We start from the raw sequence: 72,089 nt of genomic DNA, 5'->3' as shown, positions 1-72,089 counted from the left end.
ATTTCTGCCTTTTGTCCTGGACGGTATTTACAGCCATAATTGAACAGCGTCGGGTCCGCGAGTTCAATTGCAGTCAAAGGCACTGGAGCCGGCGGATATGAAAAATGGGGCTCTTTTAAATGCTAATCAGCGTGGTTAGCGCCTAGCTCCTGCTTGGCTGGCAAAAATAATTGTGCAAATATACATGAAAAACTGCAGTCCTTATTTAAAGATGTGTCCCGTTGGCTCTGGGAGGGCAGTGATGCAAACAATATCCCTAATTTTACTCTTCCACACTTAGCAGAAGACTTTGAGTGATAATTCCTGTCAAATATTTATCATTCTGAAGGGTTTTCGCTGTCATTTTAGTGTGAAATGTCCAAAGAATAACGAAATGTGAGGATTATTGTAATTACGGATCAAAAGGGACTCAGCGGTCGATGAAATTAAATATATTACCATATTTTTGGGGGCTTTTGTTAGTTTCCTGCTGGGGAACAAGTATAACTAATGTCTGAGGATGAAACCCAACAGAATGAATGCTGGGAAAATGATATATGAGCTGGACGATCTTTATACAGTCTAGAGAGTGTTTAACCTCGTATTTCTCTTGTTTTCTCAGGTGTTTCGCATAACATTAAAAAAAGTCAGTAGTTGTACTAATTGGTCTTGGAAGAATCTGATGAGTTTAAGACATTTTAGATACAGTTTTACTTTGCTCTCCATTCAGTCTCAATGCAGTCTAGGAGGAACAATTGCCATTTTAAATAGATGGCATTTTTATTTTTCGTTTATCTATTAAAACCATTATTTATCTTATTATTAATTTAATTGTTGTATTTATTATTAATTATTTAGATGTATAATAGTCATATTATATAACCTGGTTTAATTTAATTGTTATTATTATTTATTAAATGCAAGTATTAAATTATTAAACTTATTAAAATTCTAAATTATTTTTATTTTATTATTTTTATAAATTATTAATAAAATATTACACAGTATATATATATATATATATATATATATATATATATATTACATTTAAAATACTTTTTGTAAATAATAATTTGTTTTATTATCAGCCGTTATTTAAATTATACAATATATATACTATATAACCTGACATTTAAAATGAAGCTGAAATATTATTATTATTTATGATTTTTATCAAAATAATTCATTTTATTTTAAATTTAATTTATTATATATTAATATGTATTATTTCTAATTATACTTTATTCTTCATTATTATTAAGTACTTAAATTATATAATCATATTAGAAGAAAGATTCATCATCAAAAAAAAAAAAATGTCGGATGGCAACAAGGTGCAAGCGGCAGGCAGCAGGCCGGGAGTGGATAAAGAAATTGTTTGTCACTTATGCCATATTCCTGCTGGAAACTTAATGTGTAAGCGCTGTAAGAAGGATTACTGCATTAAATGTCTAAAAAAAGACGAAGTGGGGTACGTCATACTGCAGAAACAAAACACAGGCATAATGTGGTTTTGCCCATATTGCGAGGAAAGTGTGGAAAAGAAAATCGCGATGGAACAGATGATTGAGGAAAAGTGTCAAATTATCATCCAAAAATTTGAGCAACGATGGCAGGAGATGGAAAATAAGTTGGAGAAAAAATGCGAGGAGACGAGGGTGATCGAAATCATACGGGAGCAGCTAAACGAACACCAGAAAAAAGGTACGCCGAGTTGGGCCGAAGTTGTGAAAAACGCCGAACCAAAGGAGAATGCTTGTGCCTTTAATAAAGTTCTTACGGAACTGGACGAAAGGAAATCAAGAGAACGGAACATTGTGCTGTTTGGAATAAAGGAGAGTGACGGGGAAGAGAGGGAAGATCGACATCAAAAAGATGTAGACGCCGTAAAGGATGTATTTAAAACGTGCAAGGTCCGTACAACGGTGGATTCCTTTGTGAGAGTTGCCCGGCTTGGAAAATACAGCGGGAGTGAGGGAACAGATGAACCTGTGAGACTGGGGAGACCTGTTCTGGTTACTCTGCAAAATATGGAGTTAAAGATCAGCCTGTTCAGGAAGATCTCTGCGCTGCACCAAACGGACAAGCATAGAAACGTGAGATTAGCAAATGATCTGACAAAGACTGAGAGAGAAAAGGAAAAGGAGTTATATGATGAATCAAAGGAAAAACAGCGGAAGTCATCGGGAGAATACATCTTCAGAGTCCGTGGACCTCCCTGGGCAAGGAGAGTGGTGAGAATACCTAAGACTGAGTGACTTAAGAAGCCTGACCCTGTCTCTGTTAAAGTACAATGTAAATCTCCGCCCAACATCTTATGTTTATAAACCAATGCAGATCAACTTCATAACAAACTGCCTGTATTTGCTGTTCGTTTGAGATTACTCCCGCTTATTCATATAATAGGAATCACAGAAGTTAAATCAAAGAATCATAAGCAACAGATGATCCCAATGGAATTTAACTTGGATGATATAGAGGATTATAATATGTTTTCGAGGAATATAGAGAATGATATAGGTAGAGGCTTACTGCTTTATGTACACAAAACTTTAGACGTAAAAGAAATGGTAACCGTTTCAGAATTCCAAGAAAGTATTTTTGTTAAGATTAAAGGTAGCAATAACGAGAATGTGATTATCAGAGTAATTTACAGGTCAAATAATGGAACTGAGAGCAATAATGATAACCTTTTGGTTTTACTAGAAGAAGTGACGACTATAAAACACTCATACAAACTAATTATGGGGGATTTTAATTTGCCAAATATTGATTGGAGATTGTTAGAGGTGAAGGGAAATAAACCCATATCATTAGATAACAGGTTCTTGGATTGTATTCAAAATGTATGGTTGTTCCAACATGTTTTAGAGCCAACAAGGTGGAGAGGCGGTGATACACCACATGTATTGGATCTTATTGTAACAAATGAGGAACACATGATAGATGACATTCAATATCTAAGCCCTTTGGGCAAAAGTGATCATTGTGTCTTGTTGTTTAAGGTAAATTGTTATACACAAATGTACAACACACAAGGAACAACAAGGCCAATTACGATGAAGCACGTAGGGAGTTGGAGAACTTTGATTGGATATCACATCTATCTAATTATGATGTTAATAAAAAATGGGTACTTATAAAGTCTAAGCTGAAGGAAATAGAGGGGAAATTTGTACCTATTGTTAAAATTAGGCCCAATAATAGTGACAATAATAATAAAAAATACTTCTTTCCATTAGACGACATTACAAAAACAAAAAGAAAAGAAAAAAACAATCTTGGAAGGAAAGCATTACGAAGTAAAAAGCCAGAAATACTGCAGGCTTATCGGAGAGTTTGAAATATTGTGAGGATGAGAACGCGAAATTTAAAGCGGAAATATGAAGAGGAATTGGCCAAGCAATCTAAATATAAACCAAAGGTCATATGGAACTACATAAATAAAAGGACAAAAATAAAAACGGCAGTAGTTGATTTATATTGCAATCAGAGTAATACTAATTCTATAAAAACAGAGAAAGATATAGAAAAGGCAGACATATTGTCAGATTACTTCTGTAGTGTATTTGTTGAGGAGCCTGATGGGCAGATACCCGAGGTACCAAGGTTGGACGTTCAACAAATAGAACATCTTGAAATAACAGTTGAAGATACAAAAAGGCTTTTACAGAAAAGTAATGTATATAAATCCCCTGGACCGGATTTGATACACCCTAGGATTTTGAAGGAACTGGCGACTGAGATTGCTGAACCGCTAACAGTACTATTTAACAAATCATTAGAGGATTCAGTTTTACCAAATGATTGGAAAGAGGCTCAAATTAGTGCAATCTTTAAAAAAGGAAATAAATCTCTAGCTGGAAACTATCGACCAGTTAGTTTGACGTCAGTTGTTAGCAAAACAATGGAAAAATTGATAAGGACATATATAGTCAATCATATGAAAAGTAATAAACTATTTAGTAGTAAACAATATGGCTTCATATCTGGGCGGTCAACTTCTCTTCAGTTACTCACAGTTTTTGATAAATGGTCACAAGCTTTGGATAGAGGACAAACAGTGGATTGTATTTATTTGGACTTTCAAAAAGCCTTTGATACTGTCCCTCATAAAAGACTACTATCAAAGTTAAAATCCTATTGTTTAGACAACAGAGTTATTTATTGGATACAGGATTTTTTGCACAAAAGAAAACAACAGGTGGTAGTGAATGGTACTGCCTCAGATTGGAAACTGGTGACATCTGGGGTCCCACAGGGGTCAGTCTTGGGCCCTGTTTTATTTGTATTATATATAAGCGATCTGCCAGATATGATACAGTCTGATGTTTACCTTTTTGCGGATGACACTAAATTTTCAGAATAATAACAAGTGACACAGACCGAGCCCATCTTCAAGAAGATCTATGTAGCATGAGCAAATGGTGTGATCAGTGGCTATTAAAGATGAATCCCGAAAAATGTAAACATTTACATATTGGGAGAAAAAATGACACTGTAGCCAACTATGTAGTTGGGGATATAGTGGTTAATCCTGTACATAAGGAGAGGGACGTAGGTGTTGTGGTGGATGGATCACTTGAATTCCACACACATATTTCTGAAAAAGTTAAAAAAGCAACATCTATGATGGCAATAATAAGAAGAACTTTTCAAAATTTAGGTATGGTTATATTTTTACCATTGTATAAATCCCTGGTAAGATCACATCTTGAATATGCAAGCTCAGTCTGGTGCCCATATAAATTAAAATATGTAGAAAAAATTGAAAGGGTTCAGAGAAGAGCCACTAAATTAATTACAGGAATGAAAAATATGTCGTATGAAGATAGATTGAGGGAATTAAGTTTACCAACTCTCAAATTTAGGAGGTATAAAGGAGATATGATTCAGGTATATAAGCTTGTACAGGGAATATACGATGTAGCAGTTGAACCTATCTTTCAGTTTTGGAACAATATGTACGAGACACGAGGGAATTCTTTAAAACTCTACCCTAGAACATGTCTGTCTGAAAAGAGACAGAACTTTTTTACACTCCGTGCGGTAAAATCATGGAATGAACTTCCTGAAGAAGTAGTGTGTTCCCCTTCTATTAATTCCTTTAAGAACAGGTTGGATGCATTTTGCCTGTCAAATGGTGTTATGTATAATTATAAAGCTGGTTAAAGGGTTAGTTCACCCAAAAATGAAAATTAAGTCATTAATTACTCACCCCCATGCTGTACCAACCCCGTAAGACCTTCGTTCATCTTCGAAACACAAATGAAGATATTTTTGATTAAATCTGAGTGGTGGATCACTGCTACATAGGCTGCCAGAGGGAATGAAACTTGACGGCCCAGAAAGTCATTAAAGAACATGTTTAAATATTCCATGTGCCTACAGTGGCTCAACTATAAGTTTATCAAGCGACGAGACTACTTTTTCCCCGAAAAAAACCCCATAAATAACGACTTTATTCGACTATTCCTTTTCTTCCTTGTGGACCTGAGACGAGAGTTCAAGAGATTTCCACGACGCATGCGCCAGAACTGAACAAGAAGTATTAGAAGAAGAACGTTCTCTTCTCAGTTCTCGCGCATGCGTCGTGGAAATCTCTTCAACTCTCGTCTCAGGCCCACAAGGAAGAAAAGGAATAGTCGAATAAAGTCGTTATTTATGGGGTTTTTTTCGGGGAAAAAGTAGTCTCGTCGCTTGATAAACTTATAGTTGAGCCACTGTAGGCACATGGAATATTTAAACATGTTCTTTAATGACTTTCTGGGCCGTCAAGTTTCATTCCCTCTGGCAGCCTATGTAGCAGTGATCCACCTCTCAGATTTAATCAAAAATATCTTCATTTGTGTTTCGAAGATGAACGAAGGTCTAACGGGGTTGGTACAGCATGGGGGTGAGTAATTAATGACTTAATTTTCATTTTTGGGTGAACTAACCCTTTAATAACTAATGTAATTACTGTTATGTAATTTATTTATGATTGTTTAAAAGTGTTTTTTATAAAATGTTAAAATGTGAATTTATATGTAAATATATATTTGTTGTGTTTTTTAGAGTCTGGAATAGAGGATAGTATATCCTGTACCAGAAATCTTTTCAATAAATTTCAATATTATACAGCATGACAGCTACATAAAGGTTAAAATATTATTATTGTTTAATTAAGTGTACTAAATAGTGATATTTAATTATAAAGCAGATCATATTTTTAATAATAAAGGAATTATATATTATTAACTATTAAATAGCTTATCAATAACTATCAATAAATAATAATACAGTTATAATAATGACACAACCTGACAGCTTTATAGTAGTTCTCAGCTTGTAGTGTAACTAGTTATTTTTTTAACACTATCTTGATGGTAGTTTGACTCTGGTCAGTATTTTTTGGTCCTCAAAGCCTTTATTTGCTCTCTTCCCTGTGTTCTCTCACAACAGAAGCCACGTGTGTTGGCGAGCGAGAATCGATTGTTCTCCGGCCGCTCACACACAAGCGTGTCGCTGTTCCTCGAAAGAGCATGCTGAGAGGAAGAAACAAAACCAGGAGGAGGAATGAAATGAAATGCGGCAGATTTAAACAGCTGATAATCAGATTGGAGAACACATGCGTCTCACTGATAAGAACAACAGAAACCAGATGAAACGATACGGTAAACCGAGAGAAGAAAAAAATCAACAGCAGAGGAGAATGTGAGTTAACTAGTGCTTTGTGCTGGAAATATCTGTATTGAATAGCAGAAATGCATATCGAACAGACGGATTATTCCAAATGACCAATATATCATAGTAGACTTGTGATTTCATAAATGATACACGTTTATGCTTGTTATTTTGGGTGTTTCTGATTGCAGTGTCAAGTGCGTTTACTAAACAAATCGACATGAGGATGTTTCATACAGTCAAGAAAAGGCGTTTTAAAATGATCTAACTTTTAATGTCATTTACACAAGCTAACAACACAGATAAGGACTTCGTCCCAGGTTTATTGGTTAGTATAATTGGGTATCATCTGCATAAATATGATAGGAAATTGTTGAAATTCAAAGATGCAGCAGAAAGGGAACATATATATAAAGCAAATAAAATCGGGCCCAAAACGGAGCCTTGCTGCACCTCACATGTAATGAAAGCTGGAAATGAAGAAAATTCACCAATTTCTACAGAGAAACTCCTCTTTGTAAGATAAAAAAACTCAAACCAATCAAAGACTGCACCCTTGATACCAACCTCAGGTTTGAACCTATTTAAAAGAAAGCATATAAATTAATGCTTTGAGTACATTTGCAAAAAATAATGATATATTTGTGTGTATTCTATACGTTCATATAAAAAATATATATGCTCATTGTTTATTTTATTATTAGTTTAATTATTTTATTTATTATTATTTAAATTAATTCTAGAAATGAACTATACAACCTGACATCTACATTAGAGCTAAAATTAATTAATAAATTAATTAAATTATACTTTAAGATAAATTAATAATTATTATTTTAAAAAATATTAATTAATTTTAGCTCTAATGTAGCTGTCAGGTTGTATAGTTAATTTCTATAATTAATTTAAATAATTAATAATAAATAAAATAATTAAACTAATAATAAAATAAACAATTTTTAAATATTAACAATTATCAAAATTATTATTAATTATTTAATTTAGGTTGCATATATATATATATATATATATATATATATATATATATATATATATATATATAAATAATAGTATTATTAGTTTGATTATCTGATTTCTTATTAATAATTTGAATAAATTATATAAATTAACTATGCAACCAAAAATTAGCTAAAATATATAAAGTGTATAACATTTAAAGTATAAATTGTACTTATATAAATTTAAATTATTAAATAAAATATTTAATTTAAATAAAAATGTAAATGCATATTTTAGGTGTGAAACTAAACATTTGGAGTTAAATAATGGTGCAAAATGTATCTGCAAAGATTTGAATGCTTCAATCATATTTGCCAGCAAAGTTATTGGTTAATATTATTTTCTCTACCTAGAAGCCATTTTACTGCCCTCTAGTCACGTTTAAATTATTATATTTGTATGATGAACAGTGTCATATTTACCATTGAGATTTCAACTTTCCAAATATTTGTTGCTGCACTAGAGCAAAAAAAGCAACTTAGCAGGTTAAAAAACAAGAAATATATATTATATTGCGTCCAATATGTAAATATTCCAACCGAAATCGCCTCGTAATAACGACTTTGAGCTTGTAAAAGGGTCTTCCCATGAGGACTTGCATCAGCTGGAAAGTTATTGCATTTTGATGAAAGATTATGAAAACAAGCATTTCCTCCTTCAGAATAACATCCAGCCTTGATTCAGGTGAAGTGTCTGTGCAGAATAACGGCAGAGGGTTTTATTACGGAAGTGAACTGGATGAGTTTTGATGTCTTGTTATCGTTCACATCAGTTGGAGGAAGTGATCCAGCTCTTTATTCTCCGCACCAGTGAATCCACTCGATGTTCCAGACGTCAAAACTCCCTCCATCTGTCACTCGCTCCAAACTGATTCCTCGTCTCGCTGTCGTTTAGCTGTGCCGTCACTGGGGTTTTATTATTGGCTTCGGGTTTTGCTGACACCCGTCACACAGCGTCTTTGTCCTGAAGGCGAATCCAGAGCGACTTTCAGAGTTTCAGAGTTGGATCTGAATTATAAATCACAAAACATTGCACGGTGTGTTCGTTTGGAGATACAAAAAAGGCCCAAACTTACGAAACTGAACCTGTTAGTCTCAAAAAATGAATCCTGAGCTGGAGCCTAGCGGATAGCTTAGATGCTAGTTTTGCATGTTGTTATCATTGAGTGTATACACAAATATTACATAGGCGACTTTAGCGTAATATATGTAGCTAAATGGGTTTTCTTCCAAACTGAGTTGCATCCTAAACCTAATTTGCTTGTTTGGCATCGACTTTTAAAGTCTTACAAAAAATTAATCAGGGGAAATGTCAAATTTTCTCATTAGTTTCTCGAAGTTCTCGTTAGTTTTCTTTAAAAAAAACAAAACAAAGTTAGATTTTCTGTTTGTGATCGCATGAGGGTTGTTTCTTCATTTAGCAGAGTTTAGTTTAGCACATTTAGCACATTTTCAGTTTTTAGCATAAGCCAAAACCTTATACTGTACAGATTAAAAAAAAGGAAAAAGTTTATTGTTAACTTCTTTCAAAAGCCTTTAAAACGTCAGATCCATCTGGTAAAGAGTATTAAATATATCAAACTTAGCGTTAAGCTCTCCAGAGCATTTTATTTTATATTAATAACGTCTTTTTCAATTCTTCATATAATAATGTGACCTTACTAGGGCTGTACTCAACCAAAGAAAATCTTGGTCGACTGAAGTCCTGAAATTTTCGACTAAAAATGACATTAGAAAAAAAAAACCGTTAAATTAATTAGCTGCGCACTGTGTGCAGTAGCTACTTGGTAGCCTTGTTGTCCGCCTAAATGGATTATAAATAAACATAAAAAGCTAGTAGGCTATTTGCAGTATATTAAATAATTTTTGACCTAATTATTGTGCACTGAAATGAGTCTGACACACGAGTCTGTCGGCTCTGACAGCGCTGCATCACGTGTACCTGCGCAATATCATTGCCTAAGATTTCCGAAAATAGTACTATGTTGTCAACTAGTGATATCACAAGAACTGTTGAGGAATATGCAACATAATTTGTATGTTATAATAATAAGTTATAACTGTCATCAGTTCATCATTTCAGCCGCTCTGTGCAGGTCCTCGCACAGAGCTCAGCTTCACGGCTGAGACACGAATATACTATTAACTTAAAGCTTTTACTCTTAATAAACACAAAAGGCATGCCCACTTTAATAAAAAAAGAATATTTATTAAAAAAACCAGCATGCATAACTGCACTTTAGCTTACCGCTTTTAGATGATATGTCATGTTTGTCGTCGAGCTGTGGAAGGCAAACTGTTGCTTGCAAACTTTGCATTTGAGCTTTTTCCTATTATCAACTTTAACAAAATGCTGCCACACTGTCAATGTCTTTGTTGTTGACATGTTAGAAGAAGACTGACTATTAAACGCTCTCACAATTAAATAAATAATATTCAGCATCAAACCTTCTATAGTCAAGTCAAGTCACCTTTATTTATATAGCGCTTTTTACAATACAGATTGTATCAAAGCAGCTTCACAGTGATAACATGAAAATAATATAACAGAGTTTGTTTCTAAAAGAAAATTGCGTCAACGTCCACCTTAAGTAAGGCAGATCAATAATATTATTGAATAATAAATGTCCCCAACTAAGCAAGCCTACTTATCTGTCTCTCTTCTCCTTGGGCTAATCCCCAAAAAGTGAAAACAAGGGGGTGTTCTGAAGACAGACTGTTACCTGTGAAACAGGGGTACTCTGAAAACACCCCCATTAGCAGTTAGTGCTTTCCCCCTGATGAAATGAGCGCGGCAAAACTGATGAAATGAACGCGCAAAAAATCAACCAATCAGAATTTTAGTCGAACCAGAACGTATCGACCAATTAATCGACTAATCGACTGGGACAGTACAGCCCTAGACATTACCCATGATTTCATGATTTACAGGTCCTTCTCAAAAAATTAGCATATTGTGATAAAGTTCATTATTTTCCATAATGTAATGATAAAAATTAAACTTTCATATATTTTAGATTCATTGCACACCAACTGAAATATTTCAGGTCTTTTATTGTTTTAATACTGATGATTTTGGCATACAGCTCATGAAAACCCAAAATTCCTATCTCAAAAAATTAGCATATCATGAAAAGGGTCTCTAAACGAGCTATTAACCTAATCATCTGAATCAACTAATTAACTCTAAACACCTGCAAAAGATTCCTGAGGCTTTTAAAAACTCCCAGCCTGTTTCATTACTCAAAACCGCAATCATGGGTAAGACTGCCGACCTGACTGCTGTCGAGAAGGCCATCATTGACACCCTCAAGCAAGAGGGTAAGACACAGAAAGAAATTTCTGAACAAATAGGCTGTTCCCAGAGTGCTGTATCAAGGCACCTCAGTGGGAAGTCTGTGGGAAGGAAAAAGTGTGGCAAAAAACACTGCACAACGAGAAGAGGTGACCGGACCCTGAGGAAGATTGTGGAGAAGGACCGATTCCAGACTTTGGTGGACCTGCGGAAGCAGTGGACTGAGTCTGGAGTAGAAACATCCAGAGCCACCGTGCACAGGCGTGTGCAGGAAATGGGCTACAGGTGCCGCATTCCCCAGGTCAAGCCACTTTTGAACCAGAAACAGCGGCAGAAGCGCCTGACCTGGGCTACAGAGAAGCAGCTCTGGACTGTTGCTCAGTGGTCCAAAGTATTTTTTTCGGATGAAAGCAAATTTTGCATGTCATTCGGAAATCAAGGTGCCAGAGTCTGGAGGAAGACTGGGGAGAAGGAAATGCCAAAATGCCTGAAGTCCAGTGCTGCTTCTCTGTAGCCCAGCTCAGGCGCTTCTGCCGCTGTTTCTGGTTCAAAAGTGGCTTGACCTGGGGAATGCGGCACCTGTAGCCCATTTCCTGCACACGCCTGTGCACGGTGGCTCTGGATGTTTCTACTCCAGACTCAGTCCACTGCTTCCGCAGGTCCCCCAAGGTCTGGAATCGGTCCTTCTCCACAATCTTCCTCAGGGTCCGGTCACATCTTCTCGTTGTGCAGCGTTTTTTTTCCTTCCCACAGACTTCCCACTGAGGTGCCTTGATACAGCACTCTGGGAACAGCCTATTTGTTCAGAAATTTCTTTCTGTGTCTTACCCTCTTGCTTGAGGGTGTCAATGATGGCCTTCAGGACAGCAGTCAGGTTGGCAGTCTTGCCCATGATTGCGGTTTTGAGTAATGAAACAGGCTGGGAGTTTTTAAAAGCCTCAGGAATCTTTTGCAGGTGTTTAGAGTTAATTAGTTGATTCAGATGATTAGGTTAATAGCTCGTTTAGAGACCCTTTTCATGATATGCTAATTTTTTGAGATAGGAATTTTGGGTTTTCATGAGCTGTATGCCAAAATCATCAGTATTAAAACAATAAAAGACCTGAAATATTTCAGTTGGTGTGCAATGAATCTAAAATATATGAAAGTTTAATTTTTATCATTACATTATGGAAAATCATGAACTTTATCACAATATGCTAATTTTTTGAGAAGGACCTGTATATCCATATTAGCTTCTTAAAATGTTAACTTTTCAATTCTTTTAGCATGAGTGTTATTTTAAATAATATACCCATAATTTTTCTCTGTTCTTCACTTTATGTCCATGTTAACTTTAGCATGAGGATTGTTTCTTAATTTAATAGTCTAATGTGTGGTATTTTAGCATTAGCATTAGCACAAAAAGGCTTTCACAGATTAAAAAAAGAAAACGGTTCATTGCTAGTTTCTTTCAAAAGCCTCTAAAATGTCAAATCCATCTGGAAAAAGAGTAATAATCATATCAAATGTAGCTTTTAGTTTTCCAAAGCATTTTTAAAACTTTTTTTCATTCTTCATCCTCAAATAATGTGACATTACTAATGATTATTTCACAATTTGCTTGCTAAAAAGCTATCTTTTCTATTTTTGTCAGTATGAGTGTTGTTTTTCAGTTTAACACAGTGTGGTGTTTTAGCAATAGCATTAGCCGAAAGGCCTCCACAGAAAAAAAAAAAGAAAACAGTTCATTGCTAGCTTCTTTCAACAGCCTATAAAACATCATAATCTATCTGGAAGAACAGTAATAAACATATAGCTCTGATTCTGTCACGTTTCAGCTCGTTCTGAACAGCTACACGCGGCGAGTGGGCGAACGCTGGTATGTTTCCCAGAGATTTCCCGTTTTCCACTCAAATCGGCCCGTAATGAATGGATCTCGTATGATCAGGGAGATTAGCATGGCAGAATCTTAATTCTCTTGTCAGGGCGAATGTTGGGGCAAAGTAATTGTATGTACAGTTACAAAGCTGCCAACTCTCACGCATTGACCGTGAGACTCACGCAATTGACCCTTTTCACACGCTCTCACGCAGAGAAAAATAGCGGACAAAGAGGTCACTGACACCGACAGACAGGACAGAGAAGTTTACTTTTGATATGGAACAAATTCTCAGCTGTCGGATTCTGTCAATATTTTTACGAGAATCGCACAATAAATAACGTTTTGGCGCTTTTAAATGTGACAGGTCGCTGTAGCGCGTGCGTTCAAACGGCATGTGATACAGTAGCGTACAACATAGTTTTATTCATTTTCATTGTCAAAAAAAACTATCTAATCGGTTCAAGGTTGTAGATGAGTGATTCTATGGGTAAATATGGAATCACTACAATGACAGTTGAAATAGTCAATGTTTAGGATGGTGTCCAATAGCCCTTCAAGTGCTCTTCCAATAATCTAAGAAAAACAAGATAGCCCACAGTCACATTCTTGTACTTAGGATATTTGTTAATCCACAAGGTCATGCAGTGAGAACAATAGATTGGGTAGAAACCACTTGATGTCCATATCAGTAGAGCCTTAGCAACTCATACGGATTCAACCCCCCAAAATATAAAGTAACATTTAAAGGGTAAGTTCGGCGTTTTACAAGTAAAGCCCTGTTTTAAGATCGTTTCTGATGAAATCGAACGGTTAAGATTAAAATGTGGACACATGCTGCTGTCCTGAGAATTTTAGGTTTTTGTGTTAGCACCCCCTCACCTATACAATGGTTTCATAGAGGCACTGGAACAATCATTCATATAAACGCATTAAACTTTAGTTTACAAAGACGTGAAACTCACCGAGTGGTCTGTGGTGTTCACTGATATGCTCACGCAAAAATCGCTGCAAAAGATGCTTTCCAACAATAAATAAATCTGGTTTAAAAGCTCATTTTATGTAAACTCTAGCACCTTTTTTTTTTTTTTTTTGCATTTAAATTTATGCATATGGAAGACACTTTAACCAACTTACATTGCATTTCAAAGTACACATTTACATTCTTATCAGTTCTTGCTTTCCCTGGGAATCAAACCCATGACCCTTGGCGTTGCAAGCGGCAAAGCTCTACTGTTTGAGCTACGGGAAAGTAAAGTTTTTCAAAGACAAATTTCATTGTATTGTTTAGATAGATTATGTATTTATTTCTTTGGGAACCAGAACACATCTTCAGGAATGAACAGTGTTTTTGTGCAGTGTACCTGTTCGCTCTCACGCAGGTGTGTCGGGCACGCGTGTGTCTCGTGTGCTCAGGGTGAAGCAGACAGTCATGTTGAGCGCTGGTGTTCAGATGAGCTGATGTGACAGCGACCCGTTCACTGCCCTGATTCAGTGTGTCAGTGAAGAGACTAATAACCTCCTGCAAACATCCCTCACAAACAGCCCTGAGCGCTCAGACAACCGCTCTCTCGCTCCAAACCTGCTGAGAACACACACACTGCCAGCTCTTTCACACGTCAGCGGCACTAGAGATGGGTCATAGTGTGCACTGACTAGGCCTCCAATAACTAGTGAGGTTGAACTAGGTTATAAGGATTAGAAAAAAATACATAAATTAAATATAAATATCTGTAGGGTAAGAACTTGGATTCATAAACTACAGTCTGGTGTTAGTTCATTAGATAATTAAATTTTGAAATGAATTCTCGCATATGCAATCAAGAATTCTGCGGTACATTTTTCAAATGCAGTTTTACATGTATGAGTTAAAATGTAGCATAATCCTTGAAACACGTATTTAGTCAGAATCTCTATTAAGTGATCTCTATTAAAACTATTATGTATAGATTAATGACAGAGACTGAACTCGCTCAGAAAAAAATGAGAACAGTAAAGGAGTTTATTATTTAACATAGCAAAGCATAAGGCAAGAAAGACAAAGATTTTACAAACATGATGAAAAAATATATACAATGTGAATACATGTTGAATGCTGATAGGTAATCATCAATTTCTATGCTGTTCTGTGAAACCACAAGATCAACAAGTACTTTTCAGAAATCATCAGACTGAGGAAACTTAAACTGATGATTGACTCCAGAACACAGAAAGAAATATATACATATATTTCCACAGGAAACAAGGCACATATATATAGTGCTTACACATAATTACACATATAAAATATGTGCATAAATATATAAACATCTAATCGAGAAAATGCACTAAATGGTACTGGCTCATATCTTAATAACTTATTACTTGTTATTTAGAGGCAAAATCTCAATTTTTTTTGTTTTTTTGTTTGTTTTTGTAGTTAATATTGTTTTAATCTGTTGACAGTCCAAAAAATGAATTGGCTTTTAGTAAAGATTTGAAGGACTTTGTTTTCTACAAAATGGGAATTTTAGTTCATTTAATAAAAAACAAATATCAATTAATATCATTAAGACAATTATCATTAAGAAAATATTTTTTAAAATTCTTAGCAAAATTCAAAGCAACAAATGAGGAAAAAAAACAAAAGACGATTTTCCATCGTCGGGCTGAACGGTTATAAGAACGGAAAGAAATGGTTATGGTTGTATTTCCACTTGAGATTGGTTCGACACGGCACAATTACAAACCGTTCTCAGGCCAAACTGAGTCAACGACTGACGCATTGTATATTTGTAAAGAGCTCTGTTATCACCACAGTGGAAAATGAAACCATATCCGTACTGGCTGGAACAGTCAAGCAAAGAGAACGGTTTAGCCCAACTGTGCAGCTAAAGTCATTCATTCTAAAAGAAATGCTAAACTTTCAAGATTAGAGAAGGAAGAAAACGTAAAAGTGTAAAGACGATTATGTGTAGTTGAATGCTCGTGGTAAAGAGTCTTTAAAGGTCTTTAAATGTTTCGTGGTCTTCATAAAAGGTCCCGGTTGTCGTTCTACCGGTGAGGAACTGTGAAGGTGAAGGTTCTGGAGAGTGATTTTGTTCATCTCTGTGAAGGAACCGTGAGGAGCCTCTCACTGACAGATCACTGACTTCTGAAGGGGATGAACTTTCATTAGAGGGAGTGGAGACAAGAGAGTCCTGATCCGGTGCATGTTCTGGAGAGGGTTTACTTTTGCCATTGTTGGTCTTCTTGCAGTCTGTGAAGAGAGATAAACAGAGGTGTAATATGCTTCAATGCAATGTAAAGAACACCATCAAGGGATTCCCATATGATTTCACACACACACACACACACACACACACACACACACACACACACACACACACACACACACACACACACACACACACACACACACACACACACACAAATTCTTATAGGTTGATCATTTTAGAGAATAAAAACATGACAGAACTGATAAAACAGCAACAGGTTCACATTCACTGCACTCTTCTTCACTGTACCGCCACACACAGAAACACATGTAAAACATTTGCACTTATGATGGGAATTATATCTCACAACGGGTCATTAGTACTTACAAGCTGCGAGTTTTTTCCTGCGTTTACAAAGTACACACAGAACAATCAGTACAATAACTAGGATGCTAACCAGAGCCGGACTCTTGATATATGAAGCATCTGATGCAGATTCTAGAACACACAGAGAAACATAATGAATAATATGGCAGAAAACCCCAAACAACAACAAAACAAACCTATAAACAATAACAGAAAAAAGTGAAGCCGTTGTCATTGTCAGTGTTTTGCCGCTAAATTAAGTAAAATGTACAGGTAGAAAAATTAACCATATTTAAATTTACTGTTCCTCATGATCTGATCCTCAGTCAGAATCTTCTGGATTGTCTCAGTCAAACTCTTGTGCTCGACCACACAGCTGTACCGGTCCTTCTTCCATTCGTCTGGAAGGACATACAGGGCAACAGTCCTCTGGAAGGTCCCGTTCTCATTTGGTAGTGTGTCTCTATACTCCAGTTTACTAGAATCTCTCAGATCTTGTCCGTTCTTCCTCCATGAGATGCTTGTGTTTCTGAAGAGAAAGCCTGTGACGTGACACTCCACATAATAGTCTGGGTTCTTCTGCAACAGAGACACTTTAGGCTCTAGAAGTAAACACAGAACAGGGAACAAAACTGAGAACAGAGAAAGAAACACATGCACTTTCTACTTATCTTAGAGTTTAATATTCTCTAATGTTGACCTGCATAGATTTATCAAGCTGTCTGTTAAAACATGGTTTATCTGGATCTGCACATGCAAGAAAAAATGGCCACACTTTAGTTTAAGGTCCAATTCTCACTATTAACTATTGCTTATTAGCATGTATATTACTAGTATATTGTTTATTAGCACATATTAATGCCTTATTCTGCATGATCATATTCTACATCCTTTAATACCTAAACTTAACAACTACCTTACTAACTATTAATAAGCAGTAATTAGGAGTTTATTGAGGCAAAAGTCATAGTTAATAGTGAGAATTGGACCCTAAACTAAAGTTTGACCGAAATAAATAATCATCTGGTAACTCTGATACTGTACCTGTTTTCTCAAAAGCAGCTTTAGACAAATGTAAGAGCTCCTTCAGCCAGTAAACACACTCATAATTATAGTATTGTTTCTGAGATATAAGCTTTTCTCTGTCATTATTCCACTTCATCACTGTGAGTATTCCCTGTGGTACAGACGCAGTGTATCTGATCTCCTTCAGGTCCAGTGAGATGAAATCTTCTCCATCATAACCATGATGATCAAACACTTGTGAGTCTCCAGTCTCATCATCATATTCACATCCATACATCCTCTGATACGTATGAAGTCCTGAAAGAGAGAGTGGGATACTGTTCTTCTTTGTGTCTTTTAATGTACAAGCTAGTCATTTGATGTTTATAAATGTAGTAAAAGTGAGGGATGATGTACAAATAAACCCTTCAGGTTAATACAAGACTCCTCCTGATCACCCTGTCGGGGTTTATTCTGCGGTAACAACTGAGTTATATTGATTTGAGTTGAAATATTGTATAAGTGGGCGGGGCTAACAAGTTATTTTGGGGTGTTTTGCTTGTTTCGAATGTGATTGGTTAAATTTTCTGTACAGCATCATGGGTAATGTAGTTTTCACCATAAATTCCATTGCTACATGATTACCGTAAAACTTCAAATAATAGCCCGGGCTTTTATTTTGCCAAATCGCCGAACTGCACCGGCTTGTATTTGAGACAGGCGTCTATATGAGACAGGCCTTTATAATTTAGTGTTGAGATGTTGTTCATTGAGATGTTTTTCCTAGAGTCTCTAATCTCTAAAAATCTCCAAATGCTCCACGTGAAACTGCGGTCTTCCGACCTTTTTCTATCGTGTCAATTGATTTTGATTAATATGCGCGGTAAAGAAAACTGGGGGTAACAAATAGGGATCGGAGCCTAAAATTAAAATTTTATCCATCTATCTCTGTCTTTCTCTCTCATTCAAATGGGCAGTTTGGGCGGCGCCGGGCGAGATCGGTCGTCAACATGGCGGCGTTCTATTTCTAGTGACGTAGGTGGCATCTATGAATTACATCGATCAAAAAAGGCTTTGGCGAGACACAAATTTGCTTTGGCGGCCGCCAAAAAGCGGACGATCTGACGGGTTTTAGAAGATTAAATAGGCTACAACCCGAAACTAAAAAACAGACCCGGCCTCTATTTGAGACCGGCCTTTATTTACCCAAACCTGTCGCCACACCAGGCGTGTAAAAGAGACTGGCGTGTATTTGGGACTCGGCTATTATTTGAAGTTTTACGGTATTTTAAAAAAAATAATTTGAAATAATGCGGGCTGGCAGTTTCAGCAGACGCAAATATCAATTAACAACCTCAGTTCACAGTCACAGTAGGTCTGTCTTTAACAGTTTAAAATAGTTAAAAATATAGTTAAAATTTATAGTTAAAAATGAAGAAAATGAATGAGTTTTTACTTCCAGAACCCGACTGTTGGACTCTATACAGCAATGCTATTGACCATGATCATTATCGGGGAATAACAGACCTCAGATGTCACGACTGACCAATCAGAATCAAGCATTTCAGAAAGCCTGTTAGTAATAATGTATTTTAACTCACCATGTGACTGATTGAATCGCTGCATTATAACAGGAATGTTGATTTTGAAGATCTGCTGAACATCTTTTCTTATCTCAATGTATTTCTTCCACGGTTCTGTAGATGCAAACTCCTCCATCCAGTCCTGTCTGGGAATCAGCTTCTTTATATTACTGTCATAATATTCAATCTGATGATCATCCAGTGTCGTTACAGCAGAAAACTCTGGAGTTCCTGCAGTCGTCTGTCCATTTATTGCAGTGTAAGTGGTGATGAACTTGTGTATTTCTGAACAAACATTAAACACACATTCAACTAAAAAACATAACACAAAGCTCCCAAACTGGTAAATACATATAAATACAGTGTCATAAATCATATTACTATTTGTTACCAAGATAATTCATTCAGTTTTTGTTCTTTTAAATCACTATATGAAATCAAAATGTGCAATTCTTGTTTTTTATGAAATTTTGTATTATTTAAATATTTTTTTTTTATCCGTACGTATCTTTTTTTTTATTCACGTGCGTCACAATTTTTAATCGGCCTACAATTGTTCTTGTTCCAGAAGCCGTTTTACTCGGATATACGACACAATAGGGAGGAAAAGATGAGCGCAACTTTAATTTCAAATCAATAACTTTCCACATGTGGAAAGTTATTGATTTGCAATGAAAGTTGCGCTCATCTAGTGTATCTTTCACAGAACACCCGCAGAGGAAGCATATTCTTTCATTTAGCTACACTAAAATGTGCATAAGTTTAGTAATTCATACAGGACTATTCTCAGTCTTGTTACAGTTTTGATGTTTAAATTGACCTGCGTGACACGATTTCAGTGCAGCTTCAACAAATAAATCCTGCTTTTCAGCCCAGGACAGAAACGACGAGAACTAGTTCTATTATCCTAGATATTATAAAAGATGTTTGTGGAAATAATACATATCAGATTAAAAAAATCTCATTATTTACTGTCAGTTCAACACACGGAAGTAGCTGAAGGCCTTGTTGACGGATAATTCATCGTTTAAACGACTTTATGACATATTCTCACCTGAGTAAACCAAAGGTATGAAGATGAAGAAAATTATGAACTTCTTCATTATGGATGAAAATCCATGTATTTGACACACACTTCTTTAAGTGTATTTACCGAAGAGCGCTGTAAAACTTAGCCTTTGCTACATATGAATCAACAGGTAGGCTAACACAGGTTACTGAACTGACGTCACCGCAGCTCGAGAGAAACAGCCTCAATGCGGAAGTGTAGGGAGGAACTTTTACTCACAGGTTGTCGTCGCTTCGTTCAGTAATGTGTTTTACCTTTCGATTCAGAGTTTTTACAGCGCTCTTCGACAACTACACATAAAGAAGTGCGGGTCAGATACATTCATTTTCATCCATAATGAAGAAGTTTATCATTTTCTTCATCTTCATACCTTTGGTTTACTCAGGTGAGAATCATTTCGTAAAGACATACTTCCGTGTGTTGAACTGACAGAAAATCTGTTAGAAAATTCTGAGTATTAAAAAAATTAATCATTAGAGCTATAACGATAGGCTACACCAAACACGATTCGGTTCGTAGGCTATCACGATTTTTGACCCACGATTCGATTCAAACCTAGATTATTTTTTTAAATCGAGGTTTGTTGGAGGAGAGGATATAAAGAGAGATTTTAAATAACACTGCTGCTCCTGCTCGACGCTCATGCACGCCGAGAAAAAATACGCGTTGCTCACGCGCCGCTGACGCTTGCAATGTGAAACGGCCGTTACAGGTAAAATTAAAGAATTTATTCTAAACTAGTTTTGTGGTGTAGGTCTACGTTTTTTTACAATGTTAACTTCAAATAATAGGCTACTAATAGTAATTTAAAGATGAGGGAAAGGATAACTCTGGGAGCTGGATTCTGAAGCGATTCTGCATTCTCACACCGCGACACGACACACGTTCGATTTTGGTTTCATATCGCATATCGTCACAGCCATATTGATCATGAATATTACACTGTATGTGGTGTTGAATCATGTTTTTTATAGATTCATGTATTTGTGTTGTTTGCCCAAATTTTGTTCAGAGTTACACAGGTTTATGACCACATACACTGGAATAAATGGACAGACGATTGAAGGAACTCCAGAGTTTTCTGCTGTAACGACACTGGATGGACATCAGATTGATTATTATGACAGTGACATAAAGAAGCTGATTCCCAGACAGGACTGGATGAAGAAGTTTGCATCTACAGAACTGTGGAAAGAAGACACTGAGATCAGAAAAGAAGTACAGCAGATCTACAAAAACAACATTCATGTTATAATGCAGCGATTCAATCAGTCACATGGTGAGAGAAAATGCTTATAGGACTACTACATTTTAAAGGGATCCTATTATGCTTTAGGGCTGCAACAAACGATTATTTTGATAATCGAATAATCTAACGATTATTAGTACGATTAATCACCGATTATTTCACCGACTAATCAGTAAGTTTGGAACGATTATTCAGCTTTTTCAATTAGGTAAAACATATACATATCCTTACTATAATATAAAAAAGAAAATCAGTTCAGCTTTTGAAATAGTTGTTTTAATGAACTTTGAGCCAACTAAACAGGTCATTCTCTTTAAGTTTTCAGATTTCGGTCCAACTCAAATCACACACAAATGCTCTCTAAGCATTGTTTAATAGGCCCACGGCTTTTCTTAGAACTGAAACAGAAAAAGGGACATTTACTTCACGACACAAAGAATGGTAAAATATTAATCTGCAAACCATTATTATAAGTATAAAATTACAATCTTTTTTTTTACATGACAATTGAGCTGACAGAGACGTTCTCATTCACCTTTTAATTTACAGTATGAAAAAGTAACTGCCATGATATTCTTCCTAACATCTCCTTTTGCAAGTCATGATTATGGAACAAAATACAGGCAAGTGATAAGACTATAATACCTAATAGTGTTACAATAATAAAAACAGCCCTGACTCCAAAGCACGATCAAGCTTTATTTTATGCAAAATAAATCATCACATTACTGTCATTATATTATTATTGATAATATTATTACTATTATTAGTAGCATTGCATTCTCTAATAAAGAGATTTACCGCTAGTTAGTTAGCTCCAGCTGGAGAACACTCAATTCTCACCGGCTCCTCTTTTGCCGAGATGTTTCCTCTTTAAGTGCTCCAACGTGCATGTTGTGCTCCCGTGAAAAGCAAGTTCCGCCTTGCATGTATTGCACATGACAGCATTCTTGTTTTGAAGTTTTGTGAAACTTTCCCAAACCTTGCTAGTTCGGATTCGTTTGCACTCCGTCATAATTTGCGCTCTTTTTTCTTTTACCAATAGCATTTGTAAAGCCCAATTTATACTTCTGCGTCGAACTTACGCCGTAGCTACGTCGTAGGCTGTGCGTAGCGCGCGTACCCTTCGGCGTACCCTGACGTGCACCTCTCCAAAAATGTAACAACGCGTCAATTCTACACGGACGCAAGCGCTGTTATTGGTCTGCTCAAACCGCTCCCTCGGGTTTCACATGCTCTCTCTGCGTGCGTCAACGCGGACAACGACGCAGAAGTATAAATTAAAACCAAAGCGCAGTCTACGGCGTAGAGGCTCCGGCGAAGGTCCGACGCAGAAGTATAAATCAGCCTTAAGGGCTGCATTACACTCTAGCGCTACAGCGCCGTAGCGGTCAAATCGCGATATTGCACGCCCTTACATTAGGTCACGTGGGATCAAACGACTACTCGACAACAAAGATATTTGTCGACAATTTTTTATTGTCGACAATGTCGACTAATCGTTTCAGCCCTTATTATGCTTTTCCAACTTTTCCACTTTTTCAACATTAGTTAGTCTGTAATGTTGCTGTTTGAGCATAAAAAAAAGATCTGCCGGGTTACAAACCTCAAAGTAGAGTGGAGGTAGATCCACAGAATCCACTTTTGAAGAACTACAACAAACGGCTCATTTGGACTACAACGTGTTTTTTTCCGGATCTTATGAAGTAATAATGTTTCTCATTTAAATAATACCCGCCCTTTGAATACGCAAAAAAGGGGACGAGGCCTGGATGAGCTGCGTTAGAGAACACAGTATTGTCGCAATGTCAAAGAGACACTGTTTTCCACAACATTTCCAAAACTTATTTGTATGACCTTTTTAAGGCTGACGAACTTAGAGTGGGCAAAATTTATTTTAAACCCTGTTCCTGAACATTATAACCCAAACGTTTATCTGTGCGCTGCACATTTTATGGAGAACTGCTTGTTTTCTGTAGCTTTTGTAATGCTGTGTTCACACCAAACGCGAAGTGTATATTCGCATCGCATTACTTGCTCTAGGTAACTCGCGGGATGTTTTTTTTGTTTTCCGCGTCACTCGCGATTAGGAGCGTCTTCACATTTTTTTAGTCTATGGTCTTCACGCACATCAACAACTACATTTCTTTCTGCCATTTTTCCGACATCAACCATGTTGGAGATAATTACTCTCGCTGCCCTGTACCTGTTGTGGGACTCCGAAACGGCGAGGTGTCTGGGTTCACAGCCTCATCCAGAGGCGCACACACACATCTCAGTAAATTTCACTGTCTACTCCAGGAACTGTGCCTGGATGACAGCCGCTTCCAGCGCCACTTGAGGATTGACAGGTGTCCAGTGCACGGACTTATCAATAAGCTGTTAACTGACAACACGTCATGTGAATTTCATGCTCGATTTGAAGCGATTGAGGCAAATATCAAGTGTTCGCGGCAACCGCGTCGCCCAATTCGCGTCTATTCGCTTATTTGCATTGACTTTGTTTGTAATCTACTCACGCAAATAATTAAATTCGCTTTTGGTGTCAACGCCATAAGACAGTTCACCGCTCTTGAGAAAATGTATCATGGTTTTGTCAAGTCAAGTCACCTTTATTTATATAGCGCTTTTTACAATACAGATTGTTTCAAAGCAGCTTTACAGAGATAACAGGAAAATAATGTTGTAATACTATTGTTAGATACAAAATTAAATGTCCCCAACTAAGCAAGCCAAAAGCCAATGGCGACAAAGACAAAGAAAGGCAAAAAGGCAACAATCAATTTTGTGATCGATTACAGTTTGTATTAGCTTAGTTTTGCAACAAATATCACGATTAAATGGTGTTCTATCGTATATATAATGTTTAAGAAAATACTAAAAACATACCACTTTGAAACGTCTTGTGAAATCCTTACTTGCAAAGTCCGTACATGAAGTCCATTCAACACAATTCTCTTGTTTGTTAACATTGTCAGGGTCTGAATCGGGCTTAAATTTGTTTGCCGCCAAATTGATGTAATCCTCAATTTTTACACTAGAGCAGAACTCGCAGTTATAAAGGAGCGGGACATTTCCAAAACACGTGCTAAGAGCTGCCAATCACAACACACTGGGCCAGCTAACCAATCACAGCACATTTCTTATTTCAGAAGGAAGGGCTTCAGCAAAATCAGTGTGTTCGGGACAGACTGGGGAGAGAGGAGCTGCAATAATATAAAATATGTGAAAAATAGTCTGTTTTTTGAACAATCAAGCATGAAAACATATTCTAGTACACCCAAAAAAAAAAACTGGGCTTCATAAAATGGCATATAGGACCCCTTTAAATGTCAAAGATTACCTTGTGCACTAAACAAAAAGAGCAATTGTTGTTGTTGTTTTTTCTCTTACCCCCTTTTCTTTTTCAGGTGTTCATATGTATCAGAGGATGTATGGGTGTGAGTGGGATAATGAGACTGAAAAATTACGTGGGTTTGATCGGTATGTTTATGATGGACAGGATTTCATCACACTGGGTGTGAGGGAGGGCAGATACACTGCACATGTACCAGAAGCAACTCCTACAGTGATGAAGTGGAATAATGACAGAGAACGGTTTACATTGTTGAAACGATACTACGATCATGAGTGCATTTACTGGTTGGAGTATTTCTTGGAGTTAAGGAAAGTGGGTTTCAAGAGAACAGGTACCTTTTCAATTATAATGAGTCATTGGTGTTTCACTTTCTTTTCTCATTTCTTCATCAAAACATAAAAACGTGGCACAATTTATGTTTGAGGTAGCCTAATCATATGGATAAATGTACCAATCTGTAACCGTCTTTTTATGGTTTTATGTTTTTTTACTTAGTACAATGTTTATCCTATCTTTACCACATTTGGCTTATAGGATTGTACGATTATTCTGGGCAAATTTATTAAATAGGTTTCTATCATTAAGAAATTGATCAAATAGATATTTAAGTCAATATCACACATTAACTAGTTGAAAGGGATAGTTGAGCCAAAAAATGAAAAAAGATTATTGCAGTCAGGCCAACAAGGAGAACACGAAACACCTGTAGAAACAATCAGAACAAATCAATTAAGGTGAAAAACTACAACTATGGCACTGAGACAGGAAGTGAAACAAAAGTCTAAAAAAAAACACAGAAATAATGACACTATTATAATTTTGCATTCGTATTTTAAATTAGGTTTTCTTTGTATATTTTCGCATTAATTTTCTGTTTCATTTTTAGTAATTTTGTTACCTAGTTTTGTCATTTTTATTAGTTTTTGTTATTTTATATATTAGAATTTAGGTTTAATTATTTGCTTTTAGCTCAGTTTTAGTTTTTATTTATTTACAGTTAGTAATTGCAGTCCTTTAACTTAAACCTTTTTCAGATAGTTTCTAATGAACTATTTGTAAGTTTCATAATATTTATATTTTAGCTGTATTTCAATTAAAAAAATTTTGTTAATGATAATAATCCTGGATCTAACTAATAACTTAATTTTAGTTAATTTTAGTATTGATTATTGTTTATTTAATCATTTAGTTGTTTCAGCCTGATATTGCTGTTTCTGTATATTATTGTATTTTCAAATGTTTTTTATTTTTAAGGACCTAAAAAAGAATACATACTGGTGTGTGTGATCGGAGTCCTGGTTATTTGTGCTTTAGTACGACTAAACTCAGTAAGTATATGTTGATTTGTCTTTTTTTCTGCTCTTATTTCTCATTCAAGTGGTGATTAGGTAGAAGTTCCAGTAATGTGGAATTAAGTAGCGCAACTATTTCTACTGGAAATTATTTAAAATGATTGAATTACAATGAACTGCAAAGCCTCATTTTCAGAAGCCATTACTGCAGCATAAGTCATATTGTAAAAATGTCTGCAAACATTGAGAACATATTGTAAATAAATGATCTCTACATGATGGTGATTTATTGTTAAACCAAGCATTAAATCCAGTCCTCAATAGCTGCTTATAAATGGACCATAATAATCAGCTCTTATTCAGACTATTCTCATCTATGCCAATCTCTTATGTCAATTGGAATAAACTGGCCTAATATGATTAATATTTAATTTGAATTCAAACTGTTTTTGCAAAAGATGTTTAAGTAAAAAATAAATCTAGTTTAAGTCTGTTTAGTTTTATTGTGTTTTGGTGTTGTTTTCCCTGTTCCCGTTTTGCCTGTGTTCCTGATTATTATTGGTTTCCATGGTTTCTGATTTATCGCACCTGTTTCTTTTCCAGTTAAATACCTCACTCCGTGTGCTTAAGAGCTTAAGCTTGGTTCAGACTCTCAGTCCAAATCCGATCAGATTTAACAAGTGCGAACAGCATTAAATCACATTAAATGCTATTTTTACATATCCGTTTCAAAGTTTTTTCAAAGCATTTCTGGAAATCCGTTTCAGTCTGACCTCTCTGATCGGCTTTCGAATGGTTTATGTGACTTTCTCACGCCGCGTAAAATGTAGTGCCGGACAAGCAGAAAATGACAATATAACGGAGACACGTATTGAATCAGACGGAGACGAAAGCACAGAATACTCCAACTGTGTTTCTGCTCCTCATAAAGCGCAGTAGTCCAGTGTACGGTTACACATAGTCAAACCACTCCATGTTGCGGTTGCTGTTGTATTTAGCGTATATTTATTTATTTATTGCCATAGAAACTGATGCAGATATTCTGGAAAACTATGGCGCTGCACGGACACACAAATCGGATCTGAACAGTTGCGATACACAGTGTGGACGCCAATCATTTTATATCAGATTCCAATCGGATACACAGATAATCAGATTTGGACTGACAGTGTGAATGTAGCCTAAGTTCCTCTCAGTTTGTTCATTCTTGTTTATATCTAGGTTTTAACGTGTTCTCCTGAGGTTTTCCTTGGATTTATGAATAAAAACGGTTTTGGCTGGTTTCACAGACACGGCTTAAGTCTAGTCTCAGACTAAAATGGATGTTTGAGCTGTTTTAACTGAAAGCATATCTTAAAATATGTCAGTGCCATTGTTTTTTTTCTCAAGATGCACACCAGTAATGTTTTTACTGAGGCACTTTAATAAAAACTACCTAAATGTCCTAATTTAACTAAGACCTAATCCTGGCTTAATCTAAGCCCTGTCTCTGAAACCAGGCCTTTATTTCTCTGGTTCTCGTGCGTCGTGTGCTTGCTACTGCCACACACCTTTTTTACACTTTTTACAATTCCAATGTAAAATCCCATAAATGTGGGATTTGGAATTGGTCACATGCGGTGTGATACAAATCGTGTAATTAAAAAATATCCTAATTTAATTAATCTTTATGACATTACTTTGCAGAAACGGAAGTTGCAGACAATCTGTCAAAATCTAAAGCAGATCTACACTGACAAAAAATATTTAAGTGTTTTCTGCACACGTCTGCACAGACAAATCTTCAGGATGTTGGAGAACAGATGATTTCCATCATGCTTGTGTGACAAAACATGTTTCAGTGCTGAATAATGTCCATGAATATGAATGTCTTTTATGAACGACATAAGACATGACCAAACAGCAAAAGTGTGTGTGATCTTGTCTTTCAACTCTTGCATTTGTAAATATGTCCTGTAAATATAAATTCATTTTTTTCTCAAGTTCACTGATTGCAAATAGTTTGAGGGCTTTTATGAGTTTAAATGTTAAAAATAAAACATTAAAAAAAAATGTAACAATGGCAGTTTTCTTTTTTTTCTTTATAAAACCGCTTGTATAAAGTTGAAAAAATAATAATAAAGGATGTTTTAATAATATTTGATATAATAATTTAATAAACATAAGTGCAACATCAGCTAAATTTGTAAATGTTTTGTAAAGTAGTTGTAAAAATGGAGAAACACTAGAATGTATCTTGCATTTCTAACAATTTAAACTCAAATTTCTATTCTATTCTATTATTTTGACATAATTAGTAAATATCTGGCATTTGCAACGTAAAAACAGAGAATTTATTTCTTTTCTTATATCTCACAATTTAGATTTTTGTCCTTGTCAAAAAACAGATGTGATTTTTTTTTTTAGATAAAATTTGAATATTTGTTATCACTAATACACACAGGTGTCATACAGTTATCTTTATCAGTATATCATACAGTTATCAGTTAACTGTCATACAGTTAGGTGTCATACAGTCATTATTGGAGTATTTTGGCCTTTTTAAAACCTTAGAAAGGTTTTTATAAAACCTTACTTCAGACAAAATATTATTATTGTTTTATTTAATTATATATATATATATATATAACATCGTTTGTTGTACTGTTATTAGCAGTCATTTAAATTATACAATATGTATATTAATTATACAACCTATTAGCTAAATTGAAGCTAAAATATTATTATTATTTATGCCTATTATAATTATTACTATTTAAATTATTTAATTATATTATACTTGACAGCTACAGCAAAGCTAAAATATTATTTTGAAGTGTATTTAATGGTTATATTTAAAATATTACACTTAAATTATTATTTATTATGAACTATTATTTTAATAAATCATTTATAATAATGACACTATCTTGACGGTATTGACAGTATTTTTTGGTCCTTAAAGCCTTTCGTTGGTCACTTACCTCACAAAATGTCTTTCAAGCCACTGCCCTGCATCCGTTGTTTGGTGTTTTTCTTTGGACTTTTACAGAATTCTAAATGTAGAGTTTCAATTAGATGTTTTTCCAATTTAAGAAATCAAATTTAATAGGAGGACCCCACACTTCACTGCTGCAATATAATGCAAGTTTAAGCAAGATTTTGATTGGGATTTCAATTTTAATCATTCTTTTCATGGCATAGAAAGCCCTTCAAAGTTTGAGCTTTCTCTTTGAGTTCATTCATAGCCAAAGTAAAGCAGTTGAAGATATTTTCCTGCCGAGGTAAGTGTATGTTTGTGTTCTCGATGGTTCTGTGTGATGGTGTGAATGTGTGTGTTGGTCCCTGAGATCTGGAGTGTTTCTGGAACATCATTACTGTAGTTTTCTGGAGGTTGACGGTCAGGGCTCAGCACTCACAGTAATCCTCCAGCAGATTCAGGCTGTCCTGAAGACCCTCTTTAGTGGGAGACAGGAGAACCAGGTCATCTGTGTAGAGAAGACACTTTATCTCTGTGTCGTGTAGAGTGAGCCCTTGAATGGGAGCATGTTCTAATATATTGGCCAATCGGTTGGTGTAAATGTTTAAGAGGGAGGGGCTTAAACCAGAGCCCGTCTCACTGCACATTGGCTGGCTGTGTACATTGATTTGATCAAATCATAGAATTTCCCCATATCCCACTGTCAATAAGCTCCAGGTATGATTCTTCATGCCAGATTGAATCAAATGCTTTCTTGAAATCAACAAAACTAGGACAAAAAAATGCCTTTTGTTTTGATGTACATATTTACTGTATCAATTAGTGTTTGTAATGTAAAAATGTGATCAGATGTGCGACATTTTTGGAGAAAGCCAATTTGACATTGTGCTTCATAAGGAAGTCTATTAATTTCTATTTTTTAGTCCACAGACTGAGTTTAGACCTTGTAGCAGCTGGACCTATCAGACACACAATTATTCATTATATTTAATGAATAATCCAGGAACCCACTCTCCCAACAACAAACTAAGTGCCAAGGTGTTTTTGACAACTCCCCAGTTGGCCTGATCGGGTAGCAAAGGAACTCCAGTGAGATAAGATGGTTTATGACGTGAAAAATGTTGAAGACACAGACCAAAAAAACAAACTTCTCTCCTTCAATTCATAGACAAACCTTTTAATGAACAGGCATATCCCTGGGACATTGTGCATTGTATCCTATTTTATGCATGCCTTATGATAGAACTATTTGATAATGTAACTTTGTTGGTATCATGCTTCCGATCAAAATAATCCTTGTTTAACGCCCTGCACATTGATGTACATCACCTCCTCATAGCATGCATTGTATGCTTGTTATATTAATTCAGAGCATAAAGAGACACAAACTGCCAGCTCACTTTCATTATGCAAATGAGTTTGCTTCCAAACAAAGAAACCTTGTCTGCTTGAAAAATACCCCTTTCTCATTGGACATGCCAAACTCGAGAGGTTAAAGTTAAAGGGCACTGTCTCAGAGTCCCACCTCTCTTCTTTCTTCTTCTGGTTGCTGTTCATGTGAAAAGTCTTTCCTAAGCCCTTTCATAACTTTCTTGACCATAACCGAGTCAGACTAACACCACAAGTTTGCCATCCCTTCATTCAACCTGGAAGAATTGAAGAATAGCTAAGGCAATCCAAGTATATCATACATTCAACTAACTAAACAGAGGTACATTATAAGCTGTAGACCTTTTGTTCTGTCCAGGTGATTTACTGACTGTTATGTGTGGTTACATTTCCATTTCAGTTTCATTCATTAACTTTCACTTTCCATTTTACCCATGTATTCGTAATTGTGTGTATGTGTAGACTAGTGATGTGTTTGGGATTTACATTTTACATTTATTCATTTAGCAGACGCTTTTATCAGGGACTTACAAATGAGAGCAATAGAAGCAGTTAAACTAACAATAGGACAACAATATGCAAGTGCTATGACCTTTCTCAGTTTAATCTAACGCAGTAGGCCTAGATATAGATATAGAATAGAAGAGAAAGTGTTAGTGTTAATGGATCAAGTGTTGCCGAAAAAGATGCGTCTTCAGCCGTTTCTTGAAAGTGGCAACAGTTTCAGCTGCACTGGTTGAGTTAGGCAGATCATTCCACCGACAGGGAACAGTCGTGGTAAAGGTCCGAGAAAGAGATTTTGTGCCTCTTTGAGATGATGCACCACAAGACGACATTCGCTAGCAGAGCGCAAGTTTCTGGATGGCACATAAGTCTGAAGTAATGAGTTTAGGTAAGAGGGAGGAGAGCCAGTGGTTGTTCTGTAGGCAAACGTCAGTGACTTGAATTTGATGCGAGCCGCAACTGGCAACCAGTGCAGGTTTGTGAGGAGAGGAGTGACGTGTGTCTCTTCGGCTCATTAAAGACCACTCTGGCTGCAGCATTCTGGATCAGTTGTAGAAGTTTGACAGAGCAAGCTGGAAGACCAGCCAGGAGTGCATTACAATAGTCCAGTCTGGATAGAACAAGCGCTTGGACAAGGAGTTGTGTAGCTCTGATAGGAAGGGCCTGATCCTCCTAATGTTGTATAAGGCAAATCTGCAGGACCGGGCAGTTCTAGCAATGTGGTCTGTGAAGTTCAATTGATCATCAATCACAGCTCCAAGGCTCCTGGCTGACCTTGATGGAGTTATGGATGACGAGCCTAGCTGAATGGTGAAGTTGTGATGAAGTGTTGGGTTGGCCGGGCCCACAAGCAACTCTGTCTTCGCAAGGTTTAGTTGAAGGTGGTGGTCCTTGATCCAGCCAGAAATGTCTGTCAGGCTGAGATGCGAGCAGCTACCGTCAGAATGAGAGGTAGAGTTGTGTGTCATCAGCGTAGCAGTGATAGGAAAAGCCATGATTCTGAATCACAGATCCTAGTGATGTCATGTAGATGGAGAAGGGAAGCGGTCCCAGCACTGAGCCCTGAGGCACTCCGGTAGCTAGATGTTGGGTCTTAGACACCTCACCCCTCCATGACACTCTAAAGGACCTACCCAAAAACCTGGCATTTAGTTAAATAAAACTTTATGTTCACATTAACATCAGTGTTGATTCTATGATCCCTGCTTGCAAATTCCCTCTAACAATGTGATCACAGCCACATAGCTTTTGAGTAGCACTGTATCCGGTAAAAGAAAAGTTATTTTTCTGTGGCCACGATAGACGATCAATACTGAGTGTTTGCTGGATGAACAGGTTAATTGATTGTAAAAATTAATTCTGCTACATCAAGTTAATTATATAGTAACTCTTTCCCCACCATTGACTGAATATTTTGGTTATACGGTGGTTATAAGCTATTGCGCTTCTTCTGAAAGAGTACAGAATCTCCTGATCAAAACACAGGAGAAGAAGCAGAAACAAGCGAGATCATGCCCTGCGTCTCAATGTCCATACTATCCAACCTAAACGGCATAGTATGTTGGAAAGAGTATGCCAGAAGTCCTCGGATGGTCTACTATTTCCGCTGGATTTCCGAAGTGTGGATCCGTGCTCACTATAACAGATAATATTACCCACAACCTTGGAGGAGGGACTACAAACACGAGTAAAAAGTGTTAAAAAAAACTACAAAACAAGGCGGATATGCGCGACCGACGGTGAGAGGTATAGATAAAGGTTTGAGTGACTAATCAAAGTTTAACCTGATAGAAAAATATTTATTTAATGTTATCCGTTTTATATTATCTGCAAAAACAATGTGGACTTTTATAAAGATCCGTTTGGCAATTAACTTTTAAATGCATAATTATGCATTAATATGAGGAGAGTCTCCGCATAAAAGACCCGCGACTTCAGATCAACGTGATTCTGCATTTCTCTCCAATACGCTAGGAAATAAAATAAAATGAAATATGGAGGAGTGTATCTTTGACAAGATGATTCACAGGCCAGTCTACTGTGTCAGGATGCGACAGAGAACAATCACTGGATTTTACTCCCACACCCCTCGCCAGTCTGGTGGGGGTACGGGGTACTGGTCTTCTCATTTCTAACAAATGGAAATACTCAACTCTCTCTTCTCTATGCAATAAAAACTCGTTTGAATATCATGCAATTACACTTACAACTCCCATTAGGATCCATATTGTAGTTATCTATCGCCCCCCAGGTCAACTGGGAAGCTTTGTTGAGGAGCTGGATGTGCTGCTGTCCTCTTTCCCTGAGGATGGCACCCCACTCGTAGTCTTCTGTGATTTCAACATTCATCTAGAAAAGGCGTATGCAACAGACTTCATCTCTCTTCTAGCCTCATTCGATCTCAAACGGCTCATCACCATAGGTACTCACAAATCAGGCAACCAACTGGACCTGGTTTACACACACAACTGCATCACAGACAACATTTTGGTGAAACCTCTCCACGTTTCAGATCATTTCCTCATTACTTTCAATCTACAACTCACTATCCACACTCCACCAACTCCCCTACCAGTTACTTTCAGACAAAACCTGCGCTCACTTTCTCCTTCCCATCTTTCCTCTGCTGTGTCATCTTCTCTTCCCTCACCCTCACAATTCTCATCTCTAGATGTGAATACCGCAACAGATACTTTATGCTCCACTTTAACTTCTTCTTTAGACAATATCTGCCCTCTCTCCTGCAGGCCAGCACGCGCTACTCCCTCTAACCCCTGGTTATCTGAGGTTCTTCGTGAACACCGGACCAAACTCAGCGCAATGGAGAGAAAATGGCGCAAATCAAAAGATACGTCTGACCTGAGTATGTATCAATCTCTGCTCTCTTCCTTTTCTGCTGATGTTCACGCTGCAAAATCTTCATATTTCCACAACAAGATCAACAGCGCCTCTAACACACGAACACTTTTCAAGACATTCAACTCTCTCCTCTGTCCACCTCCACCATCACCCACCTCCTCTTTAACTGCTGATGACTTTGCTAACTTCTTCACCAACAAAACAACTACTATCAGCAGTCAGTTCTCCACTCCACACACACAGGAACCCAAACCATCCTCTCCCACTACCAGAAATCTTCTCTTTACCTTCTCTCCGCTAACCGAGGAAGAAGTATCTAAACTTCTCCTCTCCAGTCATCCTACCACCTGCCCTCTAGACCTCATCCCCTCACACACTTCTACAAGCCATCTCTCCCACACTTCTACCAGCACTCACACACATCATAAACTCATCCCTCCACACTGGCATTTACCCTACAGCATTCAAGCAGGCTCGGGTAGCTCCACTGCTTAAAAAAACAACTTTAGACACATCACTTTTAGAGAATTACAGACCTGTCTCTCTCCTAACTTTCATTGCGAAAACACTTGAACGAGTTGCTTTCAACCAAGTGTCATATTTCCTGTCTCTGACCAACCAGCTAGATGACAACCGGCTTCAAGAAAGGCCATTCAACAGAGACTGCACTACTGTCGGTCACAGAAGCCCTGCGGATCGCAAAAGCTGCTTCCAAATCATCAGTTCTCATTCTGCTGGATCTTTCTGCTGCCTTCGACACTGTGAATCATCAGATCCTTCTGTCCACCCTCTCATCACTGGGCATCACTGGATCTTCCCTCCACTGGTTTGAGTCCTATCTCACAGGTAGGTCCTTCAGGGTTGCATGGAGAGGCGAGGTATCCAAAGCACAACAACTGAACACAGGGGTTCCTCAGGGTTCAGTTCTTGGACCACTCCTCTTCTCCATCTACACCACATCATTGGGACCCATCATACAGGCACATGGTTTCTCTTACCATTGCTATGCTGATGACACACAGCTCTGCCTCTCATTTCAACCAGATGATCCCACAGTAGCTGCACGTATCTCAGGCTGTCTGGCGGACATCTTGGCATGGATGAAGGAACATCACCTGCAGCTCAACCTTGCAAAGACTGAGCTTCTCGTTCTCCCTGCCAATCCGTCTCTACAGCACGACTTCACTATCCAGCTTGAGTCATCCTCAATCACCCCATCAAGGTCGGTCAGAAATCTTGGAGTAATATTTGATGACCAGCTGACCTTCACAGACCACATTACAAAGACAGCTCGATCATGCAGCTTTGCAATGTATAACATCAGGAAGATCAGGCCTTTCCTAACTGAGTATGCAACACAACTTCTCGTCCAGGCCCTGGTTATTTCTAGGCTCGATTACTGCAATGCTCTTCTGGCTGGACTTCCATCATGTGTTACTAAACCTCTACAAATGATCCAGAATGCTGCAGCCCGCCTTGTCTTCAACGAGCCCAAAAGGGCTCACGCCACTCCTCTGTTCATCTCACTGCACTGGCTACCACTCGCTGCTCGCATCAAATTCAAAGCTTTGACGCTTGCTTACAGATCTACCACAGACTCAGCTCCGTCCTACTTTCACTCGCTCCTACAAGTCTACATCCCTACCAGAAGCCTACGATCGGCCAATGAGCGACGGCTCGTGGTGCCATCACAGCGAGGCACAAAATCACTCTCCAGAACATTCTCATTCACGGCTCCTTGCTGGGGGAATGATCTCCCCACCCTCGTCCGTAATGCAGAATCCCTGACAGCATTCAAAAGACAACTGAAAACTCATCTCTTCCGTGAGTACTTAACATAATAAAAAAAAATCTCTTTTAAATCTTTCCTTCCCTTTTAAATCTTCCCTTGTCTGGCTTTTGCTACTCTGAGCAATGCCTGAACTTTGTATTTTGAGCACTTCTTCCGTTGTTCTTGCCTCTTCACGATGACTCGCTTGCTTTAGTGCTCGGTTGTAAGTCGCTTTGGATAAAAGCGTCTGCTAAATGACTAAATGTAAATGTAACAACCGTTAAAGACGCAATTGTATGACATGATAGTTTGTCCCAAAGCTTGTCTTCTCTTCTGCTACACACTCAAACATATGCACTTTTTCTTCACAAAAAGAGCACATATACTGTTAGGGCGTAGTATAAGTAGGCGAATTGAGACGCAGCAATGGGCAAATTCCAAACTGAAGTGAGTATCCCTGTGCCCTACTCCCTTCGAAGGGAAGAGCCCTTGAAGTGGGGACTTTGGAGTGAGCAACACACTTCTGTGCCATTATTGTTATGTTCTTACGACAAAAATGTCTCATTATTGCTGTTAACATAACTGTTGCAAAAAAAAAAAACTGTTTAAAGTATGCATTATATATGTGTGTGTGAGTGTATTTCTCTGCTCTCAACTTTAAAACTTGCTGACTCATCTGTGGACCCTGCATTAACTAACACATTTCTTACCTATGAAACTTATTTAAACATAACATGACAAAAATGTGTGAAATATATCACGAACAAAACAAAACTTGAATTGCTCTGTTTGTAAGTTAACTCGAACTCTCCCGCCATCTTGCTTTAAAATGAATCACGAGTATTTACTGGGTCACATGACCATAAATTATAAAATGACTCACACACAGACACGCATACACACACGCACACACACACTCACTGCCAGCGCTTCACACGTCATCATACTGTGCACTGAGAAAACTACTGAGGTTCACCAGGTTATAAAGATTAGAATAAATTACATATAAATACACTACCAGTGAAATGTTTTTGACCTGTAAGATTTTTAATGTTTTTAAAAGAAGTCTCGTCTGATCACCAAGGCTGCATTTATTATTAGTTGTGTACATTTTTATTTCAGGATTCTTTGATGAATAGAAAGTTCAAAAGAACAGCATTTATCTGAAATATAATCTTTTGTAACATTAAACACTACCGTTCAAAAGTTTGGAGTCAGTAAGAATTTTTTTTTGGGGGGGGGGAATATATAAAAGAAATCAATACTTTTATTCATCAAGGAGGAATTAAATTGATCAAAAGTGACAGTAAAGACATTTATAATGTTACAAAATATTCTATTTCAGATAAATGCTGTTTTTAACTTTCTATTCATTAAAGAATATTCTATTCATTTTTTACATAACTGTTTTCAACATTAATTAAAATAATAATGAACGTTTCTTGAGCATCAAATCATCATATTATACTGATTTCTGAAGGATCATGTGACACTGAAGACTGGAGTAATGATGCTGAAAATTCAGCTTTGATCACAGGAATAAATTACATTTTAAAATAAACAATTTTAAAATAGAAAACAGTTATTTTAAATTGTCATAATATTTAACAATATTAATGTTTTTTGAAATATCAAAAAAAATTAACAAATTTTATTTTTCGCTTTGTTTGGACACTTTTATTATACTTTTATGATGCTTTTCAGAAGCTCTAGTTCCCGTCCAACGGACAGCAGTCTCCAAAAACTTGAAGGAAGAAAGCTATTCAGTGTAAAGCATGGCCAAATGTAAATTTTTGGGTGAATTAATTATCAAAGATAGAAATCTCCATTGGTAATTTAGCTCTGGTAGTCAAACATAACTGAACCAGTTCATCCATGAATTCTCTCTTGAATATTTTCTAGTAAATAACGACTTATATTTTGGTCGGTTCCTCACACATGCTAACATTGACTTATGAATATGATATACTGTGTGGACACTTTTATTATACTTTTATGATGTTATTATATCATTTGTGAGTGAATCATTTAAAAAGATTTGACTCAAAAGAACAATTTGTTTCTGTATTCGGTCTTGAATATTTTCAGTAAATAACGACTTAAATTTTGGTTGGTTCTTCACACATAGCTAACGTTGGACTTATGAATATGATATACTGTTCTTTTGAACTTTCTATTGATCAAAGAATCCTGAATTTTTTTAGCACAACTGTTTTCAACATTGATAATAATCATAAATGTTTCTTGAGCATCAAATCATCATATTATACTGATTTCTGAAGGATCATGTGACACTGAAGACTGGAGTAATGATGCTGAAAATTCAGCTTTGATCACAGGAATAAATTACACTTTAATTATATTAAGATAGAAAAGTTATTTTAAATTATCATAATATTTTACAATATTACTGTTTTTTGTTGTTGTTGTTGTTGTTGTTGTTGTTTTATTTTTAATCAAATAAATGCAGCCTTGGTGAGCAGAAGAGACTTCTTTTAAAAAACATACAAATCTTACCGACTGACTTTTGACTGATAGTGTAACTGTAGAGTAAGAACTCAGATCCATAAGCTACAGTCTGGTGTTAGTTCATTAGATAATTCAATTTAATATGAAGTCTCGCATATGCAATCAAGAATTCTGCAATACATTTTTTGAATGTAGTTTTACAAATTGCCATAGTTGACATAGGCTATATGAGGTCAAATCTGTGTAGCATAATCCATGAAACACATATTTAGTCAGAATCTCTATTAACTGATCTCTACTAAAACTATTATGTATAGATTAATGACAGAGACTGAACTCAATGAGAACAGTATAGGAGTTTATTATTTAATATACCACAAAATAATGAGAAAGATAAAGAAAGATAAAAAAAATGTACAAACAGGATGAAACAAAATGTGAATAGATCTTGATTGGTCATAGGTAATCATCAATTTTTATGCTTTTCTGTTAAACCACAAGATCAACAAGTACTTTTCAATGAGAAATCATCAGACTGAGGAAACTTAAACTGATGAACTCCAGAACACAGAAATAAATATATACATATATTTACACAGGAAACAAGGCACATATATATAGTGCTTACACATAATTACACATATAAAATATGTGCATAAACATCTGATTGAGAAAATGTACTCTGATAAAAATGGTATTGGCTCATATCTTAATAACTTATTACTTGTTATTTAGAGGCAAATTTCAGCAAATTCAAAATTTGTAATCTTTTTTGTAGTTAATCAATATTAATTATTTTAATCTATTGACAATCCTAAAAAAAAATGTTTTTTAGTAAAGATTGGAATGGGAATGGAAATTTTAGTTTGTATATAAAAACAAAAAAATCATAAAATTGTGAAAGACAATTATCATGATCATTTTTATCATTTTGCAAAATTCAAAGCAACAAATCAGGAAAACAACAAAAAACAGTTTTCCATCGCTGGGCCGAACGGTTCTGAGAACGGAAAGAAATGCTTACGGCTGAATTTCACTTGAGATTGGTTCAGTGGAATATGTGAAGTGACGTCGCCACTCAGGATTGGTCACTTTTCTGTTGTCTGGCTATAGTTTCTCTGTAACTGGCCATTTGAGCGAAGTAAACACAAGAAATATCCCATAATCCTCCGCGGTCACTGTTTACATCTCATAACGTCTGTAAACTCTTGCATTACTGAGACAACGACTGACGCAATGTACAGTATATTTGTAAAAAGCTCCATTATCAGCAACACAGTGGAAAATGAAACCATATCCGTGATTTTGTGCATCTCTGAGAAGTAACCAGGAGCCGCTCACTCACAAATCACAGATTGGACTTTTTGGAATACTTTTGTACTCACTGTCTGTGAAGAGAGATAAACAGAGGTGTGTCATACTGTAATGAAATTCAAAGAACAGTATCAAAGGATTCACATATGATTACACACACACACACACACACACACACACACACACACACACACACACACACACACACACACACACACACACACACACACACACACCAACAGAATTCTTACAGTTTGATCACTTTAGAGAATAAAAACACGAAAGAACTGGGATGAAGACTAGAGTCGGATTCATGATATATGAAGCATCTGATGCAGGTTCTAGAACACACAGAGAAACAAACACAATACACAATGAATAATATTGCATAAAAACCAAAAAAAAAAAAAAACTAAAAAACAACAGAAAATTAAAATACAGTACAGGTCGAAAAATGAACCATGTTTAAACTTACTGTTCCTCATGATCTGATCCTCAGTCAGAATCTTCCGGATTGTCTCAGTCAAACTCTTGTGCTTGACCACACAGCTGAACCGGTTCTTTTTCCATTCGTCTGGAAGGACATACAGGGTAAGTGTCCTCTGGAAGGTCCCATTCTCATTTGGTCGTGTGTCTCCAAACTTCACCAATTTACTAGAATCTCTCATAGCTGGTCCATTCTTCCTCCATGAGATGCTTGTGTCTCTGAAGAGAAAGCCTGTGACGTGACACTCCACATAATAGTCTGGGTATTTCTGCAACAGAGACACTTTAGGCTCTAGAAGTAAACACAGAACAGGAAACAAAACTGAGAACAGAGAAAGAAACACATGCACTTTCTACTTATCTTAGAGTTTAATATTCTCTAATGTTGACCTGCATAGATTTATCAAGCTGTCTGTTAAAACATGGTTTATGTGGATCTCAAGAAAGAAAGGATCTGTCTGTCCTGGTAACTCTGATACTGTACCTGTTTTATTAAAAGTAGCTTTAGACAAATGTAAGAACTCCTTCAGCCAGTAAACACACTCATATCGAAAGTATTTTTGTAAGTTTTCAAGTAGTGTTTTGTCATTATTCCACTTCTCCGCTGTGGTGTTTGCCTGTGGTACAGATGCGTTATATCTGTTCTCCTTCAGGTCCAGTGAGATGAAATCTTCTCCATCATAACCGTACTCATCAAACCCATGTGATTCTCCAGTCTCGTCATCATATTCACAGCCATACTTCCTCTGATACGTATGAACACCTGAAAGAGGTTGGGATACTGTACTTAATTTTCTAATTTTTTTTATTCAAGATAGTCCTTTGATGTTTATAAATGTAGTATAAGTGAGAGATAATGTACATATAAACCCCTTCATGGAGATACAAGGCTCCTCCTGATCACCCTGTCAGTGTTTATCCTGCGATAACAACTGGCTGGATGTACAATATCCCTCTTATTACACTGCTACTTGCCACATACAGTATCTCACAAAAGGGAGTACACCCCTTACATTTCAGCAACCATTTAAGTATATCTTCTCAAGGAACAATACTATAGAAATTAAACTTGGATATATTTTAGAGTAGTCAATGTGCTGCTTGTATAGCAGCAGTGGTGGGCCGTCAGGGCCAAGGCCTTCTCTGCTGGCCTAAACACTATCAGAATCACTGACTTGCACTATTTTTTCCATGAATGAGTAATAAATTATTCCCAATAGTCCATTCTCTTAATTACATAGTTTTTCTCTTGTTGCGCTGCTTCCAGTAGTGTATGTTTATGTTAGAGCTTTTATCCAATCATATTTCAGCCATCATGTGTTGCAGTGTAAAATAATCTGCCTTGAGGACTTCAGAATCGACAGTGCGGGCGCCTGTAGCTTAAAATGAATGGCAATGAAACGGTTGCTTAAACCAATCAGATAATCAGTCAGATTTAATCAGCCAATCAGATTTCGCTTTGACTGCACCGGGGCCATCTAGCAGGCTTACAGTAACGTAGGCATTTTCACGTCCTTTGATTAGGTGGTCAGAGCACGTACTATTACTGGTAGTCAAAGCTAGTAAACCGCATCTGTTGCGAACTGCATAAACTAAAATATTTTCCTGTAGATTTAATAGTTTTTCAACTCACAAATTAATATTTCTTTCCCTCCTCGACCGACAGCAGGTTCAAACCTACTGGAAAATCCCTTATTCAGCCTTATCCAGCTTAACGCAGAGTCACGGCACATTGTTCGATCTGTCCGGGTAATAACAGAACTGACTGACTGTAATGTATGTCAGGTCTGATTTTGAAGGCAAAAGTCCCACCGATCTCATTGATTTCGTTCAAATCTCTGTGTGAGAGCATGGGTCAGCTGTACACATCGTCATGTGTTGCAGTGACTGTCCCTGTGTCCACTGCTTCTGTCGAGCGGACACTCTCAGCCCTAAAGCCAAGTAAAAGGTTGTTGGGACTGAAACGCACAGATAACCTGTACAACAATCAGTAGTTTTGGTGAGTATAATGCTTTTTTGCCCCCGTTTTTCCCGTGGTGAATATGATTTTTTCTTAATTTTTCTTGGAAATGTATGATCGAAACTTCATTATTATTTTTTCCAAACATTAATACTATTGTAACGTCTGACAACGGACTGTAACCATTGAAGGACAAGACAAGAGAGGCTCCGCTTCTGAACTTATAATCGGGACGCAAGAACAACTGAACACTAACGCACAAGCCGAACTCACTCGCTCGTTTCTCTCTACCGGCCTTTTCCCAACTCACCGCATTAACCCTATAACTGCCGGTGCAACATAAAAACAACAGTTTCACAACAATTATAGAGAGTCTGTGCGCTGCTACACTATTAAAAGTTATTATTTCAGGTTGGACACCACTGAAGGCCTAGGTTTGAAATGCACGTCCTGCCACTGCATAGCAGTATATATTTACTGTCCTCTGAAAATAACTCAAAATACAGCCATTATTGTCAAAATAGCTGGCAACAAAAGTGAGGATCACCACAGGTGCTCAATAGGGTTCAGGTCTGGAGACACACCCGGCCACTCCATCACCTTCAGCTTCAGCTTCCTCAGCAAGGCAGTTGTCATCTAGGCGGTGTGTTTGGGGTCGTTATCATGCCGTTCGGCACGGTTTCTGGAGGGAAGGCATCATGTTCTGCTTCAGAAGGTCACAGTACATGTATGAATCCATGTTTTCCTCAATGAAGCGCAGCTCCCCAGTACCAGCAGCACTCATGCAGCCCCAGACCATGATGCTACCAACACCATGCTTGACTGTAGGCAAGACACAATTTTCTCGGTACTCCTCACCAGGGCATCGCCACACATGCTGGACACCATCTGAGCCAAACAAGTTTATATTAGTCTCATCAGACCACAGGACATGGTTCCAGTAATTCATGCTCTAGGACAGGTTGTCTTCATTGAATTGTTTGCAGGCTTTCTTGTGAGTCCGCTTTTGAAGAGGCCTCCTTCTGGGAAGACGGCCATGCAAAACGACTTGTTGCAGTGTGTGGCGTATGGTCTGAGCACTGACAAGCTGACCTTCCACCTATGCAACCTCTAAAAGCAATGCTGGCAGAGCCGGTCCGAGCCTTTTGGGGGCCCTAATCAGAATTTGATTTGGGGGCCCCCTCCCACTACGCGAAGTCACCTGTGCTTGACGATTATTGACACAAATGTTACGCAATAATGATACATTATAAATGAATACAGTGAGGTTATGTATTAATACAAAATAAATACTTAATAAAAAATAGATGCCTACTTAAATAAAAAAGTTTTAACTTTTACTTTACTCTTTTACTAACTCTTTGAAACTTCTTGAAATAAACTGTAATACATAACTAAAATAATGACAAAACTGAGAAATCAGAAACACAATAAGAGCAAGGGTTCAACAATGACAATTATTGATGAAAACAATATTAAAATAGAAATAGAAAAATATTATTATTTCTCAACTGTCTCAATACAGTGTAACTGTCCTCAAAATATTTTTTATTATTATTATTGTAACAGACTTTGTTGGATTGTACATGACAGAATCCAACAAAGTCTGTTACTATAATACCGGTCGTTGTATGTGTGTATGCAATCTATTTTTCCCCTCGGCGCTTGCCGTAGATAGGAATGGCTCGTGCGCACTTGGCACTGGAGTGTTGCGGGTTTTTGGAGTTGGTGATCTGATGTGTGGTATAATAAAGCAGAGAAGAGTTCAAACTGCTATGTTTATTATTTATTCAAACTGCTACCCTTACACCTAGAAGGTTAAGTTCCCCTGCGGCTATTTTCTCCAACTTAAACCGATACCGTGACGATGCTATGCACTCGCCAGGGGCCCTCATTTATAACCATTGCGTACGCACAAAACAGGCCCTGAAACATGCGTACGCTACTTCCGACGCATAAGTTGTGATTTATAAAAACAAACTTGACGGGAAAATTTGCGCACCTGCACGCAAACTCTGACCCATGCGTACGAACGTTTTGGATATGGAGCAGTTTGGCGACACCGATGGTGAGCTGGAGTTAAATATCTTTTTGGTCACTTTTAGACAGAAAATCTAAAGAAAATTATACATAGGCTATACAGAAAGATAATACAAACATAATTTCACTCACCAAGCCTATCACATGAAGCAAACACCCATCCCTTCTTAAATGTCCGCGCCAGCGAGCGCGTTGGGCCGTTTAGTGAAACTGATGCAGCCTTTCTAAACCGTACATTCATTATACGTCCTAATCATAAATAGGCCTACAGTGCATGTTCACAATACAGTTTAAATAAATAAAAGAATGATTTAAACTATGTTTTACTTCTGATATAAACATTTAGATTAAACATGCCATTCTCATTAATGGTGTTAAACATTTAAACTACATGAAATCATTACTGAGAAGTTACAACATTTTTATATTCAATAAATATTTGTTGTGGATGCAATGCTTTTGAACACTTTTCCTCTGGCATGCTGTGTTTTAATGTTTTAACTACAGAGATTAATTGCTTATCATGATAATAGCAGATTGTCTGAGAAAATAGACCTTGTTGTGCATTATTTGCACAAAACTATCTTTTTCCATTAAAAATATAAATCAATTAAAAATACTATTTGGCCAGTGGAAAAGATTGAGAAAAACTAATAGTGTATTTTACACTATTTGATTTATTGAAAAACAAGGCAAGGATAGGCTATTAAATAATTTTTACTAATGACATCCGTATTTCATATTTTCGTAATGTCTGGAACCGTTAAACATGTTATCACGTGGATGAATAATCATATGCAAATGATATGCAGATGAGGATATGCATAGTAAAACTAGGCGTTGTAAGCTCCATATATGGTTATTTCGGGGTGGAGACACATGTGCGCACAATGTTACGATGACTGGGATTTATAAAGTGAATTCAGCGCAGATTCTGGCGTACGTACGGTTTTATAAGTCTCAATTTTTGTTTGCGTAAGCCATTTTTGGCTTTGGGCGCACGTACACTTTTAGTAAGTATCCTACGCACAGTTTTATAAATGAGACCCCAGGTGTCTAGATTGTGCGGAATGTGCGCATGACTTAAACGCTGGCAGACAGCTGCATTTGTTGGCAGGTATATTGATCCTGAAATCAGAATTTTCTTGTCCGAATTATTCATTCATTCATTCATATTCATTCGTTCATTCATTTATGTCACTTGTTTAAGTCATCTAAAAAAATAAATAAATTTTAAACTCGATTGGGGGGCCCCCTGGTGGGCAGGGGGCCCCAAGCAGCCGCTTAGTTAGCTTATGCCTCGGACCGGCCCTGAATGCTGGCAGCACTCATGCGTCTGTGTTTTGAAGCCAGCTTCTGCACCTGACGTACAGCACAGGGACTCAACTTCTTTGACTGACCCTTGTGAGGCCTGTTACGACTGGAACCAGTATTGGAAAACCTCTGTATGACACTGGCCTGTACTGTAATTCAGTTTCAGGGTTTTACCAATCTTCTTATAGCCTAGGCCATCTTTGTGGAGAGCAACATTTGTAATTCTCAAATCCTTAGAGAGTTCTTTGCCATGAGGTGTCATGTTGAACATCCAGTGGTCAGTATGAGAGAATTGTACTCAAAGTACCAAATTTTAACTGTTCTAATACAAGATACACACATTTGTATGGTCCTGTCAAGCAGACAAAAACATGAAAATGATGAAAGACATGTGGCTTTGCATGGTTAAACAACGTACAGCTATTATCACTTAGGGTGTACTCATTTTGTTGCCAGCTATTTTGACAATAATGGCTGTATGTTGAGTTATTTTCAGAGTACAGTAAATATATACTTCTATACAAGCAGCACATTGACTACTAAAATATATCCAAGTTTCATTTCTATAGTATTGTCCCTTGAGAAGATATATTAAAATGGTTGCTGAAATGTGAGGGGTGTACTAACTTTTGTGAGATACTGTAAGTAAATTTTCAGACATTAAATATTGATTTGAGTTGAAATATTTTATTAGCTCATCAGCTCCAATGTGTGATACAAGAGAATGAAGCGTCTCAAATACCCGGATGAGTGTCATTACAGAGCGCATTAGCGCCTGCCCAGTGCCCACTATTTCAGCTTGTCTCATAGGTTTTTTTTTATTTTTTTTTTTAAGTCTTCATCAAAGAGTTATAAGCAATGAATCAAGCCTACCAGTTACGAGATGAATCACATTACAAACTTTGATTTGAAGCAAAACATTATTTTTTTAAATCTGACAAGAAGAATTCATCCACTATAGCCAGTATGTATGTCATATGTCATACAGATTTTATAAAATAATATAATTTGTGGATAATGTAATAGGTAATCGCGCTCGTACGTGTTAAAATTTGCATGACGTAATCGAAAGCTACTACAGCGCATGTGTGTTAAAACGTCAACTACATATTTTATTTCAATGATCTCATCGTCTACTGGCTGCAGCAAGCACTTCTTGGAAATAATTGCACACCTTAAAACATTCGTCAACCAATCAGATTTAAGCATACAATAGCCTTGTAGAATAAGTTGAAATAACTGCTGTGACTGCTTTAACAGAAGCAAATACAGTGGATTAACAACCTCATAGCTCACAGTAGACCTGTCTTTAATGGTTTATAAGTTATCAATAAAACACAATTTCCCTATGGAGAATATGAATGGAGTTTTTATTTCTAGAACCGACTGTTGCACTCTATATGGCAATGCTATTGACAACAGTCATTATCGGGGAATAACTGACCTCAGAATGTCACGACTGACCAATCAAAATCCAGCATTTCAGAGAGCCGTGCAACAATATATTTTAACTCACCATCTGACTGACTGAATCGCTTCATTATAACAGGAATGTTGATTTTGTAGATCTGCTGTACTTCTTTTCTGATCTCAGTGTCTTCTTTCCACAGTTCTGTAGATGCAAACTCCTTCATCCAGTCCTGTTTGGGAATCAGCTTCTTTATGTCACTGTCATAATAATCAATCTGATGTCCATCCAGTGTCGTTACAGCAGAAAACTCTGGAGTTCTTGCAGTCGTCTGTCCATTTATTCCAGTGTAAGTGGTGATGAAGGTGTGCAAACCTGAAAAATATTAAACACATTCAACAACACACATACACACACACACACACACACACACACACACACACACACACACACACACACACACACACACACACACACACACATACATTTTTCTCTTGTCTCCTGCTTTGTTGGGGCAGCAGCATGTCTTACAGGCTCAAAGCAATGTGAATGTATTGGCATCACGGTCTTGCTCTGCAGCAGCAGCAGCGTAGCAGATCTCTTCCACCAAGACCAAATACATTAACATTGCCATATTCATATCCATTACCATACCAATCTCTATTACCATACCTTGGCAATACTTTGATCAAATTAATGGGATTAATCGCATCATAATTAAGCTCATAATCATATTCTATGTGGCGTATGCTGATTTTTATCACAATAAACAGGCATTTATGAAATGGGTAGTTCCATTTCTTGATTCTGATTGGTCAATAGCTGTGTTTTATTCACGATAAAGCACAGTTATTACTGCTTCACCCTATGGTTCTATGTATCACTACAAAAAAAACCTAGCAACCACTCTTAGCAACGTAAACATATGTTTGTTCTCATTGTTCCCTTTCGAATGGTCAGTCGTACTGCGTTTTGCTAGACACTAGGGGAAACTCCTTTCTCCGAAATACTGAAGTCTTTATAAAATAACGCAGTGCTTACTGCACAGCCATAACAGTGCCGAGTCTCACTCGCACACTATTGGCTGGTCAGTGGGAACTCCACGAACCAATGGCAGAGCGGCGCAACTGCGCAAACCAATCGGTGCGAAACCCACCAAACTGAGCGCAAAGCCTGCCAGAATGGGCGGTGCATCTGCCTATGACAGACGGTCAAATTGCCATAGATTCAGATTTTTCTCCTTCAGTGACGGACCTTGCTGATCCTCTCAACTTGAAGCCAACGCTTTCTCACCAAGTCAAGCTGCAGCGGAACAGCGAGCGAGCCAGCAGCCTGCCTGATCCAGTAGCGAGCCAGCGGTCTCCCTGATCAGCGCGCTCAATCGCCAGCTATCCTGCGAGCTGTCGCGCTGTCTCCCCTGCACTCCGTGGCGAAACACGGCGTATTCTTTTCTTACTAGTATTCCCAAAAGATCAGTGGCATTGTTCCAAATTGAGCCCCTCTGCATGATGACGACGGTCACGGCGAGTGTGTTGTCTGCCTGGATAAGGCCCACACTGACGCCGCTCTTAGCGAGTCTAGCTGCTCTCACTGCGAGAGTATGCCGCTCGCCCCCGTTCGAACGGTTGCAAACGGCTGAATTAAAGCCACTTTCGCTGAAAACTGCGCTACTGCTAGCCTTAGTATCAGTCAAGCGAGTTGGTCACTTGCAAGCACTCTCTGTGAGCGCTTCCTGTCTGGAGTTTGGCCCGGGTGACTCTAAAGTCATTCTCAAACCATGACATGGCTATGTGCCCAAAGTGCTTTCAACCCCATTCAAAGCACAAGTGATCACGCTATCTGCCCTCCCCTCCGCAGAGGATGAGCAGCAGTTGCACCTGCTCTGCCCAGTCAGGTCTCTGAGAGCATACATTGAGTGCTCCACCCAGTATAGACAGTCGGGGCAGCTTTTTGTAAGCTTCGGTGGCCGCATCAAGGGGCTTCCGGTCATGAAGCAAAGACTATCTAGATGGTTGGTGGATGATATCGCTTTAGCCTACGCTTCTATGGGCCTGCAGTGCCCAATAAGCGTAAGGGGTCACTCCATGAGAGGCATGGCCTCCTCCAGGGCGTGGTCCAGCGGGGTATACCGAGGTATCTAAACTCTAGCTTGGGACCCTTAGTTACGTCCCAACTTGGGTAGAGGTACATGTCGTTGCTCGTATCATAGCACGGCGTGACTGAATAGGTTTCCCTAGAGTCTAACAAGACGCAGTACAACTGACCGTTCGAAAGGGAACGTACTCGGTTACTAACGTAACTTCGGTTCCCTGAGATAAGGGAATGAGTACTGAATAGACGGCCGTGCTATGGCACAAACGACTAGCAATCGTCGCTTCAGTCGATAAACCTGAACCCATGACAATTCGAGCGTCTTTTATAGGCAGATGCCCCGGCACTGTTATGGCTGTGCAGTAAGCACTCCGTTATTTTATAAAGGCTTCAGTATTTCGGTGAAAGGAGTTTCCCCTAGTGTCTAGCAAGATGCAGTACTCGTTCCCTTATCTCAGGGAACGAGGTTACGTTAGTAACCGAGTACGATATTGTTCATTGAAGCTTATAGAGTATTGTGAGAGATCGAGTAAGTGAGTGTACCTGCATTTACAGTAGATATAGCATTTTCCTTCAGGTCAGTCCTATAATCGTAATAAAAAATCAGTTTGAATGTCCGCTGCGAAATCTTGTCCTTTTTACAGTTAAGCGTGTCCTCCTAACACTAGTCATGTGTCAGTTGTGTCTTGCTTCTCCGTGTTCACAAGTTTCAGTCCTTTCAATATAAAAGTCTTCTCTGACTGAGTCACTCATAAATACAGTCTTTGCCGTCATCTAATAGCCAAATAATGTAACTTCTGTTGCTGTTCACAGTCAGAGACTATTTTTTTCCAGCTGAAGGAAGGCTTTTAGTATTTTTACTTCATGAAAGTTGCACTAATACATATTTTTTTGGCTTTAATATTTGTATTGTGTGGTAACCGTTTTATAAAAGCAATAAGGTACTCGAGGCTAGTGCTGTATCTTGAATCGCGTCGTGCCTAATAACGCCCTTCAGGCATGACTTATTCACGATCACTAGTCTTGAGTACCTTATTGCTTACGTAAACACCTTAATCACATTATTACCGCTCTGACCAAAGTGCGCAAGGCTTGGACCCATGTACACGGATAATTCATGTAATCTTTAATTGTTCTTTTGCACAGATAACTATATCTTTCACAGAACCGTGGCACACAGATACACCTGCACAGAAAGCATATTCTTTAATTTACATTAAAATGTGCATAACTTTACTCATTCATATAGCCTAGGACTATTCTCAGTCTTGTTATAGTTTTGCCTTTAAAATAGACCTGCCTGCATGAGACAAATACACATCAAGTCAAGTCACCTTTATTTATATAGTGCTTTTAACAATTTAGATTGTTTCAAAGCAGCTTTACAGTGATAATGGGCATAGGCGTCGATTTCAGTGGGGACGGTGGGTACGCGTCCCTGCTTGATATAGACTGTAACCACTGATGAACATATTCAGTTTTGATGAGAGAAAAAAAACTATACGAGTGCGGATTAGAACCCGTAACCTCTGACACGCTTGGCAAAAGATCTACCACTAGACCATTTAAGAGCTCAAACAAACTTTGCGGATCGATGGATTTATTTACAGGTTGAGCAAAGAGGCTGCACAGTTTGACAAGTTTGTACCCAGCACTTCTGAATGCGTCTGTGTCCCCAACACATTTCAAACCAAACTGATGCCTGTGATAATAGGAAATTAAAGTAACAAAGATTGTTTTGGCTTTACAGCAGATCTGGAATAAAGTTATTGTCCAGCTAAAGTTAGTTTTAATTGATTCACTTCTGTCGCAAAGATCATTAGTTATTAACTTACCGCTAACATGACACCGTTCTAACGGAAAAACCCGACTGCTCATTTGCACATCATTGGAAAATACTGAAACCTGCAGCTTCTACAAAACAAAATCCTGCTTTTCAGCCCATGACAGAAACGGCAACCACTAGCTCTAGTAGTGTAGTTGACCACTAGCAGTGTTTTATTATGATTATCCAGTTTTTATATTTTTATTTTATGTGACTTTTATTTTGACATGCTATCTGCAGGGGGGACTATTTTTTCTCTGTGTTCATCCGCTCACGCGCTCACTCATGAAGGGGGTAAACGCGGGAAGGCACGATATGATACAATGCATGTTTGAGGTCGGAAAATATTACTGTAACCTTAAACTAAAATGTTAAGTGTTATTCATCTGTACTTATTTGTTTGGCAGTAAAAGTAATTCACAAAGTTTGTCCAAGTTAAGTTAATGGTGGCAGAACCCCCCCTGGATCACTACTTTTAGCACCCTTTGATATGCGGAGCGAGGTATGTGGTTCATTGTAATGTACTTTTTCATATTAATTCATTTCATATGTTCATGTAAATGGAAATGAGATTCATTTTGTGATGGCTGTTGCATGCTATGCTGTTAACAATCTGATGCTAGCTTTCTAGCATTTGTGCATTTGTCAAAGGATCATTTTGCATCTAGCTAAACTGCCTCTGTTATTTTCCTTTTAAGTTTTCACGGTGTTGATGCTATGCACACTCGTCGGAATAAAAGTACACCCGTATGGAAACACTCCCAAGCCTGTTTATTCCAAGTTGAAGGGCTGCTACAGTGAAAACTCGTCGCTTGATGTGGAGTGAAACTCAACTCGACGTTAGAAGAACTGCCACCCGCCATTCTGTGGACAAGACTGCCACCTTCTGTTCAAACGCCGTCACGTCAACCGGTACCCAGGCAAGATCGGTCTATTTCGTTTGCTTATTGCTGCATAAAATCACAGGGACTCTTTGACTGCGAACAGTGATGTTTATTTAATGGACTGAAGTCACCTTTATAGACCATATACTGTAAATGTTTGAATTTAAAGATACAGAAGGGTAAAAAACAAAAACAAAAAAAACCAACAACAACCCTATTTGAACTAATCGAACCTGTTATAGGTAAATTCATTTGTGGGTAAATTTGTATGATAGCGTTCATTGCTAAGCTGTTTGTGTGTTAGCCTTCATATTTTGTTGATGATAATCGCCCAGTGCATGTTTGATATTAAGTATTGGTTGAGTTATTAAGCTATATTTCAGTAATTAAACTATAGTTCAGTAGTTCAATATAACCAAACAGCATCACAACTTCAACAAGATGTCACTTAATGAAGAAGAAGTAGCTAGCACACATGACCTACCCATGAAAACAGATAACCCACAGCCAGTCAGGTCTAGTTCACGTGAAAGAACATTTACAGAAAAGGGATTAGAGATGCACAAACAGGAAGCCATTAAACACAAGAAAGAATTCATGAGAGCTTATGGCTCCTGGAAACAGGTGGCAGGAAAGGTTAGGACCGCACTAAAATCATTCTGCTCCCAAGATGAACTAAATAAAATCAGAGAAGAAATCCAAATTCGTCACAATGCAGTGAGTGAATGTTATGAGCCCATTCAACGCAACCACAATGCCACCCCAGAGATTGTACCAAAAATGGATGCTTGTATAGCACTTACTGCAGAGATCAGCGAAATAATAGAGATGCGGCTAGAAACTGTAGATGAGGTCTTCAATCCAGAACTTGAGAGACTACGAGTGAGGATGGCACTTAAGAAGGATGAGTATGGATCTGTCTTCGGACACACAAAGACAGATACTGTACTCTCTCCCGCAGAAAATTCAATCCACTCACAGGGCTCAAGCAAACATGTAGACGCAGGAGCAGAACTCGCAGCTCAACAAGAAAAGGTTAAAGCAGTATATCAAATACAAGCTCAAGAAGAAGTTCTTAGCAAGTTGGAAGAAGAGAAACAGCTAGTTCTTAAAAGGTTGGAAGAAGAAAAGCAAGTAGCTCTTAAAAGAATAGAGACAAACATGCGTCAGGAGAAAAAGAGACTACAGCAAATTCAAGCAGAGTCAGAAGTAAGAATAGCAGAGGCTAGAGTAAACGCATACGAGAGCCTTGAACATGACTCCAGAGACTGGCCAAAAGAGACAGATTTCACAGTTGGATTCAAAAGCCAGCTTAATCCAAAGGCCATCGCATACCAGCCTCCTCAAGCACACGCTAATGTGCTAGCATCTCCTGAGAAAGATGACCTTACCCAAGCACTCATTAACTCACTCAGTATGAATCGCCTGCCTGCTCCTGAGCCACCAAAGTTCTCTGGCGAAGCCCTAAAGTATGTAGACTGGAAGATGTCCTTCATGGCCCTCATAGACCACCAGCCTCTCCCAGCTCATGAAAAAATGTTCTATTTAAAAAACTATCTGAGTGGAGAAGCACGTAAGGCTGTAGAGGGATTCTTCTTTAGAAACTCAGAAGAAGCATATCAGGGGGCCTTAAGGGTCCTGGAAGAAAGGTACGGAAACCACTTCATTGTGCAGAAGGCCTTTAGAGACAAGCTCATGAAATGGCCCAAGGTTGGTCCCAGTGATCCTGCTGCACTTCGAGAGTTTGCTGACTTCCTGCAAGGATGCGTTGAAGCGATGCCTCATGTGAAAGGATTGTCCATCTTGGACGACTGTGAAGAGAACCACAAATTGCTGAAGAAATTACCAGACTGGATCACACGAAGATGGAGCAGAGTCGTCACGGAAAGGCTGGATGAATCCGGTGATTACCCGAGCTTTTCCTGTTTCACAAGGTTCATCCAGAAGGAGGCTCGGATAGCCTGTAACCCTGTCGCCTCTCCACTTCTGATCAAGGCCACAGATGACAGGCAGCCCAAGAGAGCTAGAGCACTTCACACAAACATTAAAGGGAGCTATCCCACGGAAAAGGTTGAGAAAGTGTTCAGCACCAAGTCAAGGCCACCTTGTCCTATCTGCAAAGATGAGATTCACGGCGTCGTAAAGTGCCCTACCTTTGCAGCAAGATCTCTGGAAGATAAGAAGACTTTCATACGGGAAAACAATTTGTGCTACGGATGTTTGAAAAAGGGACATAACAGTAAGGATTGCAAAACGCGACACTCTTGTGGCATATGCAGCAGACGTCACCCCACCTGTCTACATGAAGAGAGAGAGAACCGATCTGTGGAAGCAAAGGAGAAACAGTACACTTCCACAGATAAAGGCACTAGTCAGGAGGAGATCAAGGTGACGTCCCATGCAGTGACGCAGCGCATCTTTGCCACATCAAGCATCGTCCCTGTGTTCATGTCATCTGCAAATGAACCACAGAAACAAGTTATAACGTATGCTCTTCTGGATACGCAGAGTGATTCGACATTCGTCTTGGAAGACCTACTAGAAGATCTGAACGTGGAGACTAAACCAGTACAGCTCAAACTGAGCACCATGACAGCTGTTGACACACCCATCGCAAGTAAAAGGGTGTACGGTCTACAAGTTCGAGGACTACAGTCTGGAAAACAGATTCAGCTACGCCAAGCCTACACTCGTGGCTTCATTCCGGTCGACAAGTCCTACATCCCAACTTCCGAAACAGCGCTGCTGTGGCCTCATCTAAAGCATTTAGCAAACAAACTCCAGCTGTTGAAGGACTGTGAGGTAGGACTGTTAATTGGAAGTGATTGCCCTTTGGCGTTAGCCCCCCAGGAAGTCGTCATAGGAGGCGAAAACGATCCATTTGCTCAGAGAACGGAACTCGGCTGGAGCATCATAGGCTCATCCAATCCACATCTGGATCGCCAGGGAAACCAGAGGTTCGTCCATCGAGTGACAGTGAAGGAAATACCAGCGCCATCAACCACTGACCTGCTGAAGGTCTTGGAATCAGACTTCAATGAAGGAAAGCATGCAGATAAAGACAAGTATGTGTCACAAGACGACGTTCGCTTCATTCAGCTCCTGAGTAACAACATAACTCAAAGGAAAGATGGACACTATGAAATGCCCCTACCTTTCAAGAGCACAGAGCCTCCTCTGCTACCAGACAATAAGAAGCTTGCAACAGTTCGACTGCAGCATCTAAAGAAAAGATTGAAAAATAACGAGCGATATAAAGAACAGTACAAGGCCTTCATGAAAGATATGATAAAGAAAGGCGACGCAGAGCCAGCCTCTCCTGCAACAGGACAGCAAACTACGTGGTACATACCACACCATGGGGTGTTCCACCCCAAGAAGCCAGAGAAGCTAAGGGTCGTCTTTGATTGTTCAGCGAAGTTCCGTGGTGTCTCACTAAATGATACACTGCTAACAGGTCCTGACCTGATCAACTCTCTCCTTGGAGTGCTCTGTCGTTTCAGGAAAGAGGCTGTAGCCATCATATGCGACATAGAGAAAATGTTCCATCAGTTTTACGTTTCTCCCGAACTACGGAACTACTTACGGTTTCTCTGGTGGGAGGATGGAGACCTCGAAGCAGAGCCTCAAGAGTATCAAATGGCTGTGCACCTATTTGGCGCCGTTTCGTCACCCGGATGTGCCAACTTTGGCCTGAAGTACCTGGCACGCCAACACAGGGAAGAGTATCCATCAGCGTCAGCCTTTATCGAAAAAAACTTCTACGTCGATGATGGGCTTATCAGCGTCCCCTCCATAGAAGAAGCAAAGGAGTTGATCGCTGAAGCACGAGAGCTATGCAAGAGAGGAGGTTTGCGTCTACATAAGTTCAATTCAAACGAAAGGTCAGTTCTGGACTCTGTGGACCCAACTGAGAGAGCAGCCACATCTGAACCCCTCGATCTGGACCTAAATGCAGCTCCAGCAGAACGTGCTCTTGGTATCCAGTGGTCCCTTGAACATGACACCTTCAGCTTCAATGTAAATCCACGGACCAGGCCCCCCACACGTCGCGGCATCTTATCTGTCATTGCTTCTTTGTACGATCCAGTCGGATTCGTGGCTCCGTTTATCTTAACCGGAAAGTGCATCCTCCAGGAGCTGTGCCGTCGAGGCATTGGGTGGGATGACCCACTTCCCGAAGACTTAAGTCCACGGTGGGAGAGATGGAAGAGCGACCTACAAAGACTTAATGAAGTCTCAATACCAAGATGCTACCAACCGCGAGGTTTCTGCAAAACTGTCATGAGGGAACTACACCACTTCTCGGATGCCAGCAATATAGGATATGGCTCGTGTTCCTATCTGAGGAGCAAGAATGATGTTGGTGAAGTTCACTGCAGCCTTGTGATGGCAAAAGCTAGAGTTGCGCCTACAAAACTCACAAGCATTCCAAGATTGGAACTTTCAGCAGCAGTGGTCGCTGCAAGATCAAGTGTCATGCTGAGAAATGAGCTTGAAATGCCAATCAATGCAGAATTTTTCTGGACTGACTCGCAAGTTGTCCTGGCTTATATTAACAATGAAGCCAGAAGGTTCCATGTCTTCGTTGCCAATCGTGTGCAAATGATCAGAGAACACACCAGCCCCAGCCAGTGGCATTACATAGACACAACAGAAAACCCTGCTGACCATGCGTCAAGGGGTCTCAATGCAGTAGACATCTCCACAACAAACTGGCTACCAGGACCCAAATTCCTGTGGGAACAAGAAATACATCCAGAGTCTCAGCTCACTCCTGAGTTGCTTGTTGGTGATCCTGAGGTCAGGTCAATGCAGGCGTTTACAACTAAAGTAGAACCTTCTAAGTCTGACTTTCTTAGCCGTCTAAATAGATTCTCCTCCTGGTCAAAACTCCTGAAAGTCATTGCAAGAATCAAGAGGCTGAATTCAAAGCAAACCCGTCCTGGCAAACCTGTAAGTGTGGAAGAGCGCGAGAGAGCTGCCGAATCAGTAATGAGGCTTGTACAAGAAGAAGCATTCTCCCAAGAGATGAAGATACTTCAAAAGGGAAAGGGTCTTCAAAATTCCAGCCCTCTGTTTCGCTTGGATCCCGTCTTAGAAGGCGGAGCACTTCGTGTCGGTGGGAGACTAGGTCAGTCATCCTTAAGCCTTGAAGTCAAACACCCTTTGATTCTACCCAAAGGAGGACATATTACCAAACTGATCTTGACTCACTGCCACGAGAGGATCTGTCACCAAGGACGGAATCAAACTCTAACAGAACTTCGAGCCAATGGGTTTTGGGTCATCGGTGGAAGTAAGTCAGTTGCTAAGCTGATACACAGATGTGTGAAATGCAGAAGACTCAGACGGCCTGTAGAAGAACAACGCATGGCAGAGCTTCCTAAGGAGCGGGTAGATGTCTCTGCTCCTTTCACATACTGTGGCATCGATTGCTTCGGCCCATTCATCACTAAGAAAGCCCGCAAGGAGCAAAAGCGCTATGGCTTAATCTTCACTTGCCTTGCCTCTCGATCTGTTCACATTGAGATGCTTGAGGACTTATCTACAGATGCATTTATCAATGCCTTAAGATGCTTCATCAGTCTCAGAGGAGCCGTTCGTCAACTCCATTGCGATCATGGAACTAATTTTGTGGGAGCTAAAAATGAATTCAAAGAAGCACTGAAGCAATGTGACACCAAAACTATCGAGAGCTTCCTCGCAGAAAGGCAATGTGAGTTCATCTTCAATGCTCCCTCAGCAAGTCACGCTGGCGGCGTCTGGGAGCGCCAGATTCGGACTGTCCGTAATGTCCTAAATGTCACACTCTGTCAATACTCAGGCAGACTCGACGACTCTTCCCTTCGAACTCTGTTTTATGAAGCAATGGCCATTGTGAACAGCCGTCCATTAACCGTAAACGGGGTAAATGACCCTACCTCGCTCGAGCCATTAACTCCAAACCATCTCATACTGATGAAGTCCAAGATTGCCCTTCCACCACCTGGCAAATTTGAGAAGGAGGATGTCTATGCAGCTAAAAGGTGGCGAAGAGTCCAGTACCTCGTCGAACAGTTCTGGAGCCGGTGGAAAAGAGAATATCTCATGAACATCTCCACACGCCAAAGGTGGCATACGACTCGACGCAACCTTAAGGTAGATGACTTAGTCATTATAAAGGAAGATACCCCTAGAAATCAGTGGCATCTGGGACGAGTGGTTGAAGCCACAAAGGAGAGTGATGGACTAGTGCGTCGTGTCAAGGTGTTAGTAGGAGAAAGGACGTCAGTGAAACAAGATCGCCCCACCAAACCTTTGATTATAGAAAGGCCCATTCAGAAACTAGTTCTCCTCCTCGAGAGTGATTGATCAGTCTTACTGTCTACTCCTTTATCCCCTTATGACATAGGTCATTCTCAGAGTTATTTAGTACTCTCCTGCACATATCTAGAAACACTGATACAGACTTAGTACTCAAGTATGAGCCGTTCAGCCAGGTTGATCCTTGTCTTCACTCTTCGTAACATGAGTGGTGGGAGTGTAGTTGACCACTAGCAGTGTTTTATTATGATTATCCAGTTTTTATATTTTTATTTTATGTGACTTTTATTTTGACATGCTATCTGCAGGGGGGACTATTTTTTCTCTGTGTTCATCCGCTCACGCGCTCACTCATGAAGGGGGTAAACGCGGGAAGGCACGATATGATACAATGCATGTTTGAGGTCGGAAAATATTACTGTAACCTTAAACTAAAATGTTAAGTGTTATTCATCTGTACTTATTTGTTTGGCAGTAAAAGTAATTCACAAAGTTTGTCCAAGTTAAGTTAATGGTGGCAGAACCCCCCCTGGATCACTACTTTTAGCACCCTTTGATATGCGGAGCGAGGTATGTGGTTCATTGTAATGTACTTTTTCATATTAATTCATTTCATATGTTCATGTAAATGGAAATGAGATTCATTTTGTGATGGCTGTTGCATGCTATGCTGTTAACAATCTGATGCTAGCTTTCTAGCATTTGTGCATTTGTCAAAGGATCATTTTGCATCTAGCTAAACTGCCTCTGTTATTTTCCTTTTAAGTTTTCACGGTGTTGATGCTATGCACACTCGTCGGAATAAAAGTACACCCGTATGGAAACACTCCCAAGCCTGTTTATTCCAAGTTGAAGGGCTGCTACAAGTAGCCTTGGCTATTATAAAAGATGTTTGAGAAAATATTACATATCAGGTTTAAAACAACTTATTTTCTGTCAGTTCAACACACGGAAGTACCTGAAGGCATTGCTGACAGAGAATTCATTGTTTAAACGACTTTATGAAACGATTCTCACCTGAGTAAACCAAAGGTATGAAGATGAAGAAAAGGATGAACAACTTCATTATGGATAAAAATCCATGTATTTGACACACAATTCTTTAAGTGTAGTCATCCAAGAGCACTGTAAACACTCTTTAGCCTTTGCTACATATGAATCAACAGGTAAAACCGGTTACTGAACTGACGTCACTGCAGCTCGAGAGGAAACAGCCTCAATGCGGAAGTGTAGAGTGGAAACTTTTACTCCTCGCTTCGCTCAGTAATGTGTTTTTTCTGTTGATTCAGATGTGGTGAAGACTAAAGAATTTTTACAGTGCTCTTCAACAACGACACATAAAGTGTGTGTCAAATACATGGATTTTTTCTGCAATGAAGTTCATCATCCTCTTCATCTGTGTACCTTTGGTTTACTCAGGTGAGATGCATTTTGTAAAGTCGTTTAAACAATGAACTCTCTGTCAGCAGGGCTTCCGTGTGTTGAACGGACAGAAAATCATAAGATGTTTTTAGTAGAATAGATTCGAATATAAAAAGTAAGCTAAGAATTAGCTTAGTGGGATTAGTGTTTCAAATTCAATTAATATTCATTTGGATAGTTGAATTTTATAGTTATTTGATTTATGACACTTTATGTCTTTGTGTTGTTGAATGTGTTTGATATTTTTTCAGAGTATCACAGCTTCAAGACTGCTTACACTGGAATAAGAGGCCTGACGATTGCAGAGTTTTCTGCTGTAACGACACTGGATGATCATCAGATTGATTATTATGACAGTAACATAAAGAAACTGATTCCGAGACAGGACTGGATGAAGGAGTTTGCATCTACAGAACAGTGGAAAGAAGACACTGAGATCAGAGAAAAACTACAGCAGATCTACAAAATCAACATTCCTGTTCTAATGGAGACATTCAATCAGTCAGTAGGTGAGAAAAATATTGTACTATATTTTTAAATGTGAAAGATTACCTCGTACACTAAAAAAAAAGCAGATCTTATAGTATCCCCTTTTTTCAGGTGTTCATACGTATCAGAGGATGTATGGCTGTGAATATGATGATGAGACTGAAGACTCACAAGGATTTGATCAGTACGGTTATGATGGAGAGGATTTCATCTCACTGGACCTGAAGGAGGACAGATACACTGCACATGTACCACAGGCAACACCCACAGTGATGAAGTGGAATGATGACAAAACACAACTTACATCTTTGAAACAATACTATGATTATGAGTGTGTTTACTGGCTGAAACGGTTCTTGGAGTTAAGGAAAAAGGATTTAGAGAGAAGAGGTACCTTCTCTTTTTTTTATTATTATTATAATGACAAATTGGTGTTTCCCTTTCTTTGCATTGCTTTTAAAACATAAAAACTTAGCACAATTTATGTTTGAGATAATAATATGGATAAATGTAACTAATCTGATCTGAAGTATTAAAGATTTTTCTCACATTTTTCTCAATCTCTTTCAGCTCCTGAAGTGTCTCTGTTACAGAAGAATCCCTCTTCTCCAGTAGTCTGTCATGCCACAGGTTTCGACCCATCAGGAGTGAGCATTACCTGGTTCAAAAATGGACAGGAGCAGTATGAGGATGTGGATCTTGGAGAACTTCTGCCAAATGAGGACGAGACCTTCCAGAAGACATCTAGCCTTTATGTTTCTCCAGACGACTGGAAGAACAACCAGTTCACTTGTGAGGTGGAGCACCAGGGAGAAACCATCCAGAAGACTGAGGATGAGATCAAGAGTAACTACCGTAAGTTGCTAATAGTGCGGTAGAGTATTTTTTTTCCTGTTTTTTTTTTTTAATACTTGCTACAAAGTTTATTCTTTCCTTTCCTTAATTTTAGTTTACGTTTTTATCTAACATTTATATTCTATTTGATTAAATTAATTAATTAATTAAATTAATTAATTTTATTATTTAATTAAATTATTTTTTTAATGATAATAATAACTAACTAATAACTAACATGACTAATAACTTGGTATTTTTAGTGTTGATTATTATTTATTTAATCAGTTAGTTGTTTCAGCTTTATATCGCTGTTTCTGTATATTATTGAATTTTCAAGTTGTTTTTTAGGACCCACAAAACCATACTTCACAATACTGTGTGTGATGGGAGGAGTCATAGTCCTGGTTATTTGTATCGTAGTCCATATTATTCACAAAGTAAGTATGTCTTTTTCGTCTCTTTTTTCTCATTCTAATGGTTTCATCAGCTTTAGGATGATGGGAATGCCCTCAGCAATGACACAAGCATTCAAATGTTTGGATTTACACAGACATTTTAATGTGTTTGATAGGAAATATAAAAAAGCTAATGCTTCACTAATGTTGAAAATCACTATTATTTTTTTATGTTATTAAACTGCACAGCTTCAATAGCCATCACTTCTGTTAAATTTACATGTGATAACAAACCTTAAAATGCCAGTGTAAACTGACTCCAAAACATCATCAAATGTCAAGGAATTAGACATTGTTAATTCAACCAAGCACTAGATGCTTAATTTAGTTTGTTTGCATATTAATAATAACTGACTCTTGTCTCGTGTGCTTAATGTACGACTCCTTTTATGTCACTGTAATCGTCTTTACCTTGATCGTAATCTTCATCCATCAAACTTTACTAGCGTGACACTGGTTTGCTTTATCCAACTAGTAAATAAGTAAAGATATAGTTTGCGTATCATATGCTCATGCAGCGGTTGGGTGTTTTGAGCTGCTGTTCAGTCGGTAATGCACGGTGAGAAACAGTTTGTGCTGCTCCGAAACAATCACAGAATTGAAGAGAGATTGTGCATTGAAGCCAAATACACTATTCTCTCCGCCGTCTCTGATGAAGTCGGACGCGTTTTGTATGCATTAGGGCTGTTCCCTTTCGAGGGAACTCGCACTGTGTCGATGACGACACTTTGGAGAACGTCCCCCAGTGCAGCGTCTCTGAAACATGCATGAAACTAAGCCAATTGTGATTGGTGTTGTGTCATGAGGTAACGGGTGACGGCATACACTGAAGCTACAAAGGGACGCCGGCACACAACAGTGTTAGCTTTCTGTTCTTCAGCAAGTGCTCTCTGTCGTGTGTGTCATATTTGGTGTTGTCTGTCAGTTTGCAAGCACTATATATATATATATATATAATATTATAATGGCGAGTCAGCAGTACAAGTGGTGTGTTCATACCTGCCCTCGTTATATCACGGGTGGGTACACACACTAATTGTGTGTGCATTGTTTGGGAGCGCAGCACGGTCAGGCAGCTCTCGAGGGAGCTGCTTGTGAGGATTGTGAGAGATTACCGATCCGAGTGCCGCGTTCCCGCTTGGCCACCTTTGACGAGGATGGACAGGCTCGCGATCCCCGTGGTGCGGCTCTCCCGTCCGCTGAGGCGGCGTGGTGCCGCTCATCATGGGGTTCACAAATGGATCTGACAGGGGATCCTAAGACCGGGGTGGGTATTGGAACAGGAAGTAAACTCCCTGCTGGTAAAGGAGGCCATAGAGCATGTTCCTCCGCCAGACAGGGAGTCCCGGTTCTACAGCCGCTATTTCATAGTTCCCAGAAGGATGAAGGGTTGCATCCAATAATAGATCTCAGGCCCTTGAATCGGTCTCTGAGGAGGTTCAGGTTCAAGATGCTCACTATTCCCATCATAGCGAACCAAATTCAATCTGAGGATAGATTTGTCACGATAGATCTGAAGGACGCATACTTCCACCTCTATCCACCCTTACATCTCACAGGAAGTTCCTGAAGTTTGCTTTCGAGGGCGAACAGTTCCAATATCGAGTTCCGTTCGGCCTAGCTCTCTCCCCTCGTACATTTACCAAATGCATGGATGAAGCTCTAGCTTCGCTGAGGCTTCAGGGTATCAGGGTGCTAAATTATATAGACAACTGGCTTTTTATGGCCCAATCACAAGAGCTGGCAGTTCGGCATCATCGTCCTTGACCACATCCAGAGCTTGGGGTTGATTCTCAACGCGAAGAAAAGTGGGAGTGGTGTGGGACTTCGTCACGATGTGGGCACAATTGTCTCCTGCACAGATTGAGTCTATCCTGGCCACAGTGTCCAGGGTAAAGCTAGGCCAAGCCATCACTGTAAGGCATTTTCAGAGAGTGTTAGGGCTCATGGCAGCAGCGTCCAACGTCATTCCATTCGGCCTTCTGCACATGAGGGCCCTGCAGTGGTGGTTGAAAACCAAGCGGTTTCTCCGTGTGGGAACCCGTTCCGCATGATCAGGGTTACGCACATATGCCTTCGTTACCTAACTATGTGGAAAAAAGCTTGGTTTCTGTCCCAAGACCCCTGCTGGGAGTGTCATGTTGCCGGATTTCGACAGACACCTCCCTCACGGGCTAGGGCGTGGTCATGGATGGCCGCTTTACGAGAGGTTTGTGGCAGGACCATCATTCCTACTGGCATATAAATTGCCTGGAAATGTTGCCGGTGTTTCGAGCTCTGAGGAGGTTCCTGACAGATCTCAGGGGCCATCACATCCTTGTGAGGTCAGACAATATGTCAGTGGTGGCCTATACAAATCATCAAATGGGTCTGAGGTCTCGCCCTCTATGCAGACTGGCGCATCAGATCCTCCTGTGGTCCCAGGGGAAACTGTTATCTCTAAGAGGAACATACATCCCATGGGACCAAAATCAGGGAACAGACATCCTGTCGAGGCAGGGGCTGAGGCCCAGGGAATGGAGACTCCACCTGGAGGTGGTTAAAAATACAAAACAAACCCAGTAATATTGTGAAATATTATTTCAATGTAAAACAGCTGTTTTCTATGTGAATATATAGTAAAGTGTAATTTATTCCTGTGATCAAAGCTGAATTTTCAGCATCATTACTCCAGTCTTCAGTGTCAAATCATCATTCAGAAATCATTCTAATGATGATTTGATGCTCAAGAAACATTTTTCATTATGATCAATTTTGAGAACAGTTGTGTACCAATTTTTTTAGGATTCTTTGATGAATAGAAAGTTAAAAACAACAGTATTTATTTAAAATAGAATCTTTTGTAACATCATAAATGTCTTTACGGTAACACTTTATTTCGATAGTCACTTTAGACATTCTACTAACTATAAGTAACTTTGCAGCTACATGTCAACTAGCTGTCATTAGAGTATTAGTAGACTGTCTGCTTAATATCCGCTAACACTTTATAGTGTTGGTCCCCCAACAGATATTATACTGATTATAGGTAACTTAGCAACTACATGTCAACTTGTTCTCCTAACCTGAACCCTAACACCTAACCCTAACCTAACAGTCTACTGACAGTCTACTACAGTCTACTAATACTCTAATGAGAGTTAGTTGACATGTAGTTGAAAACTTACTTATAGTTAGTAGAATGTCTAAAGTGACTATCGAAATAAAGTGTAACCATCTTTACTGTGACTTTTGATCAAATAAATTCCTCCTTGATGAATAAAAATATTTCTTTATTTTATTTATAAAATGAAATAAAAATTCTTACTGACTCCAAACTTTTGAACGGTAGTGTTTAATGTTAAAAAAGATTCTATTTCAGATAAATGCTGTTCTTTTGAACTTTCTATTCATCAAAGAATCCTGAAATAAAAATGTAAATATGTTTTCAACATTGATAATAATGAGATCTGTTTCTTGAGCATCAAATCATCATATTATACTGATTTCTGGAGGATCATGTGACACTGAAGACTGGAGTAATGATGCTGAAAATTCAGCTTTGATCACAGGAATAAATTATACTTTAAAATATATTAAAATCGAAAACAGTTATTTATAAATTGTAATAATATTTCACAATATTACAGTTTTTTGTTGTATTTTTTGTGAAATAAATACAGCATTGGTGAGCATAAGTGACTTGTTTTAAAAACATTAAAAATCATACCGACCCCAAACTTTTGAACGGCAGTGTATATATATAATCCAAATAGAAATGAAAGTCAAAAGCACATTTTTAGTACATAGTCATACCTGGAAAAAAATCGTGTTCAAATAGGCTATTTACATGGACCGCAATGACACTAGTCCAGGGGTTTTCAAAGTCGAAGACAGTGGGCCTCACTTTTGACACAACAAACACCCAATTATTTTTTACTCATTTTCAATACAGATAATTGCGCCGAGAGCGCTGAACACACCCAGTATGTTTGCACATTAATAATAACGCAAACAATGTCTCTTGTCAAAAAAAAAAACCTGCATCTTTTCTCTTTTTAAAAGATTGTTTTCGCTATAATGTATTGATTTAAATTATTAATCATTAATTAATTCCATTAATTCTTTGACCACTCTGGCACAGCACACACTTTGAAAACCACTGGACTAGTCTAAATAAAAAAAGAGTCTCATATCAATTGTAATAAATGGGTCAAATCTGATGAAGATTTAATTTGGATTCAAAACGTTTTCTATAAAATAGAATGCATTTAAAAAAATACTGATTTATTATTTGGTTCATGTTTTCATTTGATGCTACTGACAACAATTAATAAAGTTGAATTTAAGTTTTAAAAGCTATATTTACAAAAACAGTCAAAGCCAAGTCAAAACTCCACATTTTAGAGAAATACCTTTGCAGAATTTTCTGTTTTTACAATTGCAGTGTGTAATTGCAAAAATCCGGGATTTGGAAGTGGTCACATGCTGTTTCAGTGGTCATACAAATTGTGTAACTAAAATGGCCTTATTTAATTCATATTTATGACATAACTTTGCAGAAACTCAGCGGGTATAAGCGGGTATCTAGTCGAGAAGAGATCTACTCCGACAAAAGTCTATGAAGAGTTTCCTCCAGTCGTCTGCACTCTCTCCAGATCTCAGTCCGGTTTTGAATCTTCAGGATGAGGGAGAACAGATATTTCTATCATGCTTGTGGGACACGTTTCAGTGTTGACTAATATTCATGAGTATGGACGTCATGGAATTGTTTTTCCAAACAAAAAGAACATCCAGAGACTGTCTGCATATGAAACTTGTTAATATGTGTAATTGGGGCCTTAGATGTAGTTGCTGTGTGTGATTATTTAATTTTTTTGTCTTTCGCAGCCGCATTTGTATGTTATTTTAAATGATAAGGTCACTTTTTTGTTAAAATATGGTTTATTTATTTTCAAGTTGTAAGTTCACTGATTAATAATAGTTTGACAGCTTTTGTGCGTTTCAAATGGAACAAAATAAACACCGAAACATTTCAGAAAATGTGCAGTTCTCTTTTTTAAATAAAACTTGTACGTAAGAAAATATAAAGATGAAAGTAGTAAAAGTTTGTAAAGTATGTTTAAAAATTGAGAAATACTAGTATCTTGCAATTGTGATATTTTAGCCTCTATTTTTTTTAAATACTAGTTAATATCTTGCATTTCAAGCAAAATTGCAAAATTTATTTATTTTATTGCTTTATATCTCACAATTTACACTTTTTGTCTCAGCATCCCACGATACAAAATAAACATTAATTTATATTTGTAATCACTAATATACACAAGTTTCATATAGGCTCATATCTTCATTTATTTGCTGCTAAGTTTTCTCATTATATGAGTTTGTAGGCATTTAAGTTAGTTTATACAAGTATGTGTTCAGTGTGTGAGTTCTTTATTATCAGTCTTATCTTTTGACAGGAGCTGTTGTTCACACCAATAAATGCGGTATGTCTTTCAGAAAACACCATGGCATGAATGTATTATGCAGATTACCGTTTATGAGTTTATATTGTTATTTATACTGGAATGACCGGTCCAGTGTCTTTTTCATGCACTTAAAGTTGTATCAATCACAAATATGTTAGTATACTGTAGTTTTCTTGTTGATAATCTCAGACCAATTATTGCATTTGTCTTTTACCCTGAAGACTTTTAAACATCAAACCCGGACTGCTGACATGAGGGTAAGTATGATAGTTTTCATTTTTGGGTGGACTGTACCTTTAAATAATACACCACAACACCTGATGCATTTTCTATCACCTTAGTTATAACTGATTTATACACTGTAAAATCCAACAGTGATTCTAACTAACACTTTTTAGTTAACTTAATGTCTTAACTTAATTGTAAAAATCTAGTTATCTGTACTATTCACAAACTATTCTTTGTTTACTCAGAAAACCCATGTTAAGATTAATTGATTGGTTTGAGTGCAGATTTTGAGGCGGGAAAATTCTTAATAGACTTTTCTCTCATTTCCTCCACTTCTGCAGTTATTTTTCTCTGTTTGCATTCACAAATTTCCCGAAGTCATCTTGCATGTTGAATTGTCAATACAACTTTGGAGATCCAGTCCGACCGGGACCTTTTCCCTGATGCGCAGCCGGAGGAGCCTCAAGTTACAACCAGCCCTTTCCTAACTTCCTTGACCATAACCGAGTCAGACTAACACCACAAGTTTGCCATCCCTTCATTCAACCCGAAAGAATTGAAGAATAGCAAAGGCATTGCAAGTATATCATACATTCAACTAACTAAACAGAGGTTTAGTATAAGCTGTAGACCTCTTGTTCTGTTCAGGTGATTTAATGACTGTTATGTGTGGTTACATTTCCATTTCGGTTTCATTCATTAACTTTCACTTTCCATTTTACCCATGTATGTGTGATTATTGCGTGAATAATATGCGTGAATACGTTTATTCCATTGCTCTGATTGGTTGTAGGTCTATCCAATTGAGTGCATAGGCATTTTCTTTCCTGGTTCGGTTGAAACACGCCCCATAATCACAGCCGAAAGGAGCCGTATCAGACTCATATTCTAACTAGAATCTGAGTATGACGACGTCAGGCTAGGTTTAACGCACGTAAATCCCAAAACACAACCATTACTCATTAAGAAAACAGGGACAACCCTTTTAGATTAACCATTTTTCCCGTCGTTAAACTAGCAAAAGTGGATTCGGACACGTCCAAAGTGAACTTGCACCCTTCGCTTTAGACCATGCACTTAGATCGTTAAAATAGGGCCCTTGGTCTACTATAACACTTTTCTTTACAGTGCTAATTTAACACTCTTCCTTCCTGAGAACTGATATTGAAACCGGGATTACACTAAAGAATATGAACTCAATCTTTAGGCATCTTTCAGCTACGAAAGAACACATAATTGTCACGGTTCCTCTGGTTTTCTGGTCCTGTCCCGCACTACATTTCCCAGCATTCCCCTGGATCCTCACCTGCACTCGATTCCCTCATCACCACACCTGATCTCTATCACGTCATAATCATCTCATCACCAGCCTTTATATTCTGTTTGCTCTCACTCCCTCACTGCTGGGTATTATATGTTACACATTATTCTGTTCCCTTGTGCCTTTTAAAGTTCTTGTGCAGGGCTAGTGTCTGTTGTGTTGCTAGCGAGGTGGATCCTTGTGTTATCAATAAGACATTATGAGGATCGTCCGAGAGAGGAATTCACTCTTCTTCTGTGAGTTATATGATGAGTATCGTCCGAGAGAGGACTTCACTCTTCTTCTGTGAGTTATATGATGAGGATCGTCCGAGAGAGGACTTCACTCTTCTTCTGTGAGTTATATGATGAGGATCGTCCGAGAGAGGACATCACACTTCTTCTGTGAGTTATATTCAGTGGATCGTTTGAGAGAGGACTTCACTCTTCTTCTGTGAGTTATATGATGAGGATCGTCCGAGAGAGGACATCACACTTCTTCTGTGAGTTATATTCAGTGGATCGTTTGAGAGAGGACTTCACTCTTCTTCTGTGAGTTATATGATGAGGATCGTCCGAGAGAGGACATCACTCTTCTTCTGTGAGTTATATTCAGTGGATCGTTTGAGAGAGGACTTCACTCTTCTTCTGTGGGTTATATGATGAGGATCGTCCGAGAGAGGACTTCACTCTTCTTCTGTGGGTTATATGATGAGGATCGTCCGAGAGAGGACTTCACTCTTCTTCTGTGAGTTATATGATGAGGATCGTCCGAGAGAGGACTTCACTCTTCTTCTGTGAGTTATATTCAGTGGATCGTTTGAGAGAGGACTTCACTCTACTTCTGTGAGTTATATTCAGTGGATCATTTTAGAGGACTTCACTCTTCTTCTGTGAATCAATTATCTTCAGTGAGTTATGTTCTGTTGACTGTCCGAGAAAGAGGACCTCTTGTATCTTCTGTGAGTTATCCTTAAGAGACATTTCAAGAATGGACTTCCTGCGTTCTATTATAGTTTAAGGTGATATTTCTGTCTGAAGACTTTTCCTAAGTTCCTGAACTTCTATTAGTCTGTGGAATTGCCTTAAATAAACTCTGTGAATTGTATCCTGGTCTTCAGCCTGGTTATATTGTGACAATAATAACCACTCTAGACAGTTAACACACAACAAGATTTAACATCCCATTAACCCCTAATAGGACTACATTAACAAACCACCCTGTATTTTTTTATTTTTTTATTTAACCTTTACTTAACCAGGTAGGCACATAGAGGACTCATTCTCATTAAAAACGGCGACCTGGCCAAGATAAAGCGTCAAGGTGCAGACACATAAAGTTACACATAAAGGACAAGACAGTGTAATACAGGTTACAAACAGTTGTTCAGTCAAAGGTGCATCGTACAAAGTAAGTCAAAATACAATTACTAGACAATATTCCTAATGGAACAATAATAAGAAAGTGGTAAATAATTAAACTGTGTGGAAAATAAAGTGCAGTATGTGTTATTGACAAATATCAATACAGGAAGAAAAGACGATAAGTAATTACTCTAATTTACACAGGAGAGAAAATGGTAATACTAACATGAACAATGGTGTGACAATAGGTTAGTTATCAATCGTTTGAAAGCAGATAATGGTACAAGTGTTTCAAGCCTTAAGGATTTTTGGAGTTCATTCCAGTCATTAGCAGAAGAAAACTGAAAAGAAAGACGGCCAAAGGAAGTGCAGACGTTGGTAGTAGTTAATGAAATAAACCTACTTGATCGCAGATTGCGAGAGGGAGAAGCTACCGAAATGAGGTTTCTCAAGTAGGTAGGGCCTTTGCCTAGGATAATTTTATAGATGAAATAAAACCAGTGTCTTTGTCGTCGGTTGTGAAGGGAAGGCCAACCAATGAGTGTGTAAAGATTACGATGATGCCAATGATGGTATTGCCCCCCACCTGCCTCAATACATTTTATATTTCTCCTGTTTTCTTTTTTTTCAGTTCTCATAGGTCCAGTCGATCTGGCTTTGTGATATACCTGCCAGACCTGGTTCTCACCGTTTGAGGAGTGCACTGAGACACACTTCAGTGGCACCCGTGACAGCGTGACTGCTGTAGTGAGGCTTTTCCAGGGACGTGCATGATTGTGTCTCTGTACCTCATGAGTCTCATTCTACATCTTTGTATCCAAGGTGGGAGGGAATCAAGCGCTTGTCCTCCCAGCAGGCTCACGAGGGATTTGAGGTCTGTCTCTAGCTCAAAATGGAGACCAGTGATGAAGTCACTGAATCTTTCACATACCCAGATCAGGGCCAGTGCTTCTTTCTCCACTGCTCCATGCTTGTGAGCGCCCTAGCCTCGGTTCCCTGGCATTTTTGCAGAAGTACGCTGCCTAGCTCATACGACGAGGCATCGGCTGAGATTTTAAGTTCTTTGTTTGGGTCATACAACTGCAGGACTGGAGTAGACGCTAACTCTTGTTTGAGGCTGGTGAATACCCTCTGCTGATCAGGCCCCCAATACCACATGTTCTTCTCTGAAAGAAGGTCTCTGAGAGCTTTATCTTTTTTCGGCTAGGTTGGGCACGAAGTTGCCTAGTTGATTCACCATGCCCAGAAAGCTCCTGAGCTCACTGATGTTGTGTGGCGGATCCATCTCACGTACGGCACGTGCCTTCTCTGGATCTGGGCTTATCCCTTCTGCCGAGATGATGCATCCGAGAAATATCACTTTGATTTTGCTGAACTCACACTTGGCTGTGTTCAGTGTGGTGCCCGCCGCATGTGTCCTCTGCAGAACCGCATGCACCCGTGTGTGTGCTCTGCCTGCGTGGAACCCCATATAAAGACGTCGTCCATGTGGCAGACGACTCCTTAAGCCTTCTGTCACCACCCGGTTCTGAAAATATTCTGGAGCTGAGGCAATACCAAATAGTAATAGGCGCAGTGGATAAGACACATGCCTTTGGTGTGAGAGACCCGGGTTCGAATCCACTGTGAGACACCAATGTGTCCCTGAGCAAGACACTTAACCACTAGTTGCTCCAGAGGCGTGCGACCTCTGACATACAGGTCCTTCTCAAAAAATTAGCATATTGTGATAAAGTTCATTCTTTTCCATAATGTAATGATAAAAATTAAACTTTCATATATTTTAGATTCATTGCACACCAACTGAAATATTTCAGGTGTTTTATTGTTTTAATACTGATGATTTTGGCATACAGCTCATGAAAACCCAAAATTCCTATCTCAAAACATTTGCATATTTCATCCGACCAATAAAAGAAATGTTTTTAATACAAAAAAAAAAGTCAACCTTCAAATAACTATGTTCAGTTATGCACACAATAGTCAATACTTGGTCGGGAATCCTTTTGCAGAAATGACTGCTTCAATGCGGCGTGGCATGGAGGCAATCAGCCTGTGGCACTGCTGAGGTGTTATGGAGGCCCAGGATGCTTCGATAGCGGCCTTAAGCTCATCCAGAGTGTTGGGTCTTGCGTCTCTCAACTTTCTCTTCACAATATCCCACAGATTCTCTATGGGGTTCAGGTCAGGAGAGTTGGCAGGCCAATTGAGCACAGTAATACCATGGTCAGTAAACCATTTACCAGTGGTTTTGGCACTGTGAGCAGGTGCCAGGTCGTGCTGAAAAATAAAATCTTCATCTCCATAAAGCTTTTCAGCAGATGGAAGCATGAAGTGCTCCAAAATCTCCTGATAGCTAGCTGCATTGACCCTGCCCTTGATAAAACACAGTTGACCAACACCAGCAGCTGACATGGCACCCCAGACCATCACTGACTGTGGCTACTTGACACTGGACTTCAGGCATTTTGGCATTTCCTTCTCCCCAGTCTTCCTCCAGACTCTGGCACCTTGATTTCCGAATGACATGCAAAACTGAGCAACAGTCCAGTGCTGCTTCTCTGTAGCCCAGGTCAGGCGCTTCTGCCGCTGTTTCTGGTTCAAAAGTGGCTTGACCTGGGGAATGCGGCACCTGTAGCCCATTTCCTGCACACGCCTGTGCACGGTGGCTCTGGATGTTTCTACTCCTGACTCAGTCCACTGCTTCCGCAGGTCCACCAAAGTCTGGAATCGGTCCTTCTCCACAATCTTCCTCAGGGTCCGGTCACCTCTTCTCGTTGTGCAGCGTTTTTTGCCACACTTTTTCCTTCCCACAGACTTCCCACTGAGGTGCCTTGATACAGCACTCTGGGAACAGCCTATTTGTTCAGAAATTTCTTTCTGTGTCTTACCCTCTTGCTTGAGGGTGTCAATGATGGCCTTCTGGACAGCAGTCAGGTCGGCAGTCTTACCCATGATTGCGGTTTTGAGTAATGAAACAGGCTGGGAGTTTTTAAAAGCCTCAGGAATCTTTTGCAGGTGTT

General features: G+C 38.6%; 4 protein-coding genes across 7 annotated transcripts; 2 read left to right on the top strand and 2 right to left on the bottom strand.

The window, feature by feature from the left end:
- Window positions 1–14,800: 14,800 nt before the first annotated feature.
- LOC143735728 (major histocompatibility complex class I-related protein 1-like) lies at window positions 14,801–20,226 on the bottom strand. Of its 3 annotated transcripts, none has more exons than XM_077225945.1 (6): window positions 20,026–20,226; window positions 18,990–19,256; window positions 17,428–17,706; window positions 16,686–16,985; window positions 16,405–16,515; window positions 14,801–16,058 (listed from the first exon to the last, which is right to left on the bottom strand). In XM_077225945.1, exons 1-6 carry the CDS (start codon window positions 20,072–20,074, stop codon window positions 15,802–15,804), a joined length of 1,263 nt encoding a protein of 420 aa, XP_077082060.1. In that variant the 5' UTR covers window positions 20,075–20,226; the 3' UTR covers window positions 14,801–15,801. The 3 variants fall into 3 exon arrangements, with proteins under 3 accessions (XP_077082060.1, XP_077082059.1, XP_077082061.1); XM_077225944.1 differs by having other exon boundaries at window positions 16,671–16,985; window positions 20,026–20,216; XM_077225946.1 differs by having other exon boundaries at window positions 16,475–16,515; window positions 20,026–20,211.
- On the top strand, window positions 20,224–28,115 carry LOC143735738 (class I histocompatibility antigen, F10 alpha chain-like). The gene is made up of 5 exons (XM_077225961.1): window positions 20,224–20,425; window positions 21,053–21,319; window positions 24,700–24,978; window positions 25,902–25,975; window positions 27,626–28,115. Exons 1-5 carry the CDS (start codon window positions 20,377–20,379, stop codon window positions 27,743–27,745), a joined length of 789 nt encoding a protein of 262 aa, XP_077082076.1. The 5' UTR covers window positions 20,224–20,376; the 3' UTR covers window positions 27,746–28,115.
- Window positions 28,116–38,236: 10,121 nt separating this feature from the next.
- On the bottom strand, window positions 38,237–58,739 carry LOC143735735 (RT1 class I histocompatibility antigen, AA alpha chain-like). Its single transcript, XM_077225959.1, has 6 exons — window positions 58,536–58,739; window positions 46,521–46,787; window positions 40,175–40,453; window positions 39,680–39,982; window positions 39,456–39,545; window positions 38,237–39,278 (listed from the first exon to the last, which is right to left on the bottom strand). Exons 1-5 carry the CDS (start codon window positions 58,582–58,584, stop codon window positions 39,463–39,465), a joined length of 981 nt encoding a protein of 326 aa, XP_077082074.1. The 5' UTR covers window positions 58,585–58,739; the 3' UTR covers window positions 38,237–39,278; window positions 39,456–39,462.
- Window positions 57,868–65,743, top strand: LOC143735733 (RLA class I histocompatibility antigen, alpha chain 11/11-like). 2 transcript variants are annotated; one of them, XM_077225956.1, is made up of 6 exons: window positions 57,868–58,088; window positions 59,192–59,449; window positions 59,541–59,819; window positions 60,000–60,284; window positions 60,615–60,703; window positions 65,263–65,743. In XM_077225956.1, the coding sequence occupies exons 2-6, from the start codon at window positions 59,332–59,334 to the stop codon at window positions 65,323–65,325; spliced, it is 834 nt and encodes a 277-aa protein (XP_077082071.1). In that variant the 5' UTR covers window positions 57,868–58,088; window positions 59,192–59,331; the 3' UTR covers window positions 65,326–65,743. The 2 variants fall into 2 exon arrangements, with proteins under 2 accessions (XP_077082071.1, XP_077082070.1); XM_077225955.1 differs by lacking the exon at window positions 57,868–58,088 and adding an exon at window positions 58,705–58,937.
- The last annotated feature ends 6,346 nt before the right edge of the window (window positions 65,744–72,089 follow it).

Source organism: Siphateles boraxobius, unplaced genomic scaffold, assembly GCF_051911475.1.
Source record: "Siphateles boraxobius isolate OS27281-9 unplaced genomic scaffold, OSU_SipBor_1 13, whole genome shotgun sequence".
Taxonomy (NCBI): domain Eukaryota; kingdom Metazoa; phylum Chordata; class Actinopteri; order Cypriniformes; family Leuciscidae; genus Siphateles; species Siphateles boraxobius.
This window is presented reverse-complemented; position numbering and strand designations above follow the sequence as displayed.

Bases quoted from the DNA above. Each gene is read 5' to 3' on its own strand.
- LOC143735738 (XM_077225961.1), top strand. From the start codon at position 20,377: ATGAAGAAGTTTATCATTTTCTTCATCTTCATACCTTTGGTTTACTCA. The intron at 21,320-24,699 runs GTGAGAGAAAAT...TTTCTTTTTCAG, and splicing joins GCGATTCAATCAGTCACATG to GTGTTCATATGTATCAGAGG. The intron at 25,976-27,625 runs GTAAGTATATGT...ATTACTTTGCAG, and splicing joins CTTTAGTACGACTAAACTCA to AAACGGAAGTTGCAGACAAT.
- LOC143735733 (XM_077225955.1), top strand. From the start codon at position 58,892: ATGAAGTTCATCATCCTCTTCATCTGTGTACCTTTGGTTTACTCAG. The intron at 60,285-60,614 runs GTAAGTTGCTAA...GTTGTTTTTTAG, and splicing joins TGAGATCAAGAGTAACTACC to GACCCACAAAACCATACTTC. The intron at 60,704-65,262 runs GTAAGTATGTCT...ATAACTTTGCAG, and splicing joins TAGTCCATATTATTCACAAA to AAACTCAGCGGGTATAAGCG.
- LOC143735735 (XM_077225959.1), bottom strand. From the start codon at position 58,584: ATGAAGTTGTTCATCCTTTTCTTCATCTTCATACCTTTGGTTTACTCA. The intron at 40,454-46,520 runs GTGAGTTAAAAT...AACCTCTTTCAG, and splicing joins GCGATTCAGTCAGTCAGATG to GTGTTCATACGTATCAGAGG. The intron at 39,983-40,174 runs GTACAGTATCAG...GTTTACTTCTAG, and splicing joins AGCTACTTTTAATAAAACAG to AGCCTAAAGTGTCTCTGTTG.
- LOC143735728 (XM_077225944.1), bottom strand. From the start codon at position 20,074: ATGAAGAAGTTCATAATTTTCTTCATCTTCATACCTTTGGTTTACTCA. The intron at 17,707-18,989 runs GTGAGTTAAAAT...TCTCTCTTTCAG, and splicing joins GCGATTCAATCAGTCACATG to GACTTCATACGTATCAGAGG. The intron at 16,059-16,404 runs GTAAGTACTAAT...CTCTCTTCACAG, and splicing joins CAGGAAAAAACTCGCAGCTT to ACTGCAAGAAGACCAACAAT.